This window comes from Saccoglossus kowalevskii, chromosome 9 (genome assembly GCF_978046115.1).
Source record: "Saccoglossus kowalevskii chromosome 9, keSacKowa6.1, whole genome shotgun sequence".
Taxonomy (NCBI): Eukaryota; Metazoa; Hemichordata; class Enteropneusta; family Harrimaniidae; genus Saccoglossus; species Saccoglossus kowalevskii.
Window position 1 is genome coordinate 20353794 of NC_140649.1, and position 72089 is coordinate 20425882.

The 72089-nt window shown below is 36.3% G+C and overlaps 6 protein-coding genes across 6 annotated transcripts; 5 read left to right on the forward strand and 1 right to left on the reverse strand.

The window, feature by feature from the left end:
• The first annotated feature begins 5241 nt into the window (after positions 1–5241).
• LOC100371511 (uncharacterized) lies at positions 5242–15965 on the forward strand. Its single transcript, XM_085503768.1, has 5 exons — positions 5242–5285; positions 11617–11698; positions 12014–12493; positions 13351–13686; positions 14478–15965. The coding sequence occupies exons 2-5, from the start codon at positions 11617–11619 to the stop codon at positions 14780–14782; spliced, it is 1203 nt and encodes a 400-aa protein (XP_085359894.1). The 5' UTR covers positions 5242–5285; the 3' UTR covers positions 14783–15965.
• A 5260-nt stretch (positions 15966–21225) lies between these two features.
• On the forward strand, positions 21226–24055 carry LOC100371664 (uncharacterized). Its single transcript, XM_002732473.4, has 3 exons — positions 21226–21295; positions 22888–23175; positions 23820–24055. The coding sequence occupies exons 1-3, from the start codon at positions 21226–21228 to the stop codon at positions 24053–24055; spliced, it is 594 nt and encodes a 197-aa protein (XP_002732519.3).
• A 2922-nt stretch (positions 24056–26977) lies between these two features.
• LOC100371815 (zinc transporter ZIP1-like) lies at positions 26978–28398 on the reverse strand. The gene has a single exon (XM_002732474.2). It carries the CDS (start codon positions 28349–28351, stop codon positions 27596–27598), a length of 756 nt encoding a protein of 251 aa, XP_002732520.2. The 5' UTR covers positions 28352–28398; the 3' UTR covers positions 26978–27595.
• Positions 28399–39513: 11115 nt separating this feature from the next.
• LOC146738957 (uncharacterized) lies at positions 39514–43608 on the forward strand. The gene is made up of 9 exons (XM_085503769.1): positions 39514–39595; positions 39829–39946; positions 40041–40175; positions 40321–40434; positions 40595–40708; positions 40903–40980; positions 41066–41146; positions 42357–42584; positions 42799–43608. The coding sequence occupies exons 1-9, from the start codon at positions 39578–39580 to the stop codon at positions 43017–43019; spliced, it is 1107 nt and encodes a 368-aa protein (XP_085359895.1). The 5' UTR covers positions 39514–39577; the 3' UTR covers positions 43020–43608.
• An 8513-nt stretch (positions 43609–52121) lies between these two features.
• On the forward strand, positions 52122–56431 carry LOC100371964 (monocarboxylate transporter 13-like). The gene is made up of 4 exons (XM_078007345.2): positions 52122–52320; positions 52913–53056; positions 55135–56022; positions 56289–56431. Exons 1-4 carry the CDS (start codon positions 52122–52124, stop codon positions 56429–56431), a joined length of 1374 nt encoding a protein of 457 aa, XP_077863471.2.
• A 2799-nt stretch (positions 56432–59230) lies between these two features.
• On the forward strand, positions 59231–68675 carry LOC146738958 (uncharacterized). Its single transcript, XM_085503770.1, has 10 exons — positions 59231–59297; positions 59605–59749; positions 61541–61684; positions 61910–62023; positions 63468–63554; positions 63785–63982; positions 64177–64389; positions 66373–66522; positions 68079–68220; positions 68340–68675. The coding sequence occupies exons 1-10, from the start codon at positions 59268–59270 to the stop codon at positions 68413–68415; spliced, it is 1299 nt and encodes a 432-aa protein (XP_085359896.1). The 5' UTR covers positions 59231–59267; the 3' UTR covers positions 68416–68675.
• The last annotated feature ends 3414 nt before the right edge of the window (positions 68676–72089 follow it).

The window sequence follows — 72089 nt, forward strand, 5'->3', positions numbered from 1 at the left end:
TAAGATACACATATCTCATATATTTTCGGATACGATGTAATATATCCAATTATTCTTCCTGTTCTAACCCTTCTGTTCAACTTTATTTACAATTCAGGTGACTTTCCGAAAGAGTGGGCATCGGGTGTTGTTATTCCCATATTGAAGCACGGGGGGGGGGGGGGTGATGTAAACAACTACCGGGGGGATATCATTATTAAATGTTTTAGGAAAGATTTTTACAGCAATCTTAAATGAAAGGCTAAGTTTATGGGCAGAACATAATGGCGTGTTATCCGATTGTCAATCGGGTTTTTGAAAAAATCACAGTACTATAGATAATATTTTTGTTTTATATGCTATTGTGCAGAAGTATTTGGCTAAAAGGGGTGGTAAATTTTATTGTCTCTTCGTGGACTTTTCTAAAGCATTCGACAGGATAAATCATTCACTATTATTATATAAATTATTAACAATCGGTATCCATGGTAACATGTTTTGTATCTTGCGTTCTATGTATAGTAATGTTAAGTCTTATGTCAAATCTGAATCGAATCTTTCAAGTTCCTTTGAATGTCCGATAGGGGTCAGACAAGGATGTATGTTGAGCCCTATTTTATTTAGTTTCTTTATTGAAGAATTAAATTTGATGTTGGTTAACTCGGGAAATTTGGGGATTTAACTAACACAGGACATTTATAATCTGTTCGCTTTACTTTATGCAGATGATGTAGCCATTTTTAGTGACTTAATTCCAAACCTGCAGAATTTGATTAATATTTTATTGCAATTTTGTAGCAAGTGGTGTATGAAAGTTAATTTACAAAAAAACAAAAGTTATTGTTTTCCGCAAAGGCGGTCACGCTTCACGAAACGAGAAGTGGTGCCTTCAGGGATGCGAGTTAGAAGTTGTCTCCTATTATAAGTATTTAGGTCTCGTTCTTTCTTCCAGGAATATTTGGTCTAAAGCAGTTTCTACTTTAGCGGACCAGACTGGGAAAACGCTTAGGATTCTTTCATCGGTATCTGTTAAACTTAATGGGTTCATTTTGACACTCATTTCAAATTATTTGATTCAATTATATCTCCTATTCTGTGTTACGGATATGAAATATGGGGATTTCAATACTACGACCAAATTGAAAAAGTACATAGGAAATGATGCAGGAGGCTTCTTGGGCTCCCTCAAGGTACTGCCAAAGAAGCTATAGTTGGAGAATGTGGGCGACTTCCAATCTTCGTTTCCACACTTAAACGTTGTATTAAGTATTGGCTTAGACTCTTAGAACTCCCCCGACGAGAATTCCCAGGCATGCCTATTCAATGTTGCGTAATCTCAATGACCAAGGTAGAAATAACTGGGTGACGGCAATTAAACACATTTTGTATTCATATGGCTTTGGGTATGTCTGGCTAGCTCAAGAAGTGTGTAGCAAGGACGTTTTTCTGAATTTGTACTGCGAGTCTCCGACACGCAGAGACAGCTTTGGAAAGGAAATGCGTCCTTGAAACCTAAATTACGTAATTACATTGAGTTCAAGAGTACCTTACAACCGGAGAAATATTTATCTTTAAATTGCAATCTGAAACTCGCCCGCATTTTTGCCTGTTTTCGTTGTGGGGTTTTACCACTTAGAATTGAAGAAGGTAGGCGCGAAGGTTTGCCTTCAACGGAAAGATTCTGTAAAGTATGTCGTGCTAATTTTGTTGAGGATGAATATCATTTTCTGTTGATTTGCCCAGCCTATAACACATTAAGACGAGAGTTAATCCCCCAACATTTTTCATTCCAACCAACCATGTATAAATTTCAAAGGCTTGTTCAAGCAACAAATGGTGTTATTCTACGAAATGTTTGTGTGTTTGTGTACAGAGCATTTGAAGTTAGAAAACAATTGTTAACAAACTAATAACCGAGAATATTATCATATTCTACTTGTACCCGTTACATTTTAAACATTGGTTTGATATGTTTGTATATGAGCCGGTGGCCTAGGAAAGCAATAAATACTTATTATAAAAAAACAATCACAACGAACAACCCGCCCACTGGCAGATAAACCCACTCGGAAGGAAGAAGCCTGCGACGCCCACTGGACGAGTAAAACATATCCCATAGTAGGCTGTGCACTGACTTCATTTATACTTAACACTGTTAGCGGGCTCCTTGACAACCGCTAATTAATTAGGTCAAGGGAAATTTGAACTTTCCGAAAAGCACAATCTCATAATAAATAAATTAACAAAATAAAAAAAGCGAAATATGGCAAGTTATGTTAGACATTTCGTAAAAAAAATCAATAATGCATTAACGGGCTGGTGAGACGGGGTCCACATCGTCCACATTACGTCCGTTGGGTAGATTCAGCGAATATCTCTACAGTGTAAGTGTAGTCTGCCGAGTGAGCTGAGTTTCCACACATTCGTGCGTGACAGGTTATGCGGTGAATCCTGTCGTAGATACCAATATATTGCATGTTCTGGACAACGCAACAGAGGGTAATTATCCAAGTAAACTAAGGCATGTAACGACAGGCCTTAGTCAGTGACGCACCCGTTAGCGAATGATCCAGAGGTTTTTGCCTCCCATTACGTGGCGCCCTCACCGTGGTTTCGCGGCATTTTGGGTCCGAAAAGGTATTTTGCGTCTGTCACTATTATACACATCATTGGAACATCATTACAAACTATCGTAACGTACTTTAAAATATTCTCCACTAAATCCACTTAGATTTGTTTTAAAGAATCCTTCGAGTGAATTTTCAGCAGCCAAGAGAGAGTCACTTCTTTTTATGAGTGACTCTCGTTGGAACACATGTTATCGTTGAGGGCAGCACATATTGAAACCAAAACAGCATTCAGCTCAGGATCCGTACTCAGAAACCGAAATAAGAGATCGAATCAAAATACACGCCGGTCTCTAGCGAGGAAAAGAATCCGTGACTTCAGCAAAAAATGTTATGCTTCAATGATGGACGACCACAGCCCAAAATGACGTCACAGAAGCCTTTATTCACTGGAGGGCGTGACTGGTAGGAACATAATATTGGCACGACAACTAAATATATTAGCTGATGGCAGGGGAATGTTGTCCGACGCCTAGGTGTATCTTGTACATATATATATATATATATATATATATACAGGTGTATATTTTCATTTACATCTGACGAAAAACGCTCGTACTGAAATTTTAAACTCTTCCAAGCTGTAAAAAGTTTTCAGAAGAAAAAAAATACGATGTTAAAAAATTAAGAACACGTTTAAAGAGATGTTTTCAAAATTCGAAATTGTGATCATCATTTGATAAACATTCATTTAAATTATCGCTTGATGGTTTTCATATATTTCATTTATCATGTTTGCAGTGGTTTTGTATTTTTAATACAATTAAAAAAACATTATTGTTGTTTGTGTTTATTATTCTTGTTATTTTGTGGTTTCAAAATTGTATTCGACATTCCAAAAAAAACAACAACTGGCATTTATATATTTACCTATCTATGGAAATGTACATACGTAAACATTAAGTACAAATGATCGCGTGGATCTCGTTGGAAGCGAGAGAAACTTATATTTGTTCCTCAAATAATGTGCAATTTCTCTGGTCCATTTCACCCCGATACATGTTTCCAGACTATTTGGAGCAGTGGACGCCGGCGATGACGTGAGAGAACAGCACGGTATTTAGAAGTGATGGAGGGAGTCGTGACTTTCTCGCTGACTGCGAGATCTCGACTTCCATTTGCGTCTATATTAATTACTACTCGATCTCTCTGTGAAGTTATGAAACAAGGAGATATTGATTGTAAAATGTAGCTAAGAGTGTTTACGATTCAATAGAATATATTAACAATATGAGACAGTTGAAATGGTTATTCCGTGAACACACAAAGAAACTACCAATTTTGATAGTGAAAATATCAATTTTTGAAAGAATCTTAGACTACGACATATGTCAAGGTTGCAAGTCGGTGTACATTATCGTGTCCAATTTCATGGTTATTGATGAGAAGGATAATGGACTGACAAAGAGAACGACAACTTGAACGACCACATATTGATTCAAATGGCTTTACCAAGGCCGCCCGTATTTTGTTATTTTCCTCCCTGATTCAATATGCTTTTATTAACTAACTGAAATGTGTTCAAATATTGTCACGAGTAGTTGCTGCGACTCTGACAGCCCATGCATGCGTCATTGTACTGCCAATGCTTTTAAACTGCTGTGAATGTACAAGATACAAACGTACATGGTGTGTGTAAATATGTGAAGAAATGTACAACAATTAGTTTGTTTATTTCAGCGCCTTGCTTCGCTGTGTTATACGTTTTGAATGAGGTGTACATGGCTTCATTGAGTGAAACACACTAATAATTATAATTATTTATTTACGATTGTCACCCTGGTAAAGAAATACCTTGGAAAACCATAAGATATAGACATCATCTACTGTACATTGTATGGGAACACGACGCACTGTGTTAAAATGACAAATTAGTTAAGTAGAGAGAGAAATCAAGAAAGTAATTAATAAAAAATATCATATAATTGGTGACGTTGTTTAATGTGAAAGCTGTTGTTCAACTTAGTGTTGCATGATGGGTAAAAACTTCTATGTAATTGGTGATGTTGTTTAATATGAAAGCTGTTGTTCAACTGTTGAAAGTGTTGCATGCTGGGTACCATAACATCACCCACGGGTATAAAACGCACCATACTTGAAGTTTAGATAGTCGGTGAATCAACTCGGCACTGGCGCATACAACACACAATACCCTGTGTCGGAATGATCAAGAATAGAACAAGCAGACAAATCACTGCAGAGAGTGAACCTACAGTCACCGATCGAGATATTTCTCACGAACCTTGTAATGAACAATTATAATAAAGTTAACGCAGGACACGAACATAATGGCTGAGGTGAACTGAAAGGCCACCAATTACATTACAACCAACAAAAGACAAAATAGTTTATGCAGAGTATAAACTCTGTTTGGAATTCTGGTTTGCAATTACAGTTTGGTAAATAAATATTGACACAATCGTCCGCGTATTGCTGTGTGTCTTAATTTGGTTCGAAACCCAGAGTTGTGTTATTGTGGGCAATGTGGGCATGGACGTTACCAGTAGCACATCATTAACTTCCATGGAAAAGCATTTTGCGCAAATCAGACGTTAACTGCAAGCTTTTTACTAAACAAATATTTTTTGTGGGGAGATCTAGAAATCGATACTCCTAGAGTTGTATATCAAATTATTGGAAAATTAACAGACGTAGTAGACGCTGTGTCGGCGAAGCAAGGTGAGTGTCCAATTCTGTTTTCCAAATTCTGTTTGCTATTTTTTTTCTCAGATGACAAAGGTCCGATAAACGCATCGATGGATTACTATGTTAATGCGTAGTAATTTATATTGAAACGTCGATTTGTTTTAACATTGAATTTGAACCCACAACGACCGGCGAATCTAATATAATATTTACTAAGGACACACACCCAACTACGAATGTCTGAAAGCCTTGGTGATTGAAAGTCTTATCATAACGCCATGCCAGACTAGTTTGAGTACTAGTAGTCTATGGTCGTTCAGTACCCTCATACTCGGATAAAATCTAATGCTACACAACAATGTCAAACGTGGATTTCAAATATGAAAAACCATCTTGCCTTTGCCATAGATATCCAACATTGAGGTTTAACATTGCGTATGTCCACTTCAGTATTCATGGAAATATATATATATGGCTATAACTGTCGCACGACTTCTCATTCTATTAAAGTTATGTTGATGGCTCGGAAAAGAAAAAAAAATCGAAATGAATTGACATACGCTGTGTAAAGAAGTCAATGAATAACATCATCTAAATGTATTCATATGATAGTATCCGGCAACAAGTAGTTGCTAGGAGACATTCAAAAACGCGATTGATGTCAACTGTAAAGAAATTCCCCTCACTTAATTACGTAGAAGAAATTTTGTCAGTTTATAACGATTTTTAATTACCAAAGTTCTTTTGTAATAATGCTCAATTTGTATGGCGCGTTGTCCCATTTCTACTATAGCGAGTAAAGATCGATTTGTCAAAAGTTGCGGAAATCCTGTAAAAAACGGTTGACACAAACTACCACCAATCGTCACCTTCTCGTCGATCATTTATCTAAAAATTTTAATGGCAATTTCAATCAGAACAAATAGAAACATATATTTTAAGTAGTGGTTTAAAATTGATCGTCCAACAGAAAATGTCGCGACTTTTTAATTCACTAATACAGTACCATACTAGTATTCCCTTAATTACATCGATTGTCTTTTCTAATTACAACATTGAACTTCACAAACAAGTAACATCTGCAACTGGGTCGACCACCTGTTGAATCTCACCAACTTGAAATGCATGTACATTATCAATCACCGTATACCGCTTGGTCGATCGTACACTCAGTTCCATTATAGCCAGACTTGGCCAAGTGACCCCTTGTCCTGGCCGTGTATTTATAAATGAAAACACTCACGAGAAGTTGTTGGTTTGATCAAAGCTTCTAAATTCGCTCATGCGATTTAAAAGCTACTGACACAAAGTGTGGCGTTATATGTGATACTAGTAGGTATAACACAAGTAGTCGGAGTCTACACCTTGACTAAAGCAGCACAGTCTCTGATTTACATTTACTAAATATACTACAGTTACGTAGTAAGACAATGTTTATAAGTTATGTACAGTTTCCATTCAATTCAATTCTTTTATTGAAAGTGGGAGGGTCGTCACTAGCGCACGCGCGGGAATTGAATCCCAAGCGACGATAACAACACACGCTAAAACGCAAAGGCTCATGGGTAGACGCTTGTTTGTAAACAATGACACGCTATGACCACCTGACGCATGCGCAGGTGACGACACTCCCGCTTTAAAGTCAGTTTTAACTATTATATCACTGGCTTATCAGAGTAAAATACTTAAAATATAACAAATAATATAAGTACATTCACAATATATACAAATAAGATTAAAAGTTAAAATCTCCAATGTGAAATAACATTTACAAGGACTGGTTTCTGTAGCAATTACACGTAGCATAAGTATACAACTGTAGAAATTACATTCTGCATATAAGTATGTCCGGTATACAATCTGCATATGAACATGTTTACATAAATAAACTAAATGCCAGAACCGTGGGTCACATTTCTTAATATGAAGATTAGTTATCTTCACATTTTTTTCCAAATGCATAATAGTAATAACCACAATTTCGATTGGTGCATGTTTAGGTTAGTAATTTGTTCATTTCTTATTGTCATAAATTTCTTACCTTTCAGGTGTCAATTTTTTGAATTTTATAGGTGAATAAGTGTTCTTTGAAATTTACCAATTATTCATAAAAAAAATGTTCAAGTTGTGTTTAAACCACGACTTTCGCATTGTGATCAGTACCAATAACTTTGGTTTAGTCTATAGCTACCTAGTCTTAATCTATCCCTTTATCATGCTACGATTTGACTGACATGAGACTAGCACGACGCATGCGCAGCGACAACACAATATCTGTCACGTAATCCACAGTGACCTTAAGGTAGTGTCTGGATAAACTGTAAACATAAACACAGTGACCGGGCATTAGTATCGTGCTATGTTTGTAGATCAGTGAAACTAGTTAAAACGGAAGTGACATTCGTAAAATTCTGTATTCCGCGTTTGTTGGAAAGTTGGCATTACTAATTATAACAAAAGAAACACTTGGCATAAAAGTCTATATTTAAAATGAAATGTTACAATTACTACTACTAGTATGGATCAACTGCTTTTGAAAGCGTTTTTTTTTTAAATAAGTACAACATGTTGACCTAAATAATTAAATATAAAAAAAACACACAAGGACAGTAAATAACATTTTACCATTATGTGTTATCGATACGTGATTAAATTACTTTGGTTTTAATCGAATCACGCTGTACTGGATATTAATTTGTGGTGACTATGTTTCAGGTGTACACGAAACGACAAGCTTGATTTAGATTAGGATAAAAAAAGCAAAGCTAGGAAGATTTTAGGTGGGATTTATGGCGTGTAAGTCGCATAAAACTGCACCTGTGGCATCAACTCTAAGTATTTATTATTTTGTTATTGTATAGACGATGTTGAATTATTTACTGTGTAAAAAAAAGTGCAAAACATAACAGCAATGCGTGACTTGGTAGTGGTTAGATAGTCCGTCACAGAATCTGTTTGTGGCTCTATTTCTGTATAGAATCTGTATTTCTACCACTGTTTTCCAAACATTCTCACAGTCCTTTGTACATTTGCCCACCGTGTGACTGATACCATCTTCTATTGTGTCATTCACGGCCAATTACACACTGTTGTTGCCGGGTGTTACACAAAATGAAATGCACTTTTGAATGAAACCGACCTCACGTCATTATGGATGTCATAAAACGAAACCTTCTACAGAGCTTTTCGAATGATCAGATGTTCTTCTCTCGTGGCCTTTCAAGTACCTGTCAACAATCAGCCCACCAAAAGCTCGTAATCGACCGCAAATGGTCTATACTTGTAAACACTAACTGTGTCGTGGTAGTCGCGAGAACACGTCTGATAATCACAGAGTCGCGGCGAACAATTTAATGGTCTTGCCTCTAAACCCTAATTATATTATGTTTGGGGTAAACGTGAGCGTCTGTGACCTTTCTTCTTCCACTGCGCAGAATAAACTAAAAGTTTTCCGGTAACCAAATAACATACCACTTGATCTATATATAACCGACACGGAAAAATTAATATATAAGATTTTTTCCAGGACGGTTTGTAAAAATACTGACAATAATATCACACACTAAGCTGAATCGGAACTACTCATTTTTAAAGATCGTCACTATGTATCAAAATCGAAACCACGGTTTTTTCAAGTTAGTAACTGTACCGAAACCAAAGAAAAAAATAGTAGAAAATTACAGCTACGAATTATAACAGCTACCAATAATGAATAAATAAATAAATAAATAAATAAATAAATAAATAAATAAATAAATAAATAAATAAATAAATAAATAAATAAATAAATAAATAAATAAATAAATAAACAAACAAACAAATAAATAAATAAATAAATAAATAAATAAATAAATAAATAAATAAATAAATAAATAAATAAATAAATAAATAAATAAATAAAATACAACAGGTCGTAAATTTCCTAGTAGGTTCTACATAAGACTCAGACTGTGTAGTGCCTCAGCGTAGTGTAGTAATTCATTGAACATTTTGTTTTTGTTTTATGTTCCGTTAGGAGGGCGGTGATCACACATAATCATAACAAAAAGTGACACAAAATGAGACTCAGAATGATATTTTACACATTTATAAATCTCATCTGTCATGGTTTCACGCCCAGTCACGTGATCATAGGATTATCTAATGCATGATATATTTACGTGCTTGATCGAACTTGATTGGCGAAACGTCACACTGGCTTCCATGTGCATCTTGGCCATGAACTAGGTACTATTGAGACATAAGACATTCATGTTCAAAACACTCATCCTTGAAGTTATTGTCTCACCTTTCTTCCGTCACTAATCTTCCCCTCATAACACTGACACTTGTTATTCACACTTGGGTGACATTGAATAGGAAAGCCTCGTCAACAGATATGTCCTTGTTTTACCCGAATATAAAACATCAAGCGTACCGGTCACAGTGTTTATACATTCAGGCTGTCTAGTTGTGTAGTCAGTAGACCCCATCGGGAGGAAATCGACACGTTTAAGGTAAGTATGATAAATGATGATATAATACACAGCTATTATTCGATCCACGACTGAGTTCAACACTTTTCGCATCTAAGTTCGACAATATTTAGAATTACTTTATTTATTCTATAATCTGTCAACACACGCGCTGATACAATATTCTGATGTGAGCATGAGATTTGAACTTGTTTACTAGTTGAGTAGAGTGTTCGGTCGATCATTTCCTAATCATATATATACTTCATACGGGCCGCTCTATTTTAGTACGTAGTACTATAGCGAAATATTTTTCTTTTAATTTCATTCATGAATTTTTTGCCAGACGTCAGTGGTGAAAACATACCCAAGACAATATACCTTCATTGCCATTGGTGTTTGCTGAATACCGATAGACTTCGATAAAAACAACACAACAATAAGCTTCGGCCTTCGGGAGGTGTGGTTAAATTCAAAGTTGGGTGTCACAGCAATGTAAAAGCATATTCTAATGCTGGAACAGCTCGGCAAATCAAGTCGTGTCACAGGTCTCTAGTAATCCCCGCAATAATATACATTACAAATCAGAAATTATTCACAGATGACGTCAACGCCGCGAAAAAAGAGCAGATATACACTTAGCCTGAATTATTAAACTTTAAAAATAATGAAGAACACAATAGTGTTGAGTCACCATTATTACATAATGCGAACTTTGTCAACTGAGACGCGGCGCACTATACTAAATACTAACTATTCAACTATGTATTTGTCTAACCATTGTTGGTTACACATTTTATATATTATTTTTGGCTTATCTGATTATGAAACTTTTAGTTCGAGTTACTGCTTATATCAGATTCTGTGGTTATTCATCACTATCAAATGAAACACTTATAGTACGCCATTAAACTGTCAACAGTCACTGAACCGAGCCACTGCAGTTAGATGGTTTGTTTCTTCTATGATTCAACAGCATGTACCATTTCAGTCTAACAATATGAGCCCAAGAATTGGCATGCGCATCCCCACCATCATACTGTTTTGTCAGGAAACCATATCCCATAAAGGTGTTGCACTCCAGCGTTAAATCCGTAAAAAAAACCACCAAGCACACAATCACAGTACAAAATTGTGCGTGAACAACATCCTAAGAAACCGGTAGTCTGATTTGCGGTCCGTTGGTGGACCAGCATATTCGCTGATCATTGCCATGCTGTCGATAGGGCAGGATTTTTGACTTTTCCCCCCACCTAACTGCAGGTGTGGCCTGCCTATCAAGTTTGAACAAAATCGGTCAGCCAAAATAAAAAAATCGCAGGAAAGTTAAAACCGCCAACTTTTCGGGTCAAATTTCTTGGTAACAAAGAAAGATACAAAAAAAAACCTAACTGTAACTTTAGTAGAATGAGATATGCCCGAGATTTCTACTTTAAAAATTATAAATGGACAAACAGTTGGTGCGAAAGTAAGAATAAAATAAGTTTTTTTTGCTGCTGCTATGGCAACGGTTGGAAGGAAGGGTTCAGATTTTCTACCTAACTAGAGTGCAGGTGTGGCTTGCCTGACAAGTTTGAATATAATCGGTATAGCCAAAAAAAATCACAGCAGAATAAAATCTTACGTGTCAAAAGACACACACCGTCAACTCAGACTGTGACGTAGTGATTATAGGCCTGAGGGCAATTATAGCTGGAAGCGGATCGCAAATTCAACGCCAGGCGTCGCCACCACTACTCGTACAAAATCTATGAAGGCCCACGCATGACAGAGTAATGCGTAATTCAGTCATTTGCTATCGTGTTAACATTTATTCTAAGCCAAACGCTTTATCTTTTGAGTCTAGTCGCTGGTTTCAAATCTCTTCATTTAAATAACCAATAAGAATCATATTTCCGATTTGTTTTCAGATGAATCTATTAAAGATAAACTTTATTATGAAAATATTTGCAGCATTAACGCTCCTTTCAGTAACCATGGCAATAGATACAGGTAAGATTGTGTTGTTATAATAACATTATTGTTTAATCACAAACCTTTGTAAGATGTCGTTGTTATCGACAGTTTTATTGGATCACGCAAAAGAACGTGATCCGTGTTTTTTTTAATCAGAATGCCTGGACGATTAAAATCGATTAATCATTATATTTAGCAGACACATGTCGTAAGCAAATTTTCGTGACCATGGAGACAGTAAAATGATTATTTTTTTGCAAGCTCATAATAATCATAACCGGTTATTGTCACAGGCAAATATATCAAATCATTTCGAAGTTCTAGTAATTTGGTATGAATTTTGTCTTTTAGATTTGGCATTGCAGATTTACACAATATTCAACCCCATGCCGTTTGCTGTTGTGTTTGAGTTGGACACTGACGTGGCCATAAACTCGATGTCCATTACGGTTACCAACAACGGACCAGACGACTTGCCAGCGGCGGGCGCCGGAAACGTTAACTATGAAGTGAAAATGTATATTGCCGCAGTGGAAAACGGTTATATGGTAGACCCGGTCGAAGTGACGGGGTTTAATCTGAACGACGATGTCGCATTGCGCCGTGCAAACGGCATCGCCTCCGATGCTAATCAGCTGTACCAAATGCCAAACGTCGCCACGGCTGTCGTCAACTACCCATCGGAGAAGTGTTCCACTCACAGTCACCTGTGTGTCGCCCTGGAACATGGATCGACATACGTGGACAATAATGCCGATAACGATTATTTCTGTCTGGAGTTCATAGACGGGATGTTCAGCGAAGTCGCTGGACCCACGGCATGTGCGTCAGGTGAGACATTTATTTCGATAAAACGAGCAATGACGTCACACCACCAGTAGTTTGAGTGTGAATTCATTTCATTTTGAAGCGTTGTATGACTTTTCATTTGTTTAACCCCGTTACGTACAGGTCGATGTGAGGGGAAATACACAAAAACGAGCTTGAGGTGCACATAAATATGAAGGGTTCGAAATTTTTGAATTCTACGTCTTGTTATTTTAAAGTCCGACCTTCAATGTGTGTGTTTATAAATGCCTGTCGAAATATCGATAAAATAACCCCAAGACATCGCGGTTTAGCAACATTTAAAATATTTGGGCTCTTATCTCCCCCTACGGAGACCCATTCAATTTTTGTGTAGAAACTAGACGATCAAAAACAAACGCCGACTGGTCATTTGCCATCATAATGTTCACTCACGAATATGCAAAGCATGACTCCTAAAGATCAGGCCTTGTCGATGTTTTTTTGAAGTATAGCAGGAAATACTATAGTGGAGAAGAGTGTTATCAGTAGCAGTTATAAATGATATATAGTCTTTGAGATTCAATAATAAATTCTTATTATACTGAATAATTTAACACGGTATAAATCGTAAGTTGCATCCAGTTGCATTTTTTCCAAAACAATTACGCACGAGCAAAATTGAAAATCGAGTTCACCAGATTTTCATTATTGATTTCCAGTCAATATTGAGTTTTTTTGACGGCCACATGGCCGCGTTCTGATCTATCATGAAACATACTAGTAATTTTAAGCGGATTTAATTACTTCCACAAACATCACCACTCCATGAGGATCGATAATGATAATGAGGACAAAGAAAGCTATTCATAGTGCTATTTTATTTATTTTTTTCCACATAGATGTACTTATTTCAGAAATCAACATTACAAATCCAGCGTCACCAGTCTACACGTACGATGAACCTACAACCATCACATTTGATATGCAGCTACATAACGCCGGGGGCGCTGTGGTACCTGGCGGCAACGACAACCTGGGGCTGCAGGTGTTCATATCAAGCGACAATTCCTCCTCATCGGAGTTTCTACTAGACATCACCTTTTCGCTGAATATAAATCTATCGGCATCAATCGAGCCATGGGGCGATACCATTTATAGAGGATTGTCAGTCAACGTCAGCATACCTGCTGAAAACTGTGATGTGTATACATATTTATGCGTACTTTTCGTTCAAGGTAAAACAATTTCTTTAATATTTTGTTGAATATAACACGTCAACAGTCTTAGCACGAGCATATGTGTTATCTTAGCACGGGCGTTTGTGGCATACCAGATTTCCCATTTACTATAATAGTCTTTGGAGAGTAATAGTTTCTCGAAATCGTATAACTAATTCAACCAACAGGATGTATTCAACAGTCAGATTGTTACATATCAAATAGATCGCAACGTACTGTAAAACATGTTGAAAAAAGTGGCATACAATTTTAGCGAATTGTGGTAAAATGACGTAATAGCGAAATGTTGATTTAGCGATTCTCTCTTGTCATTGTTGATTTCTTTGTTTGGTGGCCATTTTGAATTGATAATAAAGTTATTAACGACATCTTGAATTAGGGATCAGTTCTCTCGCTAAATTCGCGAAAAAGACATGCTCGCGAAAAAAAACAGTAGTTATCGTTCTGTATTGGCAATGATAGAGTTGTCAGTCAGTATCAGTCAGTGTCCTGGCTATAACACGATGTTGTATCATTCAGCCACGTACAATTGTATATCTGTAGCCAGGAGAAAGGGAGTATTGTTTCTGGTTTGAAATGTTTGGCACTTAGCTTAATTGCAACTACAAGGCAGCCGGGGTTGTTTGCTCCACGAGAGTAGAGATGCTGTATTTTATAAGTCTTTGATTAAACAGGGAATATAACAATGCAGTGCTCTTTACTTTGGCTTGTCAAGAATATGGAGCGATATATAAAACATATCATCATTATTATTTTATACATTTATAAAATTGTTTTTTGGTTTACAGGGTCAGAAACAGCAACCTTCGACGATGAGACGGGGAACAACCTGATGTGTCTAACTTTTGACGAGGTCAGTGAAAACGGGATCGGAGTCATAGAATGTCCGGTGGAACCTCAGAATGAACAAAGCCCAGAAAAGCCTTTTGATACTTGGATCATCGGCGGAATAATTACCGCGGGGATCGTCTCAGCGTTTCTGATATTGGTTTGTTCGCTGTGTCTCGCGTCGGCGTTGTTGAAGAAAAATAAAGTGAGAGACGAAAAAGAAGCGAAGGGTAAAGTTACAATTGCCGAACTCGAGGACATTTAGATCTGTTTTGATACTATGAACTAATAAACAGTCGACACGCTGTCAGAGATCGAATCTCGAATTGTTTACGCTTCATGAATGGAGGTTCGAACTGAAGTTGCGACAATAGTATAGATTTGCAGTGGCTACTAGTATTTTCAGTGAATACTGAGTATCGGATTGCTGGCGGAACTCTAACATAGAGGAAAGCCGAATTCATTTATATAAAAAGATTTTTATAAAAAGAAACACCTTTTTGCATTACCCACAGTGCAATATAAATTACTATTACAGCAGACATCATGATAAGTCTTTTTATTTGACATAATGGATAACGTGATGATTAGACTTTACAAATTTAAAGAAAAAGCTCAGCAAATTGGAGAGTTTTTGTGCATAGTGGTCAAATCAGAACAGTCATCGCACGCGTCGTGTTCGACGAGGGTTCCATGCGACGTTTACGACGCGTGTAAAATACAATGTACATTTCTTGTTTACACGAAGTTCGAGCGCGTGCTGCGTGAAGACTGGGACGTTCTGAATCTCGAAAATATACACATTCAAGACATTTAATTGTAAGAATTATCATCCTCTCAAATTCTGCCCTATCAGGAACGATTAGTGAATGCTTGTTATCCCAAATCTAGATCAATGCATCTTTCTTTTAAATCGCGCCCTCCAGTGACGAAATTCTTCTCTGACGTGAATGGTGACGGCGGCGAATGACGTTCACAGCATGTATATCTTACCCGCCGTCCATCAATGAAGACTATGCTTTGAAAGATACTATTATATTGCAGATGATGAACGACTACGTAATAAGACACTGTAATTGATTTGATAATCATTATGTTACTTTCACCTACATTCGCATTTTATGTCACAGAGGGCGCTCTGTTACTTGAGGGTGCGATTTGTGGGAATCGCGTATTGGCCGAATCGTTATTCATTCATTGCCGTTGAAATCTGACATTATACACACATTTAAGAAGCTGATTAACACGAAAATGTCGTAACCATAGCAACGGATTTTACACTAACGTTGTTCATATCAGCATATATGTGTACCGAGTTGAGAAATGATATAACTGAAAGTAGATTTTTATTTTGAAATATATTTATTTGGTCATGAATATAGTAGTTATTCAAATATATTGTTTGCCTGTTGTCAGGATTTTGTATATTAAAGAACAAAAATACAATATTTTCTGGATCAAGTTGTTATATCTTCATATGGCACTGTCAGAATAGACATAAAGACTAACAGTGGTTGGTAATTCCTCAGTTCCTGAGAGCGAGGTTATTTGTAGATATGCTGGCGATCGCCTCTGTGTTTCCGGAAGTACTATGGGGGATTACATGATGGGAGTGGAAAGTCTTTAGATCAGTAAAATAATTTTAGAAAAGTAAAAACTAGAGTGACTGTGAAATGAAGGTTGGTTTTAAATATTAAATATGGTGGAATCTGAATGAAATAATGAAAGGAAACTGAAGAGGTATGAAAGGGCAGTAAATGTAGCCAGAATGCAAGGTCAGAATCCGGGGTCAAAATACGTCACAATACATGTATATCCATCACGGCGTTTGCAAAGTGTCAACAACTATGGATGAGGTAAAAGACTTCGTTTGCAGTTTGCGTGAATGGCCGGAGAGAAAAAAATCATGCAAATTCTGTGCTTCAGTAACAGTATTTGCTACTTTTTTGTGCAATGGAAATTAATACAAGAAATGCTGCCAAAAGACATGTCCTTCTAGTAAACTAAACAACCTTGGGACGTTTATCTTGGGAAATTGAGAAGACGAAAATCCCTTGGGACAATCGTTGTGAAACAATGGCCATGCTTCGCCAGAGTAACAAGGTTATTTTGATTATTTTAAAAAGATGGAAACTGCTGCTTTATGGAAGAGCAAATTTCAATGTCACTGGCACAGTAATGACGTTTTTAGAGGGGTGACTCGCTAGAAGTATTCGCCGTGACTCCGGACTTTTCATTCGGGTTTATAAAACACTTACTTGTTATTATCACAAAGGTTTAATGTATTGTTTGTATTTGCACAATGTGAATGAGGGGTTTATTGTCAAAATATATACAGGTGCTTGTATGCCTATTGAAACTATACAAAATTCGACCAATGCACATCTGTTTCATGTGTTAAAAGAACGTTGCGATATTCTCATGGAATTCTTAAATCTTGGTATCATTCCCAACTGTCACCAAACTGTACGTTTTGACGACTCGTATGTACTTCTGGGAATTGTAATAATTTTCTGGAAACTGTACAGCAAATCACATATTTTCCTTATTAATTGTTCATAGTTTTTCAAAATTTCAGTTTTTATTGTTTATAATTATTTACAGTAATAACATATTTTTCCGATTGTGTGCATGGCAGCTTTGCCCACACACAATAAGACAGGATGATATGTACGGATATGTGTGAGTATGTTTCATGGATTAATAGGCCACTCCTTTGCTTCAATTCCAACTAAACCTCTGGAAATATCACTTGATGTTTATCATCCATATTTTGATATCCCACAATGTGTCGATTGCGTATCTGGAAATTCTAACTACTATTTCGCAAAATTTGACCAGCCTTGCTTCTACCAGTCATTTAAGTCAACTCCCATATTGTCCTTCACAGTGAATGTTAATGCAGATATATTGTAAATTACACAGAGGTAACATTATAATACATTTTATTTCACATTCCCCTGTATTACATAACAATCTTTGAGCTGAGGCAGTTATGGTTCTACAACCATCACCAGTTCTCTTGTTGTAGAACTGTTTCCAGGAGATGACAGAAACATGGCATAGTATATACACTTTCATTATGGGGGTCGGCCAAATGGCCAAGACTGAGGACAACGAAAAGCCGCTATTCGTAACAGCTATCAGAGTGGTATGTCTCGGACGACATTAGCCCGCGTATCATGTGGGTTATAGGCGACTCAGTTGCGTAACAGCTCACTGGAACAGAGAAGAGAGGCTATGCAAAAAACTCCATGCTTTGATAACAACTGGACCCATTCAAGAGTTGATTATTATGTTTATTGTTATATTTAGACCACCGGTTCATCGTAAAATTTACATAATTGTAATTAAATGCAAACATAAGCCCATCAATGTTTTAATGCATTGCTTCTTTCCTTAGCGTGAAGGCTAGGTAAATTAAATTTATACATTTCATTCGACCGTATTGGTCAAAAGAGTCATCAAAATGTAGTTACATTGTTTCTCGAGTAGCCTTGGTTAGCGGGATTTACAAATTACACAAGTTCTCTCAAGGCGATCCAAAATATGTCTGTAGCTAGTTTCGATAGCGAGATTGTGACTGGGGCAACGTAACTGGATGAGTAAACGCCAGGCTATCCTTAATTATAAGTCCTCTTAAAGTGAAGAGATTCAACGTAATTACGAGAGAAATTATTTGTCCGATAAAAATGGTTCAAAAGGGGTTCGTTTTGTTATCGTATGTTTCAATCAAATTTTGACTGCGAAAAATCAAACTGAACGAGAACTCCGGATGACCACGTTTTTGTGGAATCTTTTACAAATCAGAAATCTTTATTTTTTTATAAATTCAACAAAAACTCAAAAATTACAACTCCAGGTTATGAGGCCAAGACGAAGATTTAAAACAAAATATTTACTATGGTCCTCGTCAACAGTGTGTCATACATGTTTTTTTTTCGTCAACTTGGTGGCGCAGCATGTTCTATTTTCATGTTCGCAGTTAAATGTTTTCACGAGAATCCATTCTTTCGTTCACTAAGCAATGTCCAGTGAACCCTGTATCGATAGAAGGCGTATTTAAACTATACAAAGTTAATTGCGTCATAACATAAAGTGTTACAAACTCTGCAATTTGAAATGACCGTCTTTTTTCTTGGGCGATAGTAATGGAATTAAGAAAGAGGTCGGTGGGAGATATTGCTGTATCTGACACGTAGAGGTCTAATAAGCCAAGGCGCCCTCTGTCAGAACATTAATACTGTGCATTCTACTCCGTAATTTGCAGGTAACCGACAAACATGTTGCCAAACGATTAATGTCAACTTACACCTGTTGTTATTTTGGACGTATTGTTATGATAATATCTAGCAAAAGTTGGATAATATTTTTTCTTTTGCCAATTCCAGATGTTGTTGTTCGCAGACGACACGTTTCTGAAGATTGGAAGCGGTACAGCGACGACTAACTGGGTCACTAATAATACATAGATTTTTGTTTAAAATTAGTTTGTAACCAAATATTTCCGTGTTATAATTTAATGGCAAAAAAGACTCTTATTTCCGTTTATTACGAGAACTGTAACTCGTATACACGGGATTGAATCACGTAGAACGATCAGAGTATAAAGGCAGTATTTTGTGTTAAACAGGGAATAATTTGTGCACATGATACATTTATTTAGATAGATAAATGCATATACATTTATAGATCCTGTCTGTTGACGTTGCATTGATAATAAATTACGCAAATTAGGTAATGTTCATATTTATGCAATGCAAATGAAATGGAAAAGAAGATCTTGGAGGCCGTTTGAGTCAAGAGGTCAACTCATATAGCGTACCACGCCCTTTAACTTAAATGTTTGCGTTCACACCATGGAGTTTCTTACTTATTTTTCAAAGAAATTCCAAACGGTCAATCGAAATGTTTGAACGCGTTAATTGATTACGCCTAATTTCACGATTTTAGAAAATAAAACAAAAACGTTGTTTTTCATGAATGATTGTTCGAGTTACACCGAGTGTGAATGTTGTAACGGCATGATCAATTGTATCGAGGTGTAAGAATGCCAATACGCTCAACGGGTGGTGACCTTATCTATCGGCTCGTAGAAACTCATACAGGGGTAAATTAACTTTAAATGTCAAGTTACGTACGTTGTGTTAATAAAACAACATACTCGACATTTTTTGTTACAGTAATACCTTTAACAGTCATTTAGTTTTTTCCAACCGGGTCTAAATGTGGTTATGAGAAAGTAACAACTCGGACAATGATGGCATTTTGGAAAGTTCATGATGAACAAAATACTAATCCGTGTCTACCACTCACCAACTCATCATCATATGATCACCGAGTCCGCACATATAATATAAGTAGTAAGGTCGTTCGGGAGCATTCGACTTGATAAATCGCGGCGAAAATATTTGTTTCAAAAGTGTTACAAAATTATTGATTTGGACGCATTTGGATCAACCAAATTGTGCGACGAAATGCAAAAAAATGAGCATTGTTTGGTCAAATAAAATAGAAATCCATGTTGAATTACTATTTCATAAAAATAAATACTATTAATAAATCCAAATTCCCCATAAAATCGTGACATATAAGGGTAGCAACCTCATACATACATCATACGATTATTACGAAATAGTAAATATGTCTATTTTTCTTGATGTATTTCCGATTCGGTGATGATATATTTTAATGACAGTTAATACTATACTAACACTATTACTCGACCAGGTCCTCCGTGTTATCTTCAACCGAAATAACGTCCTAGCCAACGGCACTCATGTACAACCAGAGTAGTTAAATACATCAAACGATCACGTCAACAAGAAGGCATCGCATGTTATGATTCACACCAGAAGGTCACCATGAAAATCGCTTCCTGTCAGGTTATTATTTTCTGCATTTCCGTGGTTCAAATTATTCAGATCGTAACTGCATGTGGACGATCAGGTGAGTTTGACATGTTTTATAAGTATATATATATATAGGGTATTTCTGAATATTCTATTTGGGGTACGGAGCTACTGAGATTCGCGATCGATAGACGTGACGAAAATCATCGTACCACAACTTATTAGCCATTTTGGGGTGTTGTCAACACAGATTTTCGGTGTTTGAGCAGACTGTCTGCAGCGAATCAATGAGTACATTGCGACGTACTACCCACTCCGTGTCTGTACATTCACGGTCGCGAACTTGGCCGAGGGCCACGTGTTCTTGTGTTCGGACCTGTGGGTCGGTTAGTACAGAGTATATAGGGTTTACTGTCCGCTCGGGAGCCATATTCTTGAACAAAAAAGCGTGCCACGTCTGAAATTCAAACATTCTTCGGAGAAACATATATTTTTTCGGATATGCGTGGTGACGAATATGATTATAGTGTACGTACCATGTACTTATTGGCGCGACAATGAATTTGGAGAATCCAGCAGTATAGTCTCTAAAAATACATGCCTGCAATTCACACTTCCAGGAAGCAAAGATGGATACGGCAAAGAAGACAGCAACTACACCGGTATATTCAATTTATCTGATTTAAATGCAGCAGGCGTATACAATTCTACGGAAAGTGTACTCAGTAAGTGTGGAATTTAATTGTTTTTTGCATGTATTACGTCACCAGGGTGAACAATACACAATTACACGTCAAGATTATTTATGATATTAAACAACATTTTTTTGTAATGTTTACACTTATTTTCAGTCGGGATGAAAACGGAAGACTCAGAGGTCGGGGAAGTTCGAAACGCACCGGCCAATGTACCAAAGCAGGCGCCAAGTAAGTAGATGGCACCGGCGATTATTTCACCATGCGGGGACCATTGTTTGCACGAGTTGATCGGCCCGCCGTCCCTCGGTGTTGAGAGACGGTGATTGACCGGAAGCAGATGAGAATGCAGATGACCGAACGCGTTTAGATTATCACGTGACCTGTATTCTCACAAAACACGATCATGCTGTATACAAACGCTACCAGAATAACTGAATACTAATACATGTATACTGTAAATGCATTGATTATTCGTTGGCTTTTAGTTTCGCTAATAATATGTAAAATTAGCTAAATTAAAACCAAGTTCACATCATGTAAAACAACAACAGAACGCACTGTTTTGCTGGCCACTTCCTAAACTTAAAAAAAAAACCCAGCGAATATGCTCAACACATCGAAATAGTCAGTGAATATACACTATACTACGCAAAACACGCTATTTGGTGATAGGTATATGTGTCTCAGGTGATCGGGTGTTTATTTTTATCTGCTGACCTCGTTGATATGAACAGGAAACTGATATCAACCACGTAAACAAAGAGAGAGAGGTCAGGTAGATATCGACTGACCTATGACGTTTTTATCACCACGAGACAGATATATAGTGGTGCCTGAATACCAGAACTTGCGTTATAAAATATGATAACGTTGTTATCAATGATGATTAAAATTTCACCTTACGGATACATACAGATAAAATGCACGTTCTTTCATCGACCTCATCAATAACCATAATGGTATTTTAACAAACAAACAAAAACAGAGACGACAAAAGTTATGTTTCACAATTTTGAAATTGTGTACATTTGGTCCAAAATTAAAGAAAATACATAAAAATGCGCAGATTATTACACCAGAATTTTTAGCGGGAATAATGAGGGCGTAACATATGCAATGGTTTAAATGGACACACAAATGTCTGAACACGTTAGAGAGATTACACATATCTAAGCGTCACAGTGTCTGATAGCCTGTTCCATGTGACGTATGCAAATCGCGTAAAAATACATTGTTTGTTTGTTTACACAAAATTCCAGCATATGCTGTGATTACCGCCAATTTACAAATACAGTCCCAGTTTAGTTTCCATCTTTCTGTCGTCTCATACTGATTTGACGACGTCATTTTAAAAATAACTTTCATCTGCACCAGAAACGTGAGCCTGGAGAGAAAATCACACTTACTGTGATTTGTCGGACGGTTTTCAACGGTCATTTCAACGGAGTTTCTAAGTGCATTTTAACAAAATTAGAAATTAATCGTAAACAACGTCACGAGTAATCTGAAACGATTGTGATGCAATTATCTAAACTAGTCGAATGAAACAATATTACCGGCCGTAGACTGGCCGCAGTGTCACAATTTTCAACTTAGCCGCTGAAACCCAGGGAGCTTTCATGAGTTAAAGAAACATTAAGCATTATTAGTTTAGAATAAAGACACACATACGTGCTAGAAATGAATGTCAGCGAGACTATCACAGCTACGCGAATAAGATACTAGGATTCCCCACGGTCGAAAAATATTTCGGTAAACAACTCATCGTATACGTGTGTATTCGTAATAATTCAAGACACCCTTGTCTGTCCTCTTTTCAGGAATTACAATGAAGTATCGATATTGTCTATGTAAGCGTCGTTTGGATCTTTCAGAGATGAGATATGAAGGTGAAGCGATGCTGAACTATGACGACATCGACGAGGAATACGACAGTGAGAACCAAGAACTGACGTTTGCTGATTTTGAATTAATCTCCGATATACGTAAGCGACGGAGGAGATCACAGAGGTCGTCACGGTCAAAACGATTCATATGGTACGGTCCGTCGCATACCTATGTGGAGTTCCGGGACGTCGTCTTTGATTTTTCCAGTGATAACGATATTGGTAGGTAGATGTCGATGTTTGGTCACTTTATGTATTAACAGAACGCGTAATTGGTACAAGTAAATGAAAAGTATTGCTTGACGTTATAAGAGGAAAAATGTGATTGGTTCATTGAAAACAATTTCGTAAGTGAATGTAATTGTTTGGTTGATGTATATAACAGAGGACATGATTTGATGATTGGCCCAGTGATGATGATATTGATTAGTAAATGTGCTTGATATGTTGATTGATTGATTGATAGATGTGACGTGGGTAAGTAAATTTATTTAATAAGTTGGCTGATAACCACGGGTTATTGGTCCATGATAACAATGTCGGCAAGTAAATGTTGATTGGTTGGTTGACTGGTTGATTTTATAAGAGAACACATGATTCATTCAGCGTGTGTAAGTAAGTAAATTCCGTTGATTGGTGAATGTTACAGAATTAAATTTAATATATTCGTATAATATTGGGCTATAGTTTGTTGAATATTCAAATAAAGCACGACCCAAACAAAATCATTGGCAAGTTTTCTAGAATACTTCCAGCGTTTTCAGGATTTTAGTTACGACGTTTTTGTCGATCGAGTTGAAATTAGTGTAATTATCCTAAATGCGTTTCTTTTGTTTTCTGAAATGATTTCTATGCTACCTATCCAGGTGAAAATCGAGAAGACAGATGTTGCGATTATCAGCCCCTGGAAGACGGCTACAGCGCATGCTCACTACAAAATATCCGCCAGTTCAACAGAAGATGGGAAACTCATCCAAGCACAAAACGATATCGATTGATCGTAAATAACTGTCAACATTATACCAACGCGTTGATAAGATATCTCGCACGTGACTGCTTGATTACTAACCCTGAATTCGACGAAAGACCGTTGTTGACTTGAGCGTTCACATTTATTGTCAAAGTAAGAGGGCCGTCACCTGCGCACGCGCGGGAATTGAGTCTCAAGCGATGATAAAAACATACTTTAAAAACGCAAAGGATCATTGGCAGACGCTTGTTTGTAAACAATAATACGCTATGGCCATCTGACGCATGCGCAGGGGACCACTCCCCCGCTTTAACTCAAATATTTCAATCATATTTGCTTTCTTTTGTTTATAACTTATTCCTCAGTTTTGTTTACGAATATAATGCATGATATTCGTTTTTAAAGAATAAGTAAATCTATTTTCAATGTGTCTGCTTGTGAATTAAATATGCAGTATGAACTAAAACGTGTTTATAATGCATTTTGATGAAAGCACTGATATACAGCGAAACTCGATTCAGTTTGACGGTTCGGGTGGATGTTCAGTTACAGGGTCACTATTTTACAATGACGCCATTTCTGCATTGCATTGTGGGATATACGTAGGAATAACCACGAGTTCAGAGAGAGCTTGCGGTTCAATATGAGCATTGTGCAACATTTTGTTTTGTTTGGTTATTCACTGAAACAATAATTATTATTATCATGAGCTTATCGAATATAATATTGCATCAATAATGATCTATCATCAAACGGATGGCGCGTGCTAATTCAGCACTCGGTGACGACTGGTGCGTCTTTCATTTAGAGTAATCAACGCTAACGAGGTTTATAAAAAATCAACGGCTACATTGTTGCCGATTTTCTTGAGATCATTATGTTTGTTTGTATGTATTTGTGTTGTGTCAGACACTGCATTATTTTGGCTACTAACGGGGCACTATCTAATTGTAGAACTGCATTTTGCTGTGTGATTTATCGCGAATTAAAAACCTCGGTTTTACAGCACTATTCGTTCAATGAGCGAAAACACTACGCACCAAAATAATCCACGCTCATTTTTGTTATCACTACATCAAAAGAAGTTTTCTGCTAGAAATCACAATCCAACATCCAAAAGGCAGTAACGACAATTTTATTGCATCATTAATTTGGTTTATGGATTCATATATTATATCATATATTATGACGTCAGACGGGTTGTAGATTTTTCAGAGCCTGTTACAAACCTTATGGATAACCAAGCGCAATGACAATACAGTATAACAAAATATCTATGTTTAATGTTGCCTCAGTATTTTAAAAAAAAATTCTTAACAAAAAATTTACTCAGATTGATGAAATTCCATTTTTTTTTGCTTAAAGCGCGGTGGTCGTCGCGCAGCGCGTGTTCGAATTTCATGTAAATAAACAATGTATTTTACACGCGTTGTATACGTCGCTACGAGTCCCATATCGAACAGGACGCGACACGACGACTACCGCCCTTTAAAGACTGGAAAACGATACTCCAACTACTGCATCAGCTTAAGTTGATAATCTCATATTGACCACTGGGGGCGATGTTGATTTTATGTTCAAAGTCGTGTAATTATTATCATTTGGTTGTACCATAGACACTTCGCGACGTTCCTTATTCGCGGTCAGTAATATTTTACGAAAATATTTGTTCACAATTTGATAAACTGGCTTGGCGATTGCACCATTAATTAGATAGTGTCACAGCACTTAGGCTATTTTTTTAACAAAACCAAAATCACTCTCGATGATTTTGTTTACTTTGCATGTGTACTATGATTGCATTTGAAGTTTTGATAACGTTAATGGGTGTACATATCAATAAGAGAATGTGTTATACATGTGTGTATAACCTTTATTTTTCCTTGTCATAATGATACATTTTTCCGATCTGTGGAAACCCTAATAAATGAGATTTAAAGTTCACAACTGGCGGTTTTTTCAATATGAAGGGCTGTCAACTTGTCCATGACGTTTATTTTGTATTTACTTTTAGCATGAGGTCCATAGTATCGTTTTCTTACTGATTTGACTACACTGTGTAATGCGTGTACTCACCAGTTTTTTTGTTTGTTTTTTCGATTTGTGTTGTCATTCCGAGTCGTTTGTTTTGTGTTCTTTTGTACAAATTCAACAGCGGTTAAATAAGTATATTATTTCGACTTTGCAGTATATCGTAGCCAGTACTTGTATACTTTGTTCTCCAGCATAAATATTGGGTTGTTCGGAAGCATTAGATTGTAATTTTAATTTCGTTCATTAATACTGTAAAATGACGCTATCTTCGGGACCTATCGATGATTCAGAGTCCCAGTGTTGAATATGTCCCGGCCCGGCTGATATATACACAATGCGACCAAGAAAACGTCAGAATAGTAAAAAAAAAGAAAGCTAAAAGTCAGTTGCCCGTGTCAAGAGAGCCACGGAACCGCAACAATCTGTCAACCGGCGCCATCCACGACAGCGATATGATTTTACACATAGAACTTGAGATTCGCGAGTATAGACACATTAGCCTACATAGAAATGAACGCTAAATACAGCTATCCCTGCTCGCACTCGAATCATTAATATTCATGAGTGATGTAACTGGTGTTTCCATCTATTCCCACTATTCTTAAAAAGTGAATGTTATCGAATATTTTCGTACCGTGTCGTAAACATTGCTACAATCAAAGATGCACTGAACAGGAAGTCCATTCTGGGCTTGTGCCATTGTCAAATTGTGGAGGGGTGAGGACTATTTATACAGGAGACGTTCCAATAAGGAATTGTTAAAATTGTTCAATTGGCTTATCAAAATCCTTTATTGGAACAGAACATGTATAATCAAAAACCAAAAACAACGTTGTTATGTTTTTAGACTCACGACGAACACAAAAGAAACAGTCCCATCCAAACGATCTTCGTCCTTGAAAATCGAGTCTTACCGCCTTTGCGTCATGGTCTCCAAGTGGAAAAATGTCGTTGTCAAAAACGACCGATTTTCGCTAAACCTTTTATGATTGTTTTGATAATATCATTAATACAGTTCAGTAGTAGATAGGTTATTTATTACTAACGCGTCAGTCGAGATAAATCTGTTAATACACTTGAAATGATACTTGTTGATACATTTACCACCCCAAACAGACCAAATACACTCAACACATCTATATATCGAATCTTCCGTACAACTAGGTGAATATTGAACTTTGCGATTACGCATGAAATTATATTACAGCTGGTATGATCACTTTTGAAATGCAGTTCAAAATCCTTGTCCGAAACATAGTACACTATAGGGTAATCACATCTGCTAAAACTGCAGCGAGTCGACAGCGTGATAAATTTATGCTGGTCACATGCAGATCGGATTTACGTATCCGCCATCGTGCGGTGGCAAGTTCATTTTACTAACTTATGTAAATCGATTCTGTAACGTGAACACTTTATTTAGTTGGGTAGATGTTCGTCATATGTAATTCAGCGATTTTTGATTGGTTTATTGACAGACGTCATCTGACATTCTAACAAATGATGGCACAATTGATTAACCTAGCTGCGTCATAGAAGTGCTTCCTATCGATAGAGGGCGCGAGTCATTGAAAAGTACATGCACATACGTTACGTATCACCCTCAAGCAAAAATAACTCAAAATGCGATATAAATAATCATGGATGAACAGCCGGTATAAACTGTAACAACGTAATTACAGTGAAACCGATTAGAACACACAACGTTTTCAACATTCGATTTTCGTTTTCCTTTAGCTCGTACGGAAGTATCTCGAAAAATGTTAGATATACGAGTAAACCGACAGCGACGCCCTGCATCAGTCCGCTAACAAAGCTCATGGTCAAAGTGGACGAAGCCGACTCGGTAATCGCGATGCCGATTCCGATGCCGAGCGGGAAAACCGCGGCGTGAAGACAGACTAGTACGACTCCAGCTGATTTACGCAGCCAGCTTCTACGGATGTTGACCGCGAAACTGAAACTCACCGGCCCTTCGTGGCAGGCTATAGCGGCGAAAAGTATCAACACGCTGTGAGGGTCGCTCAGCAAACCTAACACGATGCCTTCAAAAATACCATGTAAACAGAGTGCGATGAAAAACATGTACGATCTTAGCACTGACTGTATGTATTCGAGTTCTTCTTCATGAAGCGTGCGAATCTCGTCATCATCTGGGCTGGCATGAATACTGGCATCGGTGTAGTACCCATATTCCGTTGTCGTCAACGGGATATCCTCCGTTGCCGTCTTCGTCAACCGTTCTTTGCACGCCAGAATTCCCTGCTCTATGACCAGCATTAGGAATATGCCCGCACACGCCAAGAACTCAGCCGCAGGGAAATCGGGATCGATCTTAACATAGTCGCTGCTGAATAAAAACTCCCTACGCACTTCGGGTAGCAGGTGTAACATCGCTGTAGCCAAAATGACCCCACCGGCAAAACAGTTGAGAAATCCGAACAACCGCTCCATGCCAGCCCCACGATAAGTTGGGGCGCATTCCGCTAGAAACAGGGGTATCAATCCGCATATAATAGCGATGACGAACAGTCCCAGAAGGGCGATGATCTTCGCGTCAATGGCTTCCATCTTGTCTGATCGCAAATAGATGATTTCACTCCTACAAAAGTTTGTAAGGCTCAAACAATATTAAAATACATGTAACACAGACGCTGTGATAACAAACCAGACAAACCCAGCATGATGTTACGTTGTTATGTCATACTCAGTTCCTTATTTGAGTGGTAGTTTGCTGAGCTTCAATTGACGGTAGAGTTCCTGTTTTCGAATCGACAGACTGAAACTATTATTACCAATTACAGGCATATGGTGGATATATTTAATTCTGAACGAGAACCTGTAACAACCCGTTGTGTTGTTAAGGGCATATCATTATAAAAGTAGCAACTCGTTAGCGCAAGCTGTTGCGTTTTGTGTGAAATTCATAAAAATATACGATATCGTGTAATCCCCTCCCTTGGACGCGTTCTTGATTATTGTTGATTATTGACGCAGACTACACACAGCTCATCGCTACAGAGCACGCGCGAATTTGTGAAATTCCAACCGACGTCAATACAAAAAAACATACTGTTCTTAGTGATTTGCTAAAAAGAACAACTATCCAATCAAATTGAGTTGCTTGGCATTGCTCACACTTAATGACGTTACTTTGAGGGTTATTCAAGTTATATCCAGGCCCAGTTTGCGAAACCCGTATTTGCGGCTAACCCGAAGACCAGGAAATATAATGTGCATAATGAAAACGTGACGTCATCATATCAATTGCCAATTCACAATGGACTTTTACGAGCTGCCAACACTATCAGACAAAATGAGTTGTCCGTGTCACTGTAGATACATAATTGCGATGTAATATATGGGCATTTATTCACGATGACACGTATAACCCACTTTGTCACACGTGGATTACGCCGATGAGAGATTGAACAACTGCGTGTTGAAAATCGCGAACGCGGCCCGATTCGTATGAATCGCTCCATCTAGCGACAATCCGTTAACATGGAATAAAAAGAAAATTACAACTTTTCGACATCGGGTAGCAAAATGCTCTAAATTTAAGGATCTCTAGATAGTGGAACATCACTAATTGTAACTTGAAGAAATATTTTTCTCACGGGACGGGGGGATCAAGGGGTGTCTTAATAATTATTAGAAATATAGAATGCGAGGTGAATAGTGTTATTAGGGATTCTGAGGGTCGTTTACTAATTATTCAGATAACCATTGAAGATAATAATTTTCTTATTATAAATACATATGGTCCGAATTACGAACTTGATCATTGTAATTTTTTAAACATCGTTAACAAAAATCTACACAAAATGAATATTACCCCTGATACTCAAATAATTTGGGGAGGTGACCATAATTATGCATTGAATATTGTTTTGGATCGTAAAGCGGGGAATCCAAGAGTATGGCGGCGATCATTAGATTGGTATAATAAACTAATGGAAAAATTTAGCCTCATTGATATCTGGCGTATACAAAACCCAAACACTCGTTGCTTTACATGGAGTCGTCACAGACCTGAACTCATACAGAGTAGAATCGATTATTTTTTGATTAGTGAATCATTGCAATCTTCTGTGTTATCTTCTTCAATGAAACCAGGATTGAAGTCAGATCATTTGGCAATAACTCCCTCCATTTCAATAAAAACATCAAAACGAGGGCCCTCGTATTGGAAATTTAACTCTAGTTTAGTGAATGATAGCGTGTATAGCGGACAAATCACATACAATTTCCCATTATGGTTACAACAATATAACAATCTGAGAAATCCCCTTCTAATTTGGGATTTAATGAAATTTTGTATAAGGGGTCTTACAATTACCTATTCAAAGAAAAGAGCTGCAGAAAAAAGAAAGAAGATTCAGAAACTAAATGTTGAAATACTAGCCTTGGAATTGGAATATAATTCGGATCCATCGGAACAGCTGTTGGATAGGCTTGAAGGCAAAAGAAAATCACTAGAAGAATATGACTATATAACGGAAGGGTGTATAATTAGGTCGAGAGCAGATTGCTACGAATTTGGGGAAAAAAAATCAAAATATTTTTTAGGCCTAGAAAAGGCTAACCAGACTAAAATTCAGATAAATAATTTAATTGATATATCAGGAAATATACTACATGGGGAAAAGAATATTTTATCAGAAATCGGGAAATTTTATTCAGAATTGTTCCGATCGAAAGTTGTGACTGATAATACAAACATTGAGACATTTTTGAACCCATTGAGACTTCCCCATTTAAAAGAATCTGACAAAAATCTTTGTGAGGGTCCAATTACATTGAAGGAAGCTTACGAGGCTCTGCAAAAAATTCCAAATAATAAAACACCAGGGAATGATGGTCTTAGTGCCGAATTTTATAAAACATTTTGGGCTTTGGTGGGACCCTGTGTGGTGAAAGCATTGAATTATGGGTATGAGGTGGGTAAATTATCAATTACAACAAGACAGGCAGTGATATCATTACTCCCTAAAGAAGGAAAGGACCTCAGATACATTAAAAATTGGCGCCCCATATCGCTGTTAAATTTGGATTATAAGATTGCGGCTAAATGTGTTGCCTTGAGAGTGGAGAAAATATTACCCTCCCTTATTTCTGAACTCCAGTCTGCTTTTGTTAAAGGTAGATATATAGGCGACTGTGCACGTCTGATAGTTGACCTTATGAACTACACAAAAGACAGGAATATACCTGGAATTTTATTTTGCATTGATTTTGAAAAGGCATTTGACTCTTTGGAATGGCAATACATTTTTGCTGTTTTAAAGAAATATAATTTTGGGGAGTCATTTATTAACTGGATTCATTGTTTCCACTCTGATATCTCAAGTTGTGTAATGAACAAAGGCTTTTCAACTGGGTATTTTAACATGAATCGAGGTGTAAGACAAGGTGACCCTTTATCTCCTGCTTTGTTTATTTTAAGTTTGGAACCTTTACTAAATGCTATATCTGAAAATAATAAAATAAATGGTATTCAGATTGAAATCAAGTGAAATACACTGCTCATGCAGATGATCTCACCACTTTTGTTAGAGACTTGGCTTCTGCTACGGAACTATTTAGCAAATTGGACTGTTTTAGTGCTGTATCTGGGCTGAGGGTAAATGCGGATAAAACGGAAGCAATGTGGATAGGTAGCTGGAGACACCGAAAAGACGAACCTTTAAAATTAAAATGGTGTTCAGATTGTGTTAAAATTGTCGGTATATATTTTTCATATAACGATGATCTTGCGACTTCAATGAATTGTTAAAAATATCTTGTGTCACTTGGAAAGCTTTTAAAATTTTGGGTTTGTCGTAATTTATCTTTACTCGGTAAAATACAAGTTATTAGATCCTTAGCTATTTCCAAATTACTGTCTACGTTTAACCTTATTTCCGTTCCTAAATCAGTATTAGTTAAACTCAACTCGATGTTTTATAATTTCCTCTGGAACGGTCCTGATAAGATCGCCAGAAACACTGTGATTGGTAATATGTTAAAGGGGGGGGGGTGGCTATGCCGGATTTATTGAACATGTGTGTTGGAGCAAAAGCAAATTGGGTTACAAAGTTTTTTGATAAAAATTACCATCCATGGAAACAAGTTTTTGATTGGTATCTTAATTCGGTAGGTGGAGCAAATTTGTTGTTCCAGTGTAATTTTAATAGGGAAATGTTACCGATAAACTTGCCACCCTTTTATGAGTCTGTTCTTCATGCATGGTCGTCAGTAAATTTACATAAACCCCCGGAAAATCTTCAAGAAATCGCAAGTGAGATTATTTGGAACAATCAAAATATTATTATTCAAGGAAAATCTATCTTTTATAGGGAATTGTATAACATAGGTATAGTTTATATTACGGATTTATATGATAAGAATGGTAAAATTCTGTCTTGGGATCTATTGGTTAATCGTTTGAAGGCACGGCAATTTTTTAAAAATGGTTTGGTCTTGTGGATGCAATCCCCCTCCCGAAAAGCAAAATATACTACCAAAATTTGTTTCCTACTATAACTTTAGACTGGAAAAAATTGTATGCACTTCCGTACAAGGTTACAATAGAATCCAAGTGACGTGCGTTTCATTGTAAAATTTTGAGAAATATTCTATATATTAATTTTACTTTATTTAAAATGTCCCCAGCTTATGCATCATCTCCCCTGTGTACTTTTTGTAAAAAAACAGATGAAACTTTACTACATTTATTTGTAGACTGCCAATATTCAAAGGAGCTTTGGGGTAAAGTATTTCATAACTGGGGCAAATTTTTAAATCTAGACAGTCTTCCAGATAAACATCAATTACTACTTGGGGATGGAAATTGTAGTACTATTACAAATCAGGTTATATTACTTGCTAAACGGGCAATATACACTGCTAGGTGCCAAGATACCTTACCCAGTTTCATAGTATTAAAACATTTAGTGTTGAATATTTATAAAATTGAAAAATATAGTGCAACTAGTAAAAATATTATGGAGTATCATGTTAATAAATGGAGTGATTTTCCAGTCGAATAGGTCAAATATTATGTTCTTTACCTTACTCTGATAATTTGTTGTATTTGTGATTGTGTTGTACTTTTAGTTCTGTTTCCTTTTCATGTACTGTTAATTGAATAATAATTAAAAAAAATAAATAAAATTCTGTCATTACTTTTCATTAAATATGTGAATTTTTGCAGGTTGGTAATGATTTCTTTGGGGAATAAAATATTGGAATATAAAATCATTTCTATCTGTTTGATATCGTGGGCAAACTAAAAGAAAGTGTAATTCGTCTTCGATCTCCTGTAATGGGCATTGTTTACAAATTCTATTTTCTAATGGGGTTTTTGGATTGGTATGTCTGCCTTTTTCAATGGCTAGATTATGACTACTTATCCTGATTCTAGCCACTGATATTCTTTGATTATTATCCAAAACATTTAGGTAATTTTCCTGATTGTAATTTATTTTAAATTTAATGTATGTTCTCAGTTTTGTTTTTTCTTTTGTCATATTCTCTCTCCAGTATGTTATATATTGTTGTTTAATAGTGCTGCTAATTTCCTTAATATTTTGATGTGATAGCTGTGATGTTTTAGAGAGGTCTACATCTTTCAAGATATTTTTGACTGATGTTTCCCATTGTGCTTTTGACAAAGTCTGATCGCTTAACGCTATCTTTGTATAATTATTTTGTGACTTGTCTGTGACACGGGACCAGAACTTAATCATATTGATTTTCACTTCGATTATCAATGGAAATGCTCCAATTTCACCCAACATGCATTATTCGCTGTGTATTTATTAAGCCCAAGTAGTTGTTTGATGAATTTTAAATGCATTTTTTGTTTTAGTTTTGTCCCAGTTATTGTTACTCATATTTTCCATTCCCCAAATTTCAGATCCATACAGTAAAATTGGTTTGATACATATATTAAACAGATGGATGTACGTTTTACAGTCTATTTCTTTTGGTAAAGACTACTTTAGTGCATACATGGCTTTGATTGCTTTATCTGCTAGGTTGTCTCTAGCTTCTGTAAATTTACCATTTGACTGAAAGATTATTCCAAGATAATTATATGAGTTGACACAGCAAAGTTTTTCATTTTGATAATAGAATTGTTCATTTCTTTGTAGTGTTCCCCTTCTGAATACAAGAATTTTAGTTTTCTCAAGATTTACTTTAATTTTTCATTTTTGGCAATAATCTTGCAGTTTATTTAATGCATTTTGTAGGCCTTTTTCTGTTATTGAAATTAGTACCAGATCATCGGCGTAAAGTAGCGAGTTAATTTTAGTGTTATGTAGTGACGGTGACTTGATCAAGGAATCTGTCTTCCAAGTATTTACTCATATCATTAACATATAAATTAAATAGAGTGGGGCTTATAACACAGCCTTGTCTCACACCTTTTGTTGTCTCAAAAAAAAACTTGAAAAAATATGCTCAATGGTGTTAGTATTTCAAGCACAATATTTGACAACAGTAAACATAGTTTTCTCAACAGGTCGTTGTGCCTGTTTACGTTTGTGCCTCTAAAATATGCGACTAATCGGAGTTGTCCTATAATATGGCAATCATAAAAACAAATCTGCCGGTTGTTGAATTGGCAAAGAGCGCGCTGTTTAGGCGGAACGAGCATTATTTATTTATTTATTTATTTAATTGCCATTGCTATTGAGTATACTAAAAGTGTGCAATTTTGCAAGTGTCACTTTTGTTCATATTCTAAATTATTCTATATTTATAAGTTTATTTTCAATAAATAAAAAAAAAATAACAGATTTGAGTACAAACTCATGGTGCATAGATCACAATTTAATTATAGAAATTAGCTATACTATTGAAAAATCCATTCCTAGTGGCCTTAACACGGACAGGTGATTATTATAAAACATCCGTAAGACTAGTAAGAATTCGGCACGTGTAAATTTGAAAAAAGACGATTTATTGCAACAGATAAATCGGTTCATGACACACTTATGAAGAAACACGAAATCAGAGTATTTTCGTCGAGTATGTGAATGCACGCATAACTTGGTATGGTAATTCAGTATCCCATCCAGCGTTGTTTATACTTTTCCATATTTTTTTCACCATATTGCAAATTACTACGCATCTAACTAATTTATACCAGCTTCATAGTATCAATGTTTTTTTTCATATTTTAATAAACCTATTCATACTCAGGAACTGATCACCATGACAACCAAAAGTTACTAGTATTTTACTCTTAGGCACAGTACCGAGATCATTGTGTTCGGAAACCATTTCTTGTCTGGTCACGTTCACCCATTGAACACTACTTACTTTTCAATGGTATTAATTACAGTCTATAGAAACACCGTGGTTTATTTTAAGTTCCCAGGTCAGAACACATACAGGTCTTATTTGAATCACTTTGCAGAATAAGGCAATTCTGTATAATGACAATATTGCTGTGAATTTTCATCCGCAAATAGGTGAGTAAATTGGTTTGTTTGATGTATAGGATGAAAAGCAGAGGGCCTAACATGGGACACGTGGCCATTCTGAAAACGAACTACCAGTCGTCGTCTTTTTACTTTACTTCTTACTTCTTCCTGAAAAGCCCGTTAGTAGACCACGATCAGATTTGTTCATTTCGTGCAGACAACTTCAAATCACTTAATTGATGAATATTTTTGTTGATTTTCGTAATGATAATTTTAGTTTTCTTATTTTAGTGAATTTGTGAAGACTATTATCCACCCAAATCACCCTCACTTAAGATGGATCCCACTCAAGTCGGTTTGATTCCTTCTACTGTCAGATTAATTAATTAATTAGTATCGTTATTAATTAGTATTTTAACATCGTTAACTAAAATGTTTTTATTCTTAGTAAATCTTGGTATTCTTGATATCTTCAAAATGAATGTTTGACAGACAATATGTTTATGTTTACTATGTTGCAATATTCCTTATTCATCAGTATCTCAGTGTTAATTGATCATTCACGCGAGTGAACTCAGAATGCTTGTATCACTGGAGAGTATTTAGCTATGTACTCAAGAACATTCGACAAATTTACATTTTACATACTCGACTACTCATAAATTTGATATTTGTCACAGTGCTGTAATTATATTATTACATGCTTGGATGTTTGATGGAGGCAGTATAACCTTGACTCTTACTTATAGAACACATCTGCGGAATACTCCAGCCTTTAAAAACTAAATTACAACAAAATAGTTTTTGGTCCGTGGATCACTTAAAAAAATGCAGTCTATATTTTTGGGGCAGTTCTGTTTGGTCTATTCGAGGGTATTCATGTAACCTCAGTTGTTTGAGATCTGCCTAACAATGTGAACGTGTCAGGCTATGCATTATATACAGGACGACTGAAGATTTCACCATACTCATTTGTTATGTAACTATAATAAAATAAATGATTCCATGCATTATGCAGTGAAAATGAGAACTTTCCATAAACATTTAAATTTGTGTTAGATCTTGCATCAAAAGGGAATATTCTTAACTGACCCTTTTTGCAATTTTTTTTTGAGTTCGTTTCTTCCAAAATGTTCATGCCTCACCCTGATATTGCAATTAGTTCACACCTTCTTTAGATTTGCCGTCACAGTTAAAATGCATTCTAGTAAACCTGGCTGAATAATGTTCACTCGTAGTAACTATAAACAGGAAGTATGGTAACTACAAAGCCCAGAATGCATAAAAGTTAAGCATTGGCCTAAGTGAAACTGTCAGTGTGAATCAGAGACGCCCAATCCACTAAAATCGGTGGTATTGTTGTTATATATTGGCGATCGGCTACCTGATCTAGGAATTTAATCACTCTGTTCATCTCGACGTCTGTTGGTGATCCGGTCCCTGAGCTAAGATCACCCATATAATCACTCCGTTCATTTATATGTCTTTTGGCGATCCGTTCCTTGAGCTAAGATCACCCATATAATCACTCCGTTCATCTACGTGTTTTTAGGCGATCCGTTCTTTAGCTAGGATTACTGATATAATCACTCCGTTCAATCATTTGTCTGTTGGCGATCCTTTCCCTGGGCTAGGATTGCCCTAATATTCACTCCGTCGGTCCACATGTACGTACCAACTCTTTTGTAAAATTTTCAGGTGCGCCGATTACTTTCGAAATTGTCACACCAGCACTTCAGTTAAACGGAATAATCAGAACGAAATTCTGGAGCCACTTTTCCATGGCAACATCATGTTTTCCAACCATCGCGACATATGTATCTCCTCCTACAAATCTTGGTTTCAAAAATTTCGGACACATTTTATTCTACTCTACTTGAGAGAGTGCCGAAACAGTTGATTGAATTTTTGCTACTCTCGAATTTCAGTGCGATAGTGATAGTTTTGACGCTTCATGGTCGAGAGATGCATGCATCCATCTCCCCTGTCATTGCAGTGGAACCGTGGTACACACCGGATATTGATAACATTTTCAGAGGTAAATTTGATTCACTGCTAGATAATGCTGGCAACAATATCGAAGGCAGCTCATCGTTTCTAAATTCTAAACTATCCACACTCACTATCAACGTTTGAAATGCTTAATAGCTTCAACCATAGCAAGCAATTCGTTGACGTTTCCTTACAGCATCAACCAACAAAATATAACACATCGATTGAGCGGTGTTTTTGAAAACTGACTTCCACCGTCTATTCGAGAGATACCGTCGGTTGGGTGCATTAGCCACGTGGGAAGGATGGGAATCCTTTACACTAATACCAGTTAACACAAACATAATCTCTTATCAATGTCGTATTGAATATGAATATCAATACTTAGTATAGAGTATGCATGTACATGACAGTGAGTGACACTAGACGAGAAACGAAGAAGTATGAAAGTTATTTTACTTTAAAACTGTCGAGTGGACCAATCCACTTTGCACTGAAAAGAACCTTTTGAGGCACTGTTTTAATTTCCGCTCATTGATTAAAGAGTATGCAATAAAGCGTTTGCTATTCAAATATAGTTGACAATTTAAAGATACGACAAGTACTTCCTGACCATCCCTTGATTTATGGCGTCTTTCTCCGTAAAATATACTGCCCACGATAAGTGATCGAGGATCATCGCTAAGTGGTTGCCCTCATTGATATTTACGTTAGACTTGCTTGCAGTCTGTTGCGATTCCGATGGAAAATTCTTGAAAAATAAATGTAAATTGCGTAAGCGAGGGGTGAACGCGAAAGTCATGTGACCGCGAAATCCCAACAGAATTGCCATCAGTGTAAGCGCCCTCACATTGATGGAAAACTGTGATGACAAACACTGATTGGCAGACCCAATTCTTTATACATGTAATTGACTTGAACATAAACTCTTAAGCTTCGGTAGACATACACAGGAAGTATGGATATACAACTACGACTTAAACGGCTGGGATACTGATTACATATTTACAATTTATTATTGGTCGTTATATTTTTAAAAGTGTATACGTGTTATAAAGTGTTAACAAGGATGGAAATAACGCAAAATTACGGCACGCTGTAACTTATAGCGTCTAAGATTAAACAGGAAGAGTAATTTCTTAAGAGATACTAGCATGGATTCCATGAAAAAGAAACTGGCCACCAGTCGGCAATATTTGTTCAAATTACAACATACCAAAAAGATTAGAAAGAACTTCCTTGTATTGGAAGCATATTACGAATTAATTCAAAATTGAAGATTAGTCTTTCAAAAAAGTATATTGAAAATAGCTTGGCTAATAATATCTGTTTGCTATTTGAAATGGACAAGTCTACAACATTGAAGTTTATAATACTTGAAGAACATAAATTTGATTGTGTATATTTTTCATGTAATTTATTCCAGAGCACATCTACCACAAGTTCAATCTGATTTTTTGAGATATCAGGAATTGGTGAATAATTAGATAAATATGCATGGTTTTCAACATTGCTGTTGAATGAGATCCGTCAAGGCCGGTTAGGTATATAGCTGTGGAACATTATTTGTTAATACCAAATTGCCACCAATCACTAATAATATATAATAATATATACAACCTTCATACCAAGTTTGACAGACGTTGGCCCGAGCATTGCAGAAAAATTATAAATGGCACGTTCAACATACGATTTTTCAAAATTTTCAGGGAATAAGATGACTATCGTTCGGTTCAAAATAATGGAATTCCAAAATCACGTACACCTGTCAAATAATATGTACTGTCAATATACGAACTTACAACCAAATGGTCAAAGCTTGTCTGAGCAATGACTCTGCACACACAATTACTAGTACCCGTTTTAGAATTCATCCGACTAAACAGAGGAGATTACATTCGCATTTGATCTCACTCCTTGATACAAATTACAATTTTAATTGAAAGCAGCGGCGATTTCAAAGGCTAGTTCCCCGAAGCAGTAGTCTGCTTACACCTGAAATGAATGAAAAATATAACTTAGCCATCAGCATTATAACACAAATCTATAATCTGCATTTAAATAATTATTGTTGCTACCCTACATTGACGGAGTAGATAATCCATTCATTATGTTACAACAATATATAACTATGTCTTGCAACAGATTCTCACTTGTTACATCATATCAGTCTGAAGTCGAGTAATTTTCCGTTGAATGACCCGCAATCATGCCGAATGGAGATAAGGTGAGAAAATGAATATGAAATGTACAATTAGCTGTCTTTACTGTGTATATGTGCACAATACTGACTCGAGATTTGCATATTATTATATTATTAATGAAACATACATATCATTGAGCTGCTTGCATGCAAAACGTTTATGGTACATTGGGACGATTGGCCTTTTACGATATAGTACATATAATACAGTGCGCGTATATGTTAATGAGTGATGACATGTATTTGTATAACAATAGAGTGATGGAAGAAGTACAGTTAATCGGCGTCGAAAATTTATCGTACTCGGAGTTCTAGCTGCTGTTGGTGTCGCAATCGTGGTAACAGCAGTTGGTCTTACAATGACAACCGTAACAGGTAATGTACAGTAATGTACTAGTTTTCTCTCTATTTTTGAAGTGTTCGAAAATGGATGTATTGTCATTGTGTCACTCTGTTTTTTTTTCGACAGAACCCAATACGAACCTAACAGACGACGGTCCATGCTTAGATAACGCATGTTTGAATGGTGGTACTTGTAACGGTTCAATGGAGGTCTTTACTTGTGATTGTGTGGATGGTTATCGTGGTGCGACATGTGAGGAAGGTATGTAATGTTTCTTTCGTTTGATAATTGTCTCTACATGTGTAGTCAGAAAGTACTGTGGTTAATTTGAATGTCCTCTGAAAATCATTCTAACTTGAGTGGAACATTGTGATTCATTGGAATGTCCTTTTATATTATTCGGCAGATATAAATGAGTGCCTATCAAGCCCATGTCAAAATACAGGGACTTGTGATGATAAGATAAATAGCTATGAATGTCAATGTCCTGTTGGATATGAAGGTTTGCACTGCGAGATTGGTAAGCACAATCTAAAAAATCACATATGTATAATCACACTATCAAATATACCAAAACAAGACTCATCCCTCTTATGTTGATATCATTCTTACCTGAAAATCATTCTAACTTGAGTGGAACATTGTGATTCATTGGAATGTCCTTTTATATTATTCGGCAGATATAAATGAGTGCCTATCAAGCCCATGTCAAAATAATGGTACTTGTGATGATAAGATAAATAGCTATGAATGTCAATGTCCTGTTGGATATGAAAGTTTGCGCTGCGAGATTGGTAAGCACAATCTAGAAAATCACATATAATGATACTTTCGATATCACACTTACTGATCATTATCAAACACTACAAAACAAGATCCATCTCCTTATGTTGATATCTTTTTTTACTCGACGTTAGTTCTACTTGAGTTGGATATTGTGTTTCAGATATTTCCTGAATAAACAGATATGCTTGTATTTGTCTTACAGAAACAAACGAGTGCCAATCAAATCCATGTCACATTGACGCTCTCTGTGTAGACCAATTCAATGGATATTGGTGTGATTGTAAGTTATTTACCTTTGTGGAATATTTTAAATGTGATGAATCATCATTCATTACTGCTACTCACTAACATATATTCGTCTGTAGACTGCTGGAATCAAGACATATGTATGGGTGGCGTTTGTATCAACGAACCGACGGGTTCATTCACATGTGATTGTTCAGCAGGTAAGAACGATTTGAAAATATTTTTATCCTGTATCATTTGTCCCAAAGTCCCGTGCACGATAGTCTTGTTTAAGTCTAAATTATAGGCAATGAAAGACGAATTTAACATACAGTTGCCATGCTAATATAATGTAATTGAAGGAATATATTTTATATGTCGACATACTTAAACAGTTTTTAGTTTGGCTCTTTTCAGTGCTCTCATCAACTGATTTCCCCAAGCTGTGATTGTCTAAATACTTTCAAAAACAATTCGGTAGAGACAGCTTAAAACCCTTTATTGTCTGAAACACGGAGACATACACAAAAAGAACAACCCAAAACTAGTCCACATTGTAATGTATTTAAGTGTATTTAACAAACTTAATCCTGTTACATTGTACAGTCGGCTGTCACGAGGTCACGGGTAAATATTCAATATTTTTATGACCTCATGTAGGGGTTCTCACACAATTTGTGTATATACAGGGATAATTTAAACTGTTGGGCACCACTATACTTCAATAAAATGCACACACGTCAATATCACTCCTACATTGACACACACGAACTATGTGTTACCATAGTTTATTCAGATCCAACACACGTTATGCTTGACATGGTTCTCCGTATCACCCATCCCTGCAATAATTCTATACTAAACGCTATCTGCAGCACACACCAACGCGAATACCTGGTTTGTGAAAACACACAGCACAATACCAAAAAGTTGGTAATTATCATGCTACAACAGGGTTCAATATCAGATTAATACACTGGCTAGATAAATAATAAATTCCACAAATTAACAAGTGTCAAGCCATGGTGTTTTTTACAACACAGCCACCAGTGTGGATTTCATCACCCAGGGTAACCGGCGACTGGAGTTCAGAATCGTTGAACTCTACCTTTGCAACTATGTTTTCATTCCTTGCCACTATGGCCCATATGCTAATATATAGGGCTACAACTTTCCCCATCCAAAGCTTATTGTAGACTTATAACAAGCGCTACCACAATCAGTATATAGAACTACCATACAACAGACACATATATTAGACGCTGTAAGTGTATTTGTATTGAGCAACGTCTTTACTTGTGTTTACATTGGAATATTGTTACTCCTCTCAAAGGAAACATTTCCTTTATTCAAATGTTTATTTTATTCTATTAATTTCTATTTCTACATATATTTCCATATACATATTGTATATATTGCATATTTTGGAAGGTGGTGAACTGGTAAATGTAGCATTGGGGAAAACAGCCACACAAAGTAGTACAGCTAACGAAGACGGAATACCAGAACATGCGGTTGATGGAGACAAATCCGGCAATTGGTTAGATAATAGTTGCAGTCACACAACTGGCTTGTACTACGAGCCATGGTGGAGAGTAGATTTGGCAGAAATACACTGTATTTCGCGAGTAGTTATCACTAACAGACAAGATTGTTGTAGTAAGTATTCAGTAATAACCATGGTATTTACTTTGCAATTGTGACGGATGTGAAAAGATGAAAAACCGTATTTCAGTAGTATGTGTAGTAAACTATTCTATCGCTTGTCCTATAAATACGTATATTCAATACTTGAACAGTATATGGCTTATAAAATCGTTGAAAATACTTCCCTCTCAATATATTATAAATGTGTAACTTCTTCGGTATACAGGTTACAAAATACAGGAGGCAGTGGTCCTGATTACTAATACTGCTGACGAGGTGAGCGCTATTCAGTGCGGTTCAAAGATCGACTACGCTACTGCATTGCAAGCGACGATTCCATTTGAATGTGATGAAAATACGCTCGGTCGTTATGTCACTGTTAAAGTAACCGAGACAACAATTGCCCTACATATGTGTGAAGTAGAAGTATTTGCTCCCATGATTTGATGAAACGAGTCATGTGGTATGAGAAGGTGAAGGAAATACCGGTTTTAATTTGGACCGACAGTATTTGATTTACATTATTGACGTTCACAAATGTATGTGCATAAATATATATATCTTTTTTTAACGTAAATTATTGCAAATTTTTGGCCAGAGCGCCATCTAGCATTTGTGGGGAATCATTTTTATTTGGAATGCTCTGATTGGACGAAAGTTTGAGCCTAGCAAGGTGTTATAGAATTGGCCTGTTCGGATTCAAAATAAACATAAACCAATAATTTGACAGGAAAGTAATATTTATAATGCAGCAAGCTGTTTTGCTATTGTGATAGAGTTTTTATATTCCCCTGTCAAATGCATTTATTGGTTCAGTGAAAAATCAAAATAATGTGTCCCTATAACTTAGGTTTTTATTGATCAAGGCATTTTAAAAATCATGGGTGTTAACTCCTCTCAATTTATAACCCATGGCCCCCATAAAATAATGATTGCATCCAATAATAAAATAAAGATGGCAGAATATAGCGTTGATTCATCTTGTTCTACTCTGAATTACTTGGAGCAAATAAAGATCCTAGAAAGTTAGTATTTATATGCCTGTTTTTGTTTTTTTTTGGTATATTTCACTGTCTTTGAATTTCCCAATATGTTTGTTGCGATTGATTCCTTTGCATTTCTTCAGTCAATGTTATTCTTGACTACCTACCCAGCTCCTCGTCGGGCGCTATATGTGGCTGGTGTGGCATATTTAAGGTCGTTTTAACCCACCAAATCAGAACGGACAGTAGGGCAATTGTCACATTTAGTGCTGCAAGAAAATACAGTAAAACACTATGAAATAGCCAATACATATTATTTTAGGGAATTTGACTCAATGCATGAATTAACTGAATCTTAATTTAGCTAAAGTACCAATAATCTTACTGTGAGAATATACTCTTTTCTAATGAACGACATCTTAATTTAGCTGAATTGCGAATAAGCTAAATTAGCTAAAATAATATGCTAGCTAAAAAGACATGTTTTACAGTACTGTCTGTCCATGTGTTTTTATGCAATTTCTTTGGCTTGAAACAAATTCACTAGCTTTGTACACACAGATATAACGGTTTACCTGTTTCTAGTTGAAATTTAGCCAATATTATTACCCAAGACAGTTGGACATTTGCCACATGTCACAACACTTATTTCCAAGTGCCACATCTTATAACAACTAGTCAAATCTGATATTGGCTAGAGCTTTTGTTTATATGGAAATGGTCATGGTGAATGGCATACTCAGAAAGTAACAAAAATAATCACCGTCTTACTCCGCCCACACCACTGCGAATTAAATGGCTGTTTATAAGGCTACTTTGGTTTTATGGTTCTTATAGATAACAATTTAAATTTTTAAAATTACTGATGTATATATATATTGACCACTCCATAATGTATGGCGTCTTTCTCCATAAAATAATACTTCCCACGATAAGTGACCGATGATCATCACTAAGTGGTTGTGCGCATTTGTATGATTCACGTGCGACTTTGTATGAATATTTGATCCGTGGTACATCGTGGCCATTCCAGGATGTAAACTCGTTCTTACAATTAAATAAATACAACATTAGTATATTAGGCCCATTTTATATGATATTTCAATCGCTTGCATGCGACGCAAAACATAATATATTGTCAAATATTTTGATTTCAATTATTTCCATGGGATAACAAATTTGGATTTTTTTGGCAAATTTTTAATTCATTTTCAGTATCAGTGTGTTTAAATTTCCTCGAATTAACATTATGGCATTTTACGTCTGTCAAATAACGGCCAAATAAATACGTGGAATCATTAATTACTAAGGACCTGGTGTAGAATTGGAAATTACTCTAAACAAATGTCCAATTCGGGAACAGGATAATACTATATTTGGTTAGTGATGAAAGAGTAGGGCGCCACCAGACTGTCGGGCTTAGCAAGTGCGTCGTGTTTCTCTCATGAATTTGGCACTGACTGTACACAAAGGAAGCCGCTCATTCTGTACGGCCCTGTATGTGGTGTTTACGTTGAGGACGTTGAGATGGTCCTTGGTACATCGTGACCAATAATAAAATGGATAGTTTTCCAACTGTGGGCGTGTCTTTTATTTCTGTGCTAAATGTGCAACACCAAAGTCCCGCCATTTATTTTTCATGGTTGTTCGACCACAGTCGTCAGCGCCAGTATCGCGAGTTCTAGGTTTGGTTTACTATGTTGGTCGCTTGACACCGTAATCACCGCCTCACTATCGGTACCGACGCCCAACTCGGCGTCCTGGGGAGAAAATCTACTCGATACCTCTCCTTCCCGGAAACATGCTTTCCAATACGAGACTGATTTCTCTATAAGTTCGGTCATTTAAAATCATATTCTGGACAATTTTTTATTATTTAAATGGTCGGCTTCCATTGCTGCTCCAAATCATTCAGAAAATGGCAGCCCCAAAACAGCGCAAATTCATTTTACCGCCACTTTACAGCGGTTTTCACACAGACACCTGCTAATTCCGTTACCCAATGGCTGAAGCAATTTCACATCGATCAGACACGCTCCAAAACAGATGACGAGATTTGGCAGGATCGGCCAATGCGCATACGTATAAAACAGCTGGTACTAAAATCCTAATATTCTAATTTCCTAATAACTTATTTTACACTCGTACAATGCAAAATACATACTTGATTAGATTGGTTGGCCATCAATTATCAATCTATGGCACCCAATTCATATATCACCAATACCATAGTACAGAGTTATGTTAACAGCGAGTCACAAATAAGACTAATATACTAAATTTGTATTTCATTAATTGTAAGGATGAGATTACATTGTGAAATGGCCACGATGTACCACGGATCATATTTGTACTTTTAAATAATACTTGTAACTGAATATCGTTGTCGTTTGATGTAAAAATACACTTGCATTGGCTTTTCAACCACGCAACGTCTTTCGTTTTCTTTTAACCTACTAAATAGTTGCATTGATTTTATCAGAGACGCCGCCTTGAAACGAACGAGTTTGCACGCCACTCTATCAGCCAATGTTAACAGTTTATAGTAATTATCGCGGCTTAATATTGTGATCACTTTTTGTATATATTTGAGTTTCCACAGTAAAGTTGTAAACAGACATGTTTGCGATAAGCTGCTCACTCATAGTCGTACCCACGTTAGTGGTTCCTCTATTAATTCGACTGCTTACATACTCCCACTGGATGTAAACTATGGTATTGATAGCTACATAATATTCACGCAAACAGTTGGTTATTACATTAAAACAAAAACACCAGGTCACAGAATAATTATAGCCGCCTATATTATTGTAAGTGCTAACGTTCTATTTTGTGTGTTTTTAGGCTTAAATAAAAAGAGCAAAGTGGTATTGACTTGTTTTGGGACAAAGAAGTTACTGTCTCCTATTTACATATAAATCCAATTATTCGAGACACCCAATTCAAAAATATGGTTCTCTAGTTTATTACAAAATAAAATGGTAAACAAAAAAGTTGAAAATCTCATATTGAAGTCATTGACATTCGTCTGTGGCCCCCTACGTGATGAAAATTGTATTGAATGTGAAGCATCAGAACGGATTATCAAAAACCCCGAAAGCAACAGCGATTATTGAAAATACCACCTAAAGTCTTCAACATTACAACAATCTATAATCTATCTTTAAATATGTGTTGCTAGGACAACATAATATTATACATAATAACTTACTGGTGAATGATGTTTTGAAAACCAGTTGCCTATAAGTAGATATTGCTCTCTCTACATTAGTTTAACTCGGGGCTTGGGACTGAACCTGAATGCTGCGACGTTGTATCCCGTGTATTATATTTGAATCATATATAATAGTGTTCTATGACAGTCTCTATAATGTATTAGTTGGGTATTTTACTGTTGTTAAATGGTCAGCAATTAGGAGCAGAATTATACCGACTTGAGATGACATCTTTACTGCATTAATGTACAGAATACTTTTACTGACTGAAATTCGCTTACACGTGTCATGTACACGTGTGGCTGCTGCTTGCATGTAATAAGGTACATTAGGCTGATCTGCTTTGTACCACTTAGTACAACCACTGCTCGTATAGACGCATTCTTGCACGCATGCACGGAATTTAGTGCGCTTATACATTTGAAAGATTTCCCTCCGTACTTTTTAACACCATCCAGTATAGGCAGCTTAAAACTAAACTTAAGACTCCTTTTCCTATTGTGTATACACAGAAAACATAAACAAAAAGCACCCGGCCTGAAGCAGTAGACCAACGTGTAACGTAATTAAGTGTATTTAACATGCTAAATGCTGCTACGCAGTACACTCGGATGGGGCATGGAAAACATCATAAAGTACTGTGACCGCGAAATGTTAGGAAGAAGGGCTTTGCGAATATTGAATGTGATGCAACATAGCAGTCGTCATTCAGTATCGAATATATATATATTTATTACTCTACTATAGTGATCACGCACATAATTACTCTTTTATTGAAATCTGTGAAGTAGTTTTTGTTAAACAGTGAAGAGGTTTAAAATTAACTAATAAGTTTGCAAACTAGGTCATCGATATGCACAGATTTCAACCTAAAACTAATAAGGTCTGGGCATTGTCCCAGAGCATCTATGTACAAATATTCATTGAAAACTGATAATTGGATCTTAAGATATCAGTGGAACAGTAGACCGAAACAAATGAACAAACACTCACACATAGGCGCACCACAACAAATATTGTGCGCTTTGCACACGGGAGTCAAAAACAGCATACTGCACTGGGGCTAAAACTCAATATAACAACACATTTCCGGTAAAATGAACACTTTAATGAAACACACATGTATGTATGATGCACAACTAGTAATAGTTTTGTAGGTAGCTGACTATGAGTAAAATTGTTGAACTTCACTGAGAACAATGCCACCATCAGATGATATAAAGGTGTGCTCAGCGCATGATAACAAGTGAAAAGAAAACGTGTAAGTTCTTAAAAGACCTTGATTATTAGGGGTCCAAGCCCTTTCAGGGCTGGAGCCCTATTGTTATAGAAAAAAAATGACCAAAAGTTTAGGCATTTGTTTCTCAAAGGTGTATCCACAGATCAACTTAATTAAGTATGTATGTGACATTTCTGTTCATAGCTTTATATGACAAAAATAATGAAATTTCAATCCTTCGCGTGGTTTTTGAATTTTTTGAAAACGGGAAATGGGCACTTACATGTGTTGTGTTGGTCCGGTTGGGGTGAAAATATGTATGTGCATTCTAGTCATGAGGTACATTTTTCAAACTGAATGGCACATGGCTAGGTCCTGTGGCTGGGCGTCCCTTGGGTGGGAGCTTTTAACCCCATTAATATGCGTAACTTTTATATCTCAAGCACTGTTGCAGTTAGGAAGATGAATTCTGTATTATTATGACAATGTTGAACAAGACATTTGATTAAAATAACAGATGACCGTATATGGTCATGTGAGCTCATTAATATGCATAACTGTTACATATCAAACACTGTTGCAGTTTGGAAGATGAATCCTGTATTATTATGACAATGTTGAAGAAGAGATTTGATTAAAATAACAGATGACCGTATATGGTCATGTGAGCTGATTACATGCATAACTGTTATATCTCAAACACTGTTGCAGTTAGGAAGATGAATTCTGTGTTATTATGACAATGTTGAACAAGATATTCGATAAAAATAACAGATGTGGTCATGTGAGCTCATTAATATGTATAACTGTTATATCTGTAACACTGTTGCAGAACGGAACATGCAACTATTGCCATAATAACTGACATAAGAAATGGCCATATATGATCATGTAACCTCATAAATATGCATAATGATACACCTATAATAATAAAACCATTCTTAGTGATACTGGCTATTTTAAAAGGTATGTTGACAAATATTAGATTTCCATGCCCTCATAGATTGGAGAATGAAACTTGTGATTTTATACTGTATTTATCCAAGCGCCCATGCACGGGCAAATCCCAACTCTCAATTTTGAAACAATAAAGAAATTGAGATCCGGGAATACGCCCGAGGGGTCTTTCTCTACACTCGTAATCAAACACCTATTTTTTGTTCGTTGTATTAACAGTTGACTTCCTTCCAGTACGTTGTGATTCTGATAAAAAATCTTGAAAAATAAATGTAAATTGCGTAAAACGTGGGGTGAACGCGAAATAACTATGACAGCAAAATAGGTAATTTCTCGTTCTGCCTTCATGGTAGCGCGTTTACCGCTGTCTAAACAAATTGTATATTGAAGCACCCTGAAAAAGGGCCGTTTGGTTTGTGCTTTCTATGCAATTGTTTAAAACATATAATAAATAATCATTTACGTTACTCGTGCATCGGTGAGTCTGTAAATAGTGATATTAAAATAAAAAATAACGCTGAGAGAATAGAAACTGAATTTTTGTTGTACACCTGCTATACAGTTATTATATCCGCTAGCATGTTCGCATCGTTATTTTGTAATAGACCGTAACCGTTTTGGGACATTGTATTAACTGGTTTTCACTGGTTTTTCGTGTCCATGTTCATTCACGAATTAATTATTTTAATAATATGTTCACCTACTTCGTGTGTAACATACATTACAAAATATGTGGCAAATAATACCTTTTGATTTCAGGAAAAATAAATAATTGAAATACAGTTGTACTTAATATATGCATTAACTTCTAGGGGTATTACATAACATAAGGTTAATAATATAATATAATAATAAGGTTGTAATATGAGAATAAAATTATACTTTGTACTCTCAATGTAGGATGCAACATATATGGGAATCATCTTCTGAAATTCGATAGAGCTGACCGGGACACCGTTTGCACTTGTTGTGTTTATGCGACTGACGCCAGCATAATGGCACTTTGAGCTGCTTTATACCAGCAAAACGTCAGTGGACGGTTATCAAGAAGTGATCGTAAATATCAGGTTCTAGTTAGAATTTCAGACACAGAACTGGTACAAAAATGTGCAAGCAGTTACCGTTCGTGTTGCGAAAATAAACAAAACACTTTGAAATATACTTTATTGAGAAAAGGTATATATGAGAGTGTCTATTGAAGTATTTTTTTGGAGGAAATATTACATTCACTGACATAAAATATCCCAGGAAAATCTGTTCAACAAGAAAAAAGCTAGGATGGTGACGCATTAGTTTTGCATAGCTGTCATGTTAATGAGTCAAACATACAGGTGATCTGGCAGATGTTATTAGCACAAAACGGCACCTGTTCATTTCATTATACATTGGAAAAATTAATTGACAATTACTACTACTAACAATAATAGACATCTTCCCCGATGGATTTACGTTATATTGCTTTGATAATATTTGTGACATGTCACCATGAAAAGATTCAGACTGCTCGGAATTATTTACACCTAGTTGTAAATAGGTTATTCATCAGAGACGGCCAGGACACTAAAATTCGCGATTTGAATCACTTTGGCGAAAACAATCAACGATAATAGCCAAAGAGGCGAGAAATCCATTTCCAAAAAAACATATATCTTATATTAAAGTAGTTTAACACTCCACCCACCCCTAAAAGGCACCGGAACTATCATTGCCCTATGTTTGTACAACCTACCTGTTAAAGGTCAGCATAATCATGAATGAATGGAATCATAATAAGTAAGTATGTAATGAACAAGTTCATATTTGAATGGCATCAGCATATTTTTCTACTAACTTCGGCCTGCCACTGTTCATATAAACACCAGGCGTGTTGGTCGTTACTTGTATGCCCTGTGACTGGTATAATGGTGTGGTATAATGTGGAGGATGTTTGATTCAAACCTTGTGCCGAACAATGTTATCAGGCGAGGCAATCATGTTTTTGACTTGATCATATTTGAGGTCAGCGTGTTGTTAAATCGAACCTGATTTATGTATTTATTCAAACGAAATTGAATATGAACTATAAGAGATGTCATAACAGCTGATATTTGTATTGTATTTAATGAGATATTTAGCTGAAAATAGTGTTCATGTTATTTGATCATTGATAAAATATAGGTCGTCTAAAGGTTTCTTTACACGAGGCGATCCGAGCAACACGATATATAACAAACTCATAGCTTGCCGACAACAATAAAGTGTACAAGAGGCGACTAAAAGCGGTAAGCGATTATTATGCTTCTATGGTGTATATTGAACGTAAATAGTCCAAATTATTCCCATCTAGTTGGAATCTGGGTTCTTGTACTCAATTGGGAATAGGGAATGTCAGTCTTAGGGAATTCGTGTTTAACTAAATTCTAGACTTGGGTGAGCACATGACGTTGGAAGTGACCCCCGCGACCTATAAGCCTAAGATATTTATATTGACATACTTGCTTTTGCTATATATTTATTTATTTATATATAGATATCGTACTCATGACCTCTACTTGATCTAGCAATAGCCTCAGTGGGAGTGCCCAATTTCTAGAACCGGGGTGTGGGTGTAACATGTGTTTCAATAACAAGCAAGGTTCAGTTAACAATGTTCCCCAATCCCTCGAAAGGTACAAATTATTCCCAAATGTATTATTTGGGGGGGGGGGTCACAGCTGAAATACACTGTATGTTAAGCACAATTTGGTGTCACAGAAGGAAAATGAATGGCACAAATTAACATGGAAATGAAGCATGATTTTAAAAAACAAAATTATTGTTAATAATATTAATAAACTCTTGGCTTGCCATAATATAATATTTATTACATAAATAAAATGCGCGTACGACATAGGAGATTCGCGGTTTGAATGAAAATAGGATCTGAATTCTCGCCGAGTTTTGGAATGTGACAAACCATGCAGAATGCAATTACTGCGTGTGCATAAATCAGAAGTTGACAGGTACATTGTCTTGCCGGATATAATAATATAACAATAATAAATTTATTCAAAATTATATTAAAATGCCAGACATAATTGTTGTATCTCTCCCTTGATATATTAAATAATCTAATTATTGCTTACAGAAATAAATCCCCAAATATAGATTGACACAGAGAACTGGTATAGACCATTCAACAACGGGGCAACAGACAATGAAGCTAGTCTACAAAGAAGACGGCGGATGGCATGGCTGGATTGTCGTTTTAGGGAGCTTTATTACTAATGCTTTGAATTTTGGTTGTCAAGTTGGTATGGGAGTGTTTATGGTAGAATTCATGAAATATTTCGATGAAGGTGCCGGAAAGACATCTGCTATACAAGCATTACAAGCAGGGGTAATGCTTATTCCATGTAAGCGCAGTTTAATTATAAACCCCATTTGTATAGTTAGTATATGACGCCGTCCTCTTTTGCGGGATTAATCACAATGGATATTCTTATTATGTAATATTCTTTTGCAATTTAAATAAACAATACATATACAAATCCCGCAAATACCCTTCAGATCTTATTTTCAACTATTCTCCGGTCATTGTTTTAATTACCATGGATACACAGACCAGGGCAATAATGGACGATGGCGGAATGTGTATGGAGAATAGACCACTATCAGAGGGGCAAAAACAACCCTCGTTGCCTTCTCACTAGATCTCGACAGCCATTTACATAAAATATACATCTTTAGGCATTGATCTTCATATAACTTGGCAATGGTCAACTTAATCTTTCCTCTAATGTTTCTCATTAAGAGTACACTTTCTTAAGATGGTCTAAATAAGGTTGATATAATTTGATTTTGGACTTTGCAAAGGAATATAAAAAACACAGTTTACAGTTATAAAGAACAACATGCTTTAAACTCTAGTAATTTTCGATATCAATGAGTTGATTATATCTGGACTTTCTTGATGGAAAATGTTTCATTTTTTCTTCTATTTTACAGCTCCCATAATCAGCAGCCTTAATAACAGATTTGGAACCAGGCCATTGGTAGTAACTGGTGGAATTGTATCTAGTGTTGGTCTTGCATTGTGTTCGTTTGCTAATAGTGTGTATGTTTTATATTTAACATACGGAATCATAGTTGGTAAGTTCATTACATATATTGATAAAACATTGGCTGTTGAGGTTGCACTCCGAGTGTATTCATAAAGCTTTATTGGGGAATATTATGCGAGCTACTAGAAGGGGTGAATTTGAGCAAACTGTGATTAAACCTAAGGGCTTTCAATAAGTAATGCCCCTGACCTATTTCGCATAGCAAGAGATCAATGAAACTTGGCACAGTTATTAGTCTTTCTCTACATAGGAATCACTCAGAGTTATGCATTTCTCCCTTCGTTTGATGCAGCTCTGGACACCGTTTTTTGTAGAACACCCCATGTTGGTCCTCCAACCACGTCGTAACTTCTGTATCATCTGGGAAACGCTTTCATTTCAAAAACAACTTCATGGCTAGGAAGAGATGAAAGTCAGAGGGTGCAAGGTCAGGAGAGTAAGGGGAATGGGGGAGGGTTTCATAGCCACACGCCCGTGCTTCTCATCTGGCGACATGCGAGTTGTGGACCGGAGCGTTGTCCTGTAGGAGGAGGATACTTTTGCTGATCTTGCCCCGCCTCTTGATATTGATAGCTTCTCATAATTTCATCAAAAGTGAAGCGTAATAGGCTCCTGTAATTGTGGTACCCTTTGTCAGGAAATCTGTCATCACTACTCCGTCCTGGTCCTAGAAGACTGTGACCTTTACAAATGCTTCTAATTGCTATAAATGCACAGTAATATGGGTATGACGTGACCTGTTTGTTAGAAATAAGACATTATCAGTATGCTAAGTTGTCATATTAAGAACATCTTTGTTAAGTTCGCAGGATATATATTTTCTTTACAAAGTATCGACATCAGGGACGTATCTTTGCCGTAATATCCTACTTTCAAAATACAATCGCTATGACAGACCCTATAGTGCACACCTTTTATGAAGACATTGTCTTTTTTGTCAAAATAAGACAACTCGACACATTCCTTGTTTTAGCAAAAATATAAAAAACAAAAGTTTTTCATTACTTCATTTCTTTCTAAAATAGCTAGAATCGAGACTAAGAATGATGTATTTGCAGAGAGTTGAACAGTTTATATTGAATGGCCATATTGAACAATGTGCTCAAACAACAATTGCACTGTATTTTACGATTGTGTGACAAACAGTTTCAAAACCAATATTGTGAAAGCAGGAATTTGAATCTTTCAAATCTTGTGTAGACTTTTGAAATATCCTTTGATATTTGATTGACTTCTACATTACCACAGTAAAACATAATATTTTAAAATATCTGGACCTACTAGGTATCATGCATTAATGAGCATGTACGATAAACTTCGCAAACATATCAAATAAAATGCATGGTTCTAATTGCCACATAACATTGCCATAATAATATTGTTATGAGTGAACGCTTGTCTCATTTCTAGTGACCTGATTACGTGTGATTTTAGATTCGTTTCCAATAATTCCAACGCAATGTTTCGCTGGACGCTGGATGTGTTGACTATTCGCGTAACTGTTGTCTAGTATAAAACTCCAGGCTTTAAACATGTCCTGTCTAGTAGCCATGCCGTTTTTTCTGGCAATTACAATGCTCATTTATTTTTGTATTGTCGATCGTCGTGTTTTTATTAGTCGCAAGTTGGTGTTGTTTTTTTTACTGTCAGTGTAATTATAGCTAACTTTGACAGTACTTGTCGATTGAGCAAGGAGATACTTGTCGATGCTTTTACAGAAGTTGCAGTTGTATGCCGGGTTTTGACATAACTACGCGGCCATATTTCTAACTTTCTCCGTGGGAGAGACTAACATTTTATTTGGTGTTTGTAGCCGCTTTCGCGTAATACTTTTTGAAAGGGTGGGGCCGTAATATCAAAGACAATATTATGTTAGAATTAAACCTAAACGTTTTAGTTGATAAGCGATAACATGCGAAGTTTATAGTGTACGCTTGTTATTACAGTGAATCATTAAACATAAAGCTCCTAATGAGGTACTTGTACCTCAAAACAGTGCTGTAGAATTACATTACTTTTGTATTTGTGTTCCTCTATCCCGCATTTATCCATTTAAGTACTATTGAATAATCAACTATCTACACAAAATATAAATGTATTTTACAGGCATCGGGTATGGATGTGCATATGGACCATGTATTGTGATTGTTGGTCAGTATTTCCATAAACGTCACGCTTTGGCAAACGGTATTATGTGTTCTGGAATGGCTGTTGGTATGCTTGCATACCCACCAATTGCTCGATCGCTGATTGACACGTACGGGTGGAGAGGTGCGTTCATCATTATGTCAGCAATTAATTTAAACATAGCTGTCTCCGGACTAGTGATGCGACCGCCATCTCAACAACATCGGGTTATTGCCTTAACCAATGCACCACGCTCGTATGAGGATATTGCTTCTTCCACTGGCGCAAATACGCTGGATAAATATGAAACAGATGAATTTACTCCGCAAGATTTCATTGAACCAACGATGAACAAAACTACAGGTGATACGGGTAGCAAATCTACAATCAGCGATGTTCTTGGATTATATCTTTTCAGAAACTCTTGGTTCCGCGTCTTATGTGCCTGTGGATTCTTTTCTGGCATAGGCTTTCTTATTGGTTTGATGCTGTTTGTTGCCAATGCAGTGTCCGTCGGGGTAGCTAATATGAATGCTGCTTTCTTGATGACAGTTATTGGTGTTTCTAATTTGTTCGGGAGTGCCATACATGGTTGGTTTGTGGACTTGGGGCATGTGTCACCAATGTTCGTGTCAGGGTGTGGCTGGTTTGTCAGTGGTCTTTCTCTTCTGTTCGTACCCGTTGCAGATAGTTATATGATTCTAGTCTTGATAGCTGCGACATTCGGATTTGCTAACAGTATAGCATACCCTCTTATGTGTGGTGTTTCCATGAAACTTTGCGTCGGAACACACGATTTATCGAGTGCATTTGGATGGCTATTGCTCAGTTTGGGTGTTGGAAATACAGTTGGTCCTCCACTTGCAGGTAAGCCAAACAAAATCACATATAGGAACAATAGAACGTTTTGTTAGTCTTTATAAAATAAGTATCGTCTAGCTCTGCGTACGTCCGTTTTCATCAGTTGTGCAATGTAACAATTCGGCCTGCTCACGGTAAAAAAAAGTTTGGTGACTTACGAATGTGATTTGGCAATGACATACGGCCTCTTGTAAATCGACTTTCTTTGACAATTTCAGATATATGACCAAATTATTTTACCATCACCATTTTTATTATTCTTCTTGTTACAGGTTTGCTATACGATGGAACATTGAATTACAATCTGTCATTTATATTAGCTGGTGGAACATTGATATTAACAGCATTTCTTCTGTTCATACAAATAATAATTAAAAGATGCCAAGGACAAAACAAAATCAACGAAAGAAGATAATGATAATAAAGAAAATAAAACAACAACAAAATCTTGACCTCTGCCACCTGACTACCAATAAACGTCTTCCATGAGATATATTCTTCTGCATATGTTTCATTTTGATAGGTCATTATGTTAATAACTGTATTGCTATTACAACCGTGATCACTGTATTTTTGCTATTAATTTTGCTTGCTTAGGCCTTATTAATAATCAGTGGCATAACATATTAAAAATCTCGTCTGATTTATTTATTCAAACATTGTTTTAATCTATCAAAAACACTGTGCAGAATGGAGTGAGACCGATTCGTCATCCGAAGATGACGAGATATCGCTGTTGCTTTTGCTGCTTTTTCGCTGTCGTCGTGGTCGATTGAGAGCGGCATGTCGCAGGAGATGGTCATTATCTATTGAGCAATTTCAAATACAGCATAGTCTTTTTAAATATTTGACCTTACATCATACAAACCATGATAATCCGGCCAAATATCAACAAGATTCTCTAGTCATCATTCACGAATTCCGAGTCCGTGGGCGATAGATACTTACCATTTCGCCACGAGTGACTAAAATCTTGCGTAAAGTTGCGCGCACACGGAAGATATTTGCTGAAGCTAACAGCCACGAATGAATTGTGCCCAAGCTGATAGCTCTTGTGTGCTCCGGGCTTCGTCGGCATCCAATTCATAACCTTACCCACAAGCCACACTGTCTCAGTCCATGTCGTATACTTCCGGTTTATAATGGTATAAGATAATGTTAGACCAATAATTACACGAAACCGAGTACGTAATAATCCACCTGCAGTTGATTCTGGATTCATTGAGCAGAGAGAAAAAAATGACCTTTGCGATGAATATGCAATAATCGTTCAGCAGTTCCGGATTGTAACATTCGTGACGAAATGCGTGACGAAATGCGTGACTCGAATGTATCGATTGACCGTACATGATTGTACCAATGAATTTCAGATTCTTTTCATACAGCATATTTGTATTCTTTATTGCTTTTCCGATTTTTAATATGTCGTACATTATTATATTCGGTACTATCTCCGAAAACAGAACAGAACGTACCTATCGCAACTTACAGAGTCTGTTTCGATCATTCAATCAATGTTTGATTTGTTTAATTACACTCTAAAATGATTAAATACAGCGTACTGATTAGATCATTTAAGATGACAGGATAGTGAACATCCACTTCAATCAAAATTAATATTAAATGTGTTTCTTGTATTAGTCAGTAACACTGCATAATTGCAGCTGAAAGATTGGAACATGTTTTCGCAATATGTGAGAGATACACAAGGTGCCCAAGGTTGAACTGTCACATAACAATCAGATAAAAACAACATAAATTTACTAACCATCTCACACTGGAGTCAAGTGTTGCGGTGGTAGATGTACCCCGTCTGAATGTATTGAACCAATGGGAAGATGGAAAACATTTACAAATATTTATTCTTAAACGTATCGTACTTATCACACTGATTCTATAATCACATGCGACGTCGTAAGAGGTTGTTTTTATTAGCGTGAGAGCTTCTTATGGGCTATGACAAACACGAATGAATTGAATCTGCATTATATATAACTACCCGATTTAAAAATAAATATATAAATGTCATCCAACTGCCTACATTCATAGTGGCATTGCGATCCATTGAATGTCGTGTTTCTATGCCCTGTCGATAAATGGTGATTTAAAAGTTCTTCCCTAAAATTTAAAAGTCACCAGCCTTGTTTAGTTGCAATGCAAATCAAACACATGCAATGTAATGTAATGCGATATAAAGTAATGTCATGTAAACACTCTGCTCAAATTAACCCTGAAATGTTCGTATTTACCATTTTTAAAGATAAGGCAGTTAAGGTAATTTGACCCATGCAAGTACGAATATAAAAAAAACCCTGCGCGTTCACGATCGGGAAACTCTATTGTAAAAGATTAACATTTTGAAGCTGGATATTATAGGTGATTTTCCGTACAATTGCGAGATCTCGCGAGATGCATGAAAGACGCGCGTCGAACGTCTGCCGCAAAAATCGAACGATTTGATTTTGAACTCGAATTTCCTTATTTCGTAGCTCACACCGACCGGCCGATCTTCGACAGAGGAATATTGCTTCCGAATACCCTTACTTAATCGAAATTGCCTATCATCAAATGTGGACAGCACATTATTAAGCATGGAAATGTCCCCAAAATACTTTCGCGTTTGTCGAATCCCACGCGATGTTTGATGCGACTACGACGCTATGACCTTTGTTTGTCCTGTTTTTACGTTCGATTTCACGCATAACGCGTGATTCTCGCAGTGTACGGAAAATGGTCTATTTCAACCCAACGGCGGTAAAACATGACATGTGCTGAGAATGCAATATTTCAGTACAACAATACATACGCGTTTAAATATATACAACCGGGGGGGGGTGAATGCAATAAAAAAAGAGGCCGAGTACAATACAATAATACAAGAGGCAAAATACACATTTATGTCCAATGTATTGACGCTCGAAGTTATCACTTTGTGTACGCCCATTAATAGAGGAGAGTCCTCAGGGACATCTATGAACAATGGAGGCAAAAGCTTAATTAAACAATTGCGTAGCGTACACTAATGTCATTGCATGCCTCCGGTTAATTCCAGATAGGATATATGTTGATGTCACAAAAGAGGAAATACCCTGTATACAATTTGTGCCTCGTAACTTGAAACGTCATGCAACATTGTGCTTAATGTTTATAATATATCCTGTAGCGATCAACCAGATATAAAATGCACATATATATGAGATTGCCACCAGTTTCGTAAACATATATTATTTAGTAACTCATTGTAGTGCAAGATGAACAAGATTCTACCTGGAGACGAAGAAGTAAGATATTTCGATTACACTCATATGTCCATTTAAGTTACTAGTACATGTTGTTTGTTATATCTGAGGTTTGCGTACTTGTATCTACTCGTTGGGAACCCACATTTCATCACACGCCAAAAACAGTTTCAAGACTGCGAGTGTGGCGTGGTGAGCAGTACACCTGCTAACTGAATCGAAGTCGTTGCCCAGATCCCAATTTCGAATCTCTTTTTTGCGGGTTTATTTCTTGTTTGTTCGTTTGCCTGTTGTTATATTTAATTAACACTTGATTTAAACGTAATTTGTATATGCATTTATGTGATAGGATCAGAATATAATAAACAAATCTTCACGTATCGCTAGAATTGTTGCCTCGACATTCGTAGTTACTGCGACGTTAGCAGCAGTAGGAGTGACAGCCAGGGTCGTCTTAACTTCCCATGAAGCGGAGCCATACTTCGACGCGTACAGTAAGTTACATACAAAACAATACGCACATAAATTAGAATGTCTAATAGTGTATAGCATAATTTATGAATCGTTAGTGTGTTATTACATTTATTCTAATTTAAAACATGTGTTATACCGTAAATACTAACATGGCCGAATATACTATGTTTCACAATCAATTACAAAGGCCATACGTATGTTTGGTTTATTGAGCATCATCATATAAGTAGTAGTTTTATATTTACTAAGCAAATACAATTGACATTATAAATAATTGCATTTTATTTATAATCAGCACTTCTAATAGCCTGACAGTTATGGTTACTAGTGATTAAATTATTGTTCAATATTCGATATTCAACGGCGTTTTACATTCTTCGCACAAATAACTTTGGGAAACAATACAATTATTGTACATTGAAGGAAAAACGCGCACGTCATATTATCAGCATATGACAAACAATGAAAACTTTGCAATACATCAACTGTATTGTTATATTTATCGTCATGGAAATACATTCAAAATAAAAAGTCAATGAGAATGCTACCTTTCATAGAAGATTATCTTCGGGCGCACTTGTGCAACGCTTGATTGTGATCGACGTTAAATAAATATAGCCACAAACCACACAATTTGTGAAATAAATTATATCAATTGAGACATATGAATTGAACAAAGCACACCTAATAACTTCTCATTCAGTACTGGTGGATGTAATTATAAACCCGATGCGTAATCTTGCACATTTGTTGCGTTTGATATGTTAGTTTATGTTATGTTATCCCGTCGAATTATCAACATTTGCTGTTTAAAAGTACCCACTTACCTCCCAAATTATGTTGCGTATTCGTGGAGTTTTTCATTCGCGAGAGTATCGCTAAAGTAGCTATGATTGATTTGATAATGTAAAAATGACATAATAAGATGATTAGCTTATTACTAGATGCCAATGCGGTAGCGTATCACCAGTCTCGTAGAACGCGTTTGGAAGCACATTAGCTTATAGTGGTCATAGAAGAGATTTTAGAAAAGAACTTCGTGCTAACACTTTTTACTTACAAGCTTTTCAAAGCACCATAATCATTATGATACTGGAGCATAACTTAATAATGTCAACTAATTTGAGTCATTGAGGCAAATTTATTGATCAAAGTATAGCTGGGCGAAATGAATTATTCGCAGAGGCTTTGAAGGAGGCGTTCAATGAAAACTTGGGTTCGCGTTGCCAACAACTTTTTAATCTGTCCTGTTGTTTGTTAAATCATCGATCAACACACGGGGTTTACTCGTGTACATTTGTTGCGCTTGAAAATCTTATTGACCTCGGATATTTTGAGCTATCATGTAATTAAGCAGTTGTATTTGGTGTTCGAATGTATGTGTATATTCACATTTGGAACGAAGAATACATCTATTAACGTGATAGCACGTATGTTTTCAAAATCTAATAAATACCTAAAAATGATTGCGCGGAGAATAATTTGACACATCCTATTACATCAACATTACAAGAACAATCGATGGCAACACTTCACGATGACTATGGCATTGTGGGTACCGTTGTATAAACGTTGTATAAACGATGCGACCATACATTTTCTTATTATATGTTGGATATATTCATGCACTCAAAGAGTAACACACAACATATGAACGAGTTCTGTACTATGTTTCGCAGTTGTCTATCGAAGTTCAAAACGTTCGCATACAATACTTTCTCACGTGACCTGACTTTACACAACATACCTTCAAAGGTATTTCCCACCAACGTATTGAAACAACCAACCTTATTCAATACATTTTATTACAGATGGAACAAATAGAACAGTGAGTACAGCTCAGCCAGCAACAAGCGAGAAGGCATGCATGTGCTACAACAACGGCACGTGTGCCAGCAATACCGACATGTCATGCATCTGTGTCAGTGGATACACTGGAAAGCTCTGTGAAATTGGTAAGGGTTAACCCGATTTGGTAGGACAATGTGTAGCACACTGTTAGAAAATTGTGTACAATCACCATGTATGTGTTCGAATCAAACAGCATATTCTGTTAGTAATCATCGACTAAATATCAGTTATAATACGATGCACGGAAAATCTTTTGCAAATGTGTTTATTTATACAATGGCTATTAACCCTAAGCCTAAATAACCATTGTATACATTTTACGTACCAAGCTATTGATGAATGCTCATCAAACCCATGCTTGAATGGTGGTACGTGTGAAGATGGTTTAAATGGTTACACATGCAGCTGTTTGGCCGGAACCACTGGCGACCACTGTGAGATTAGTATGTATATTATACTTAATATGACAGAACCCCACACCCTCCCCGTGGCTTTCGTTACGTATGGAAGTTATTTTCACGAGTGATGCGGTGTATCCTGCGGCCGTACTTTCACGAGCGAAGCGAGTGAAAGTACAGCAGAATACACCGCATCTCGAGTGAAAATAACTTCCATACGCAACGAAAGCCACGGGGAGGGTGTGGGGTTCTGTTATTATTACATATGTTCCATACTTGATTATTTCGTATTAAAGAAAGAACGTGCAAACCGGGATGGAATTTAGGTCGGGGAACCCCATTGCCCATTAATATGTTCCAATATAAGTGTTACGCCCTAGCAGCGCGTGTCAGTGTAGAACGCGCCCGGAGAACGCGTGTCACTGTTTGTTTGAAATTAAAATAATCAGACGTCTAATCTGAGTCACTGTCCGAATAAATAACTCGTTGACGTTTAGTTGGGAACACGACAGAACCAGAACTTGAACTGGACGACTATGATGCACAGTTTATGTTGAAGTTAAAAGTTCCGCAAACATGCCGTGCAACCACTGACGGGATGACTTTCGTCGACAGTGGTTGTCGCTGAGCCGCACGCTACAACTTCGTGTGTGATGTTGCTTGCTGGTCGTGGATTGACTGAGTCTTGATTACCGGTTAAAATGTTGCTCTTTTGGCGTTGGTAATTTTTATTTGGAACTGAGTAACGACGCAACGTCGCCAGCAGAAACCTGGTATCTCGATGCTGATGGTTGCGGCTGCATAGTAATCGCTGATTTTACTGCTGGTGGATCTTCTGAGAGCCCTTCAAGGTTTATAAAACTCAATTTCCAGGTGGTCAACATACATTAAGTTCTCCCAATCGTAGTATTCCATGTGATGTACACCTGACATGCCAAAAATGTTGTTGAACGATTTGAACTGGATAAAAATAGCAGACGAAAATGTGTTTACAAAATAAAAATAGTTCGGTAGCCAATGAAAATACCATGTTCATTTGCATATCGACCGTGAAAATACCGAAAACGTTATTGCATGGGTGATATGCAAATTAGTTTGGGCCAAAATAAGTGACTGCCTAAAAGTACCATTACTGTTGTTCAAATTTCATTTCACTCGGCAAGTATATTCATGTTCCCCAAGGGGAAAATATCATACTTCTAAATATTGTTTATTTCGAAAAACTGTACTCCTGAAGGGACTACTTTGTTTGCTCTCAGACCTCATTTGCATATGGGTTGTGGAAATACCGATTTTGATTTCATGGACGAATCAAAATAAACTGCAGTACATATGTAATAATATTGGTTATTACATATTATTATTATTGATTTGTCTAACAATCTAAAACCAACTATTATGTATGCCACATATTAATGTTGTCATATGTCATGTATATGACATAAGTGGATCTAGATTTAAGTGATAAGTCAAATTATGTCATCCACAGACCCAGATAACTGTGTTAATATAGCCGATTGTTATGGAGGAGCATGTATAGATGGGTTTGATAGCTACTCATGTGATTGTAATTCAGGTAGGACATGGGAAAATCATATAAATTAAAAATATTTATAGTGATATAGAGAACAAAAAATCTGACTACCATGCTACAACACTACTCACAATTTTGAATTCTGACACGACATTGAATAAAGCGTGTGATTTAATTGTAAATGTTTAAATAAAAAACTTATTGGTTTATTGGCTGTTTGAATATACATTATAAAAATTATCACTTATCAGGTCTACTTGTCCGTTATTTAGGGTCGGTCAATGTGGCAATACAAAAACTCGTTAGTCAGAGCTCAACAGAGGGACTCTATGAGGCTGTGAATGCCATCGATGGAATTTTGACTGCTTGTATGCGCACAGTTGAAGAATACGAACCGTGGTGGCAGATTGATCTAATGGAAAATCACTGCATTCATCAGATCGTTGTCACTAATAGGCAAGATTGCTGTGGTAGGTTTGTTTTTTCTTGCATTTGCGATTGTATTTTAAACTGTCGTAGTTTAGCTGAAGTGAAATATTCCGTACATTTGATAACACATCCAATGCTAAGAATTGTTATTCTAGAAAACAAAGTCCTAATTTACAACATCACATTGCATTTTATATATCTCTAAGCAATCATTGATAATATTATTATATTGCAGCTGAAAGACTAGAAAACGCCGTGGCTCTCGTTGGTTACACAGCAGAGCGTGACGCTGCTGTTCAGTGTGGAAGTATTGTAGATGCACAAAGTGCCCTGCAAGCTACAGTAGAGTTTAACTGTGACACGGCAACCAGAGGGAGATATGTCACTTTCATGTTACAGGAAACTACCAACATTCTGAGTCTCTGTGAAGTTGAGATTTATGCCCCAGGTAAGTAAGTCGACATGTATAATGTTAATATGGTTTTAGTGATCTTAGTGTAGAAGCATTGAGAATAGGGAAGGTGTGATAAATAACCTACCATCTGACATCACTTGATACAAGTGGGTGCGTGGAGTATATAGTGTATTGCGACACGAGTATCAACCTGTTCTACAGATAAGCGATCATAATAATAACCTTTTTAATGATAACCTTTTTATCACTCGACCAGCTTCGAGTGTCATGGTCATGGTTCGTCAGAAATTGTAACTTTCTTAGCAATATTTTTATTAACATCTCATATTAACAGTCCTTTAGCCAGCACCACTTCAGTTGTTTGGTGATATGACATTATATTACCACGATCACAATATAATATTTATAAAAGCTAGGTAATTGGCAGATATTATCGATTACTATAAATGTTTAATGTGCAGTTCATGGCGGAAAACTATGGCACCATGAATAACTTAATTGCAAGCGACCACTATTTCACCATTACTTCACATTATAAAACCCGGAAACACCCTTTTTTCACATTAATCTCTTCGTATTCGCCATTGTATCAAATTGAGCACTTCCCCATACCTATACTCGACAGAAATGTTCCTTACTCTGAGCCAAGCCCAGAACGACATCAAGGTGGAACATAACATACAAATTATACACAAAAATCTTAAAGAGGAAAATAAATATGATTAACAACAGATTTGCAAACTACAGTAAACGTGTCTTTACGGGTTTTCAAGACATATAACAAAGTATAATTTAACAATATACACCAACGATATAAGAAATCGACAAGTACAATCCTTTAGCACACAGTCGGATCAGTAAAAATGTACAAACAAGTGATTTGAAAAAAATAAGTATATTTCGAAAAATTGGTTACACCCGTATTGAATCACTTTAAGTTAGAATCAAACAATATCTCTAACATACCCGACCTCAAAATCAGACACGTTACAGTGATGCCATCTGTGTGACAGTGCTAGCATAATCATTCACAACTCATTTTATCTGCATGCATAACTTTTAAAAGCCCTTGGTTTAACACATACACTGACAAAGAAAATTTCTTTTCAAAAACTCCGCGTATGTGCTTCAGGTTCTAGATGATTTGGAAAATGTATTGAAAGGAGAAAAACTATATTACAATCTGATCTATTTTTTTAAAAACAATAATTTTGCTCATCAGTATCACCACCATGCGAACCAACAAATATTTTACCCACAGTCGTCAATAAACGAATGGCCTTGTAGGTCAGGGTAGCATGTGGTTAAAATCAAAACTGAATAAAATGTGTAAAAATCCAATTTATTCGTTATCACATTTTGTATTATTCTTCAACCTGCATTTGTCGAGAGGTTCCAAAACAGCAATGATCAGCCTCATAGTTTGTATAGTAAAACATATAGCTCTATCCACTAGAACATTAGTGTAGGATTACTTTAAGGCTATATACTGTATGAAACGGCCTGTTTAGCATAGAACAAATATATGACTGTACTAAAATATTATTCTCTGATTTTGCCTTTCATTGGTTAAAGAAGCTGATCTAACTGTATACGCATTATGTACACTGTAACAATGTATCCATGGGGTGTCACTGACAACTGGGAAGGTTGAACTGGGACGTCTACTTCTATAGTCGGTGAAATAATTATAGCAAATCAGCTTTACAGAGACGAATTTGAGCTCAGTACGTGTGCTCTGGCATATTCACTTTTGAATGGTTAGAATCATGTACATGTTTATTCCCAGAGATGGTAAATCTCATGAGTTGATTTATTATTTTGAACACCTGTTTTACAACATTAATGGGGAGACAGCTATTTGTTTTCATTTACGAGGAATTAAACATAAGACAGCATATCACTTAACTGTATTTAAGGTGAAATATACTTACCATTATTTTATACATGTGACATCGAACATGTTACATCAGAAATTACATTTGACTAACTCTAAGTATTTTAATTCTGTTACAGCTCGCAGACGATACGAACTGGACTATGATAATTTAGACTGGAATCAAGCAAATGCGTCTTGCCATGCAAGAGGGGCACATTTGGCAAAGATACGAAATGCAGAAGAAAATGCTTACCTGCATCAACTTATTCAACAATACGGAATTTATTGTAAGTAATAAATGCTGGAAAGATATAACCTGATAGTATTAGGTGATATAAATCCTGTGTATCAGATCAGTTTAATTCAAGTTACAGTCTCAAAATACTGGGTGGTAGATGTTAATGTAATTTGGGGCTCACTCTCACTAACATAATCAGTATAAGACTGCGTTATTCCCAGCTACGTCGACACAATGACTGTGTTCCCGGATAATGGATATTGGTTTGAAGTAATTAATTGACTGGTGATGTTCGTATAATAGTTTCATATACAGTTGACGATTAAAAACGAAATTAACCCTGTTACGTAAAAAAACAACAAGAAATATAACAGAAATAATCCTACAAAATAATATATCGCCAAATATGGAACTATGTAACACTATACCTCAACATACGCTTAATATGATACAATAAATACAACAGCGTCTAAATTCAAGAACAGTATCATTGCTATACATTATAACTACGCGAACATGTCAAATAAATGTAATTACCCAATGTCGAAATAGTGAATTGTAATTGAAAATTAGTGCTTACTCGAATTCGATCACATAGCTCAGTAACATCTACATTCCCCGAACCATGGTGTTTACTATAGTCTTTCAATTACATACATTTTACTCATTTTATAGGCAAATACAAGGTCAAATTCAATCTACCTTCGGTTTCAAAATTGTGCCCAAACTTTTCCACTGACACTTTACACAGAGAAAAGTGGGATATTTGTTGTATACCATTTGTTTTTAACATTTTTTTTAAATTCAGCTTCCTTCGAATGCAGAAAAATTCGACTAGCAACAAATTTCCCTTTCCAAATTTGTTGAATACGTTATCAATGGGCAATTCTAGTATACTGCAAAACAGACTGGTTATTTCATAATTTGTCACAAAAGTATTCATAGATTGTTGAATCATTGACACTTGATATATAGCACTTTTAAAAAGGCTGACGTCACTTATTCAGAAGTCCTATTTTCATTTAAAAAATAGATGTTTAGGACATATTTTGGTTGAACATTCGAGTGAAGCAATAGAGCGTGATGAAGCTTGAATGATTCGTTGAAATTTCATTCCTACTGAAAGTTGTTAATATGGATATTTGGGTATTTTACAGTTCATTTTGGGTAATCCATAATCTCTGAAATCTTACAGTGGAAAGTTGAAGACATTTGGGATCTTTCATATAATCTAACGTCTATTTGAATTGGTTAGAAAACAAATATCAAGTCTTATCGACAGTGAGATAATAACCACTAAGATTGTTTATATTTTGCCAATCATTGAACATTATTGCGACCCAGAGCGTACTTGCACGCCATTAACGTGTTTACATATTATTATAAATTGACCACGTTGTTAAAAGTAATTAGCACATGATTCATAATTATAGATTCACTGTTTCTGGCAATCTGATTATATATCCTGTTTCACTTATTATACGTACAGATGGTTAATACTTGTGACGTGAATATGTCCACGCCTTTTCTATCAACCACCTTTACGATTACGTGACATGATAATTCCGTCGTATATTCAACTTTTTATAATTATTGTGCTATCAGGGGGCTGGTGGACCGGGGTGAACGATATCAGAACTGAAAGTCAGTATGTATACGCAGATGGCACTCCGCTTATATTTGTCAATTGGAGGCAGAGTCCTTTGGAACCAAGTGATGCAAATCACGAAGACTGTGCAGTGGCAATGTAAGTACATGATCATATTGTACCGAACATGTACGTTTGACTGGTAAATATATTATACCATATACTCATAGAGGTATTTTCAAATTATTTATACTTGATATTATGTTTCTTTATTTCAGACACGCGTTGAATCTAATGTGGAACGATGTACCGTGTTTTCACCTGAGTCATTTTATTTGTGAATACGATGAATAAAATGAATTAATTGATTTCCCTGCTGAACAGTTTATTCTAATGTTTCACTAATAAGCATCGCTGATATTATATGTTACTGTCCTTGCCGCTACAAGTTCACATATTGTTTTTCACATTAAACATGTTTTCGGAAATAATCGTTTTAACCATTGTGGGTTATATTCTCGCATTTGTTAAAAATCGTGTGTATTGTTTTATTCTTTTCTGTTCTTTTGTTTATCTTCTTGTGTGCTCCACATAATAAACACCCCTAAAACGTGCTTACGTTTTTAATGGTATTTTGTCTTTCTTGCATTTACGTTGTTTAAATGGTGCGCAGCTGTCAGCAAGAGTCTGTCACATAATATGGGCTAAATCACAATACGCCCTCAGTCAATGTAATATCAGGGGGAATTCTTCTCCTGGTCTGGGGTTCCCCAACACGTGTCAGGGGGGAATACCGTCTGTCTCTATATCACGTCTGCTTGAGGAACCGGACGGGAAAGTCACTTAAACTTTACAGTCAAATAGACGCACACAACGAAATACGTATCAACTCTCGTCTTTAGTCGGTCAGCCGTGTACTCTATAAGACACAGCGCCCTAGGGAAAAGTCCCCAAGACTATCGCAAGGCTGACCCAAGACTGCGTCTCTCGTGGTGTTCTCGCCAAGACCAACTCAAAACTCTCTTTATTCACTTTTAAAACCTTAACCAATTACAAAGAAGTTAAAAGACTCTAAGGCGTGGCCTTCACACATTCAACTTACACATAGCCAATCAAACTAAGTACTGAACACGTCATATCTTTTGATTAATCGTTCACTATATTACTAACTGCGAATACCAACTGTCAGAAATAGCGATCCGGATGGCAACGGTTATATCAAAATTAGTTCCAAATCACTGAGTCAAGTTCCGTCCAGGACCTCGCATGAGCCTAAATGATGACAGATATAACACAGCCATTCACTAGTAACTAGCTAACTAAGTCAGTCAACAGATACACGAAAACTAATTCATGACAGTAAATCCCGACGACATTCCTCTAATGGCGTTTGAACGTAGGAGAAACCACTCGAACATATCGACCTATCTACCAAATTTGAAGCGAATTTAGATATAAAAATTCCAAATGTTGAAAATCCTAGTAAGAACAGGTCTCGAATACAGCGACAATCGAAACAATAATGTCAATACAGATACTGAAAACTACAATGATATTTAACTTATGCGGCGCGAGCACCTGTCATGATTGTCACATCGGGGAGACAAGTCTTCATATATCCGTACAGTTGCTGTTAATAATTGTTTAATGTCTGTTGAAAAATTACAGCAACCGAAGATGGTCACGGCCATGCTTTTAGAAAGAATCATGTGTTTTGTCATTTAATTTTTTCCCGTATTTTGCGCATTCGTTAATGTATTTGCATTTTAAATTTATCTCGTCGATTTCACAAGTGAAAATTGATATCAAACTTACAAGCATGAGCAAAAATGAAAATCGAAATGCAATATATACATTTGTAATTTCACTTCACTTTAAAAAAGCTTTTATTTTATTTTTGCAAATATTCTGTGAACCCATCCACGTGATAAATACAATCCGCCATATAATCGAATAAAATTGTCAAACAAAAAATCAAAATCTATTTATACAATACACATATCGTAAACAAGCTCAAACAAAAGTCACTTCTCAAAAATTTACGATTTTAAGGCATTGATTCGATTCGTTCCGACACAGCAGTAGAGCAGAGCACAAATCACTTCATCCCAGTTGACATGGGCAATAAAGTCCACGACAACCAGCACGCGACTTGAGATACCACGTCCTTCTTCGGAACGCCTCTTCAAAGCACTGAACTGGCGATGACATCCAGGAACGAACTTACGGCTACCATCTGTCGTATAGTGAAAACACGAAGGAAATAGATAACACTTCTGGCTACTTAAAGCATACACATGTTGAGAACAAACTTACCCGGAGCATCAATAAAAACGATGCGTCACTCAACACGAATTGCACACGAGATTCGTTTTATACCATTCCATTTATTTGCATAATAATATACTGATCCTAACCAAAAAAAAAAAAAAACACACACTAAACGGCTGTTTCAAAAGGTTAAGTAATAAAGGTAAAAAAAAAATTTAATTAATCATTAATTTTAAAAATTAAAATGAGAAATTAAAGTCATTTTCAAAACTGAAATAAAAATGCATTATAAATTCATTTTTGAAAGAAAAATTACAAATGCGATTGGGCACAAATAGCATTTTATTTCAAAGGTAGAAGTAAGGCTGCAAATGTAAATCTATTAAAGCGAAGTGAAATTACGAATGTAAATTACATTTCGATTGGCAATTATCATTTTTACGTAAGATTTTAAGTTTATTATCGATTTAAATTGTCAAATTGACAAAATAATTTTAGAATGCAAATACAAATATTAATTTTGAATTACGAGGCGCGGAATGTAAATTTATTATTTTGTGTATACTAGAAGAAAACGTCCTAATAATTCAAAATTACGTCCGTATTGGAGGCCGTGGCGTGTGTGTTTTAAAATGATGTGTGCATTTAAAAAAAACGGCGTGACTGTGCGTTTTAATGGTATGTGCTTTAAAAAATCATGTGTGTATATTAAATGGCGTGGGTGTTTTTAAAAAACGTGTGTTTTAAAAATGACGCGTGAATTAAAAATGATGTGTGTCTTTAAATGACGCGTGTGTTTACAATTATGTGTATTTAAAAAAAAACCTGTGTGTTTAAAAGGACACGTGTATTTTAAAAATAATGTGTGTTTAAAAACATAACGTGTGTGTAAAAACAATGCGTGTGTTTAAAAACGACGTGTGTGTTTTTAAAAATGGCGTGTGTTTAAAAACGACGTGCGTGTTAAAAAATGACGTGTGTTTAAAAATGACGTGTGTGTTTAAAAATGACATGTGTGTTTAAAAACGACGTGTGTGTTTTTAAAAATGGCGTGTGTTTAAAAACGACGTGTGTGTTAAAAAATGACGTGTGTGTTTTTAAAAATGGCGTGTGTTTAAAAATGACGTGTGTGTTTAAAAATGACGTGTGTGTTTTTAAAAATGACGTTTGTGTTAAAAAATGACGTGTGTGTTTTTAAAAATGGCGTGTGTGACGACGAATGAAAATTTCGTGTGTGTAAAAAGAAAAAAAACGCGTGCATTAACTTATTTACGCCTGTGGGGGCGCTGTTTTGAATGATTTTTTTTGGTGTGTGTTTGTGCAAAAAAACGCGTGCGTTAACCTTTTTATGCCTGTGGGGGCGCTATTTGAGAGATTTATTTCATTTGTGTGTTAAACAAATCGCGTGCATAACCTATTCACGCCTGTGGAGGCGTCGTCTCAAGTGGTAGCCATTTTCGTTTGTGGATTTCTATAACGTCAATAACATACGTAAAGAGGAACTTGTCCAGCACGAACGTTTTATTCATTTTGCCCTATAAATTTACCGACACTGTGTATACCTCAGAGACCTGGTGATTTATTCGTGTGGTTGGTTGCTGAAGACAATGCTCGGACGTCTGGTACAATGGGGCAGAACAAAGTACTCATACTGGTCTCACAGGCGCTCGGAACGTTTCATGGATAATAAAAAAATACCTAAAGGCCGTGGCGTGTGTATTTTAAAATGATGAGTGCATTTTAAAAAAAACGGCGTG

What these genes read in the sequence shown, in the direction of transcription:
- LOC100371964 (XM_078007345.2), top strand. Translation starts at nt 52,122, where the DNA reads ATGAAGCTAGTCTACAAAGAAGACGGCGGATGGCATGGCTGGATTGTC. An exon ending in AGGGGTAATGCTTATTCCAT is followed by an intron (nt 52,321 to 52,912) that starts GTAAGCGCAGTT and finishes TCTATTTTACAG; the next exon opens with CTCCCATAATCAGCAGCCTT. An exon ending in AGTTGGTCCTCCACTTGCAG is followed by an intron (nt 56,023 to 56,288) that starts GTAAGCCAAACA and finishes TTCTTGTTACAG; the next exon opens with GTTTGCTATACGATGGAACA.
- LOC146738958 (XM_085503770.1), top strand. Translation starts at nt 59,268, where the DNA reads ATGAACAAGATTCTACCTGGAGACGAAGAA. An exon ending in AGTTGAGATTTATGCCCCAG is followed by an intron (nt 64,390 to 66,372) that starts GTAAGTAAGTCG and finishes ATTCTGTTACAG; the next exon opens with CTCGCAGACGATACGAACTG. An exon ending in TCAACAATACGGAATTTATT is followed by an intron (nt 66,523 to 68,078) that starts GTAAGTAATAAA and finishes TTGTGCTATCAG; the next exon opens with GGGGCTGGTGGACCGGGGTG.
- LOC100371815 (XM_002732474.2), bottom strand. Translation starts at nt 28,351, where the DNA reads ATGTTACACCTGCTACCCGAAGTGCGTAGGGAGTTTTTATTCAGCAGC.
- LOC100371511 (XM_085503768.1), top strand. Translation starts at nt 11,617, where the DNA reads ATGAATCTATTAAAGATAAACTTTATTATGAAAATATTTGCAGCATTA. An exon ending in AACCATGGCAATAGATACAG is followed by an intron (nt 11,699 to 12,013) that starts GTAAGATTGTGT and finishes TTTGTCTTTTAG; the next exon opens with ATTTGGCATTGCAGATTTAC. An exon ending in ATGCGTACTTTTCGTTCAAG is followed by an intron (nt 13,687 to 14,477) that starts GTAAAACAATTT and finishes TTTGGTTTACAG; the next exon opens with GGTCAGAAACAGCAACCTTC.
- LOC100371664 (XM_002732473.4), top strand. Translation starts at nt 21,226, where the DNA reads ATGAAAACGGAAGACTCAGAGGTCGGGGAAGTTCGAAACGCACCGGCC. An exon ending in TGTACCAAAGCAGGCGCCAA is followed by an intron (nt 21,296 to 22,887) that starts GTAAGTAGATGG and finishes TCCTCTTTTCAG; the next exon opens with GAATTACAATGAAGTATCGA. An exon ending in TTCCAGTGATAACGATATTG is followed by an intron (nt 23,176 to 23,819) that starts GTAGGTAGATGT and finishes CTACCTATCCAG; the next exon opens with GTGAAAATCGAGAAGACAGA.
- LOC146738957 (XM_085503769.1), top strand. An exon ending in TGGTGCGACATGTGAGGAAG is followed by an intron (nt 40,176 to 40,320) that starts GTATGTAATGTT and finishes ATTATTCGGCAG; the next exon opens with ATATAAATGAGTGCCTATCA. An exon ending in CACATGTGATTGTTCAGCAG is followed by an intron (nt 41,147 to 42,356) that starts GTAAGAACGATT and finishes ATATTTTGGAAG; the next exon opens with GTGGTGAACTGGTAAATGTA.